At 39.4% G+C, this 72,089-nt stretch overlaps 1 protein-coding gene and 1 pseudogene across 8 annotated transcripts; both read left to right on the forward strand.

Annotated features, from left to right (window-relative positions):
- Positions 1-10,394: 10,394 nt before the first annotated feature.
- Positions 10,395-50,545, forward strand: LOC136017319 (alpha-1-antiproteinase F-like). Of its 8 annotated transcripts, none has more exons than XM_065685533.1 (8): positions 10,395-10,494; positions 27,657-27,744; positions 29,924-30,195; positions 38,567-38,633; positions 40,722-41,367; positions 44,640-44,910; positions 47,635-47,782; positions 48,955-50,545. In XM_065685533.1, the coding sequence occupies exons 5-8, from the start codon at positions 40,734-40,736 to the stop codon at positions 49,141-49,143; spliced, it is 1,242 nt and encodes a 413-aa protein (XP_065541605.1). In that variant the 5' UTR covers positions 10,395-10,494; positions 27,657-27,744; positions 29,924-30,195; positions 38,567-38,633; positions 40,722-40,733; the 3' UTR covers positions 49,144-50,545. The 8 variants fall into 8 exon arrangements, with proteins under 8 accessions (XP_065541605.1, XP_065541604.1, XP_065541598.1 ...); XM_065685532.1 differs by having other exon boundaries at positions 38,570-38,633; XM_065685526.1 differs by having other exon boundaries at positions 29,924-30,182.
- Positions 50,546-63,788: 13,243 nt separating this feature from the next.
- Positions 63,789-68,199, forward strand: LOC136016875 (alpha-1-antiproteinase-like; annotated as a pseudogene).
- Positions 68,200-72,089: the final 3,890 nt, after the last annotated feature.

A 72,089-nucleotide genomic window follows, 5' to 3' on the forward strand; every position in this document is an offset into this window, starting at 1 on the left:
CTACAAACAGACATGCATACAGATGAAATATAGGGCTGCTAGTAACTTGCATTCACATTCCTAATTTTAAGTGCATTCATACTGATCGTGGTCAACGAAAAGTGTGCAGTTTGGCTAGCGTCTTTTGTTCCCTGGGAGTTCCAGACATACATGCCAAGCTTAGTTGTGAAAGATTTTTTCCAGCAACATGTGGCTCTCTGGCAAGCTCCCACCATTTTGTTGGCAGCTACTAAGTAGCCTCTGGATCTCTAATGCAGGAAGGCTGCTGATAGGCTTCTGATCTACATATTTCCCTGAAAGAAATTTCTTTTTACCTACCTTTCAGTTCTGCAAAATTTGCTTTATATTTATCTATTGGGTTCCAAACCCCACATGAGTCTCAATGCATATAGATCCACTTACTGTTAAAAGAAAAATTTTATGTGCCGGAAATCCATGCTGTCCTTTGCCCCTCCATTTTTTACTTGTACACCATCTTTTCATCGTGCATCCATAAAAGCTCTGCTCTCCAGAATTCATGTCCTATGCCTGTTCCTTGCTTGGTTCGTATGCATGAAAATGATGGGCTAGATGCTTGCTGCCTTCAGATGCTGGCTGCCTTCAGATACTGGCTTGAGATCTCAGTATTGCCCTTCAGCTTTTCTTGTGCTTTCATGGTGGCAAACCAGAAGCATAGCTAATGACGACTAGAGGAGGTGTACCAGGCATTCAAAGAGATAGTCTTCCTGTCTGGCCAGTGCTGACAGAATTAAGCCTGATGTCACTGCACCTGTGTAGCAAGATGTGAGGAGTTGTGTTTCACACCCTTTCTCAGGAAACACTTTTCCCTCCTCTTGTTGGCATAGGGAATGCAAATGCAAAACTAACTGCCCACTTCTTTTAAGTGCTGCCATTTGTACAAATCTGTCAACTTGCATTTCCTGCTGGCAGTCAGTGCTCCATTCTGTGCTGTTATTTGTCATTACACAAAACAGTCTCTCCATGGCTGTCTGCTCCTTAGAAACACATGTGAATTAAACCTCGAAACATTTACGTGACTTAATGGAAATAACCCTAGAGTTATACGTAAGGGAAGGTGGAAATGGTGTGGAGACACAAAATCTGTATCAGGCAGGAGTTCCTGACTGCTGGAATAAATACCTTTCTGGGCAAGGCAGTGTTCCTTCTGTTTTCTGGCAAAAGATTTTTAAAAATGAAGAAAATGAGTGTGACAGGTAACAAATTTTTCATAGTCTCTGTTGACCATAATGCACTGAAAAATGCATCAAAAACCTGCTATACTGTGTCTTCCACCATAACAGGTACTTTCTGTGTCATTTGTCTAACAACTGTACAATGCAAGTTCTTCCAGAAACCATAAGGAGGTCTTGAATGCTGAGGAAAGGACCCCCCTAAATGGAATCTCACGGCTAACCTGTGGCTGAAGTTTGTTCTGAGCTATTCATAATTTCCATATTTTTCCATATTCATAACTTCCATAATTTCTCTGAAAGCAAAAGTATCTTCTTGGGTGAAACTGTGAAACAAATTTTGCCATAAAGCCCTGTCGTTAGATTTTACATATCTATAGCAATAGATGGAAATGTTCCTATCTTCTTTCCATTTTTTCCATATGCTAAAAAAAAAGGAACCATACGTGGTCTCAAAATGAATGTATGTATGAGAGAAAATCGGAAATGAATAGAAAAAAACACCTTTCCTTAAAATCAGATCTGTGGATGGACATTAATGCATCTTTCAAACATAGATTTCAAGGTGAGTGAATCATAGAATCATAGAATAGTTAGGGTTGGAAAGCACCTCAAGATCATCTAGTTCCAACCCCCCTGCTATGGGCAGGGACATTTCCCACTAAACCATCCCACACAAGGCTTCATCCAACCTGGCCTTGAACACTGCCAGGGATGGAGCACTCACAACCTCCCTGGGCAACCCATTCCAGTGCCTCACCACCCTCACAAGAAAGAATTTCCTCCTTGTATCCAATCTAAACTTCCCCTGTTTAAGTTTTAACCCATTGCCCCTTGTCCTGTCACTACAGTCCCTGACAAAGAGGCCCTCCCCAACATCCCTATAGGCCCCCTTCAGATACTGGAAGGCTGCTATGAGGTCTCCACGCAGCCTTTTCTTCTCCAGGCTGAACAGCCCCAACTTCCTCAGCCTGTCTTCATACGGGAGGTACTCCAGTCCCCTGATCATCCTCGTGGCCCTCCTCTGGACTTGTTCCAGCAGTTCCATGTCCTTTTTATGTTGAGGACACCACAACTGCACACAATACTCCAGGTGAGGTCTCATAAGAGCAGAGTAGAGGGGCAGGATCACCTCTTTCGACCTGCTGGTCACACTCCTTTTGATGCAGCCCAGGACACGGTTGGCTTTCTAGGCTGCGAGCACACATTGCCAGCTCATATTAATTTTCTCATCGACCACCACCCCCAAGTCCTTCTCCACAGGGCCGCTCTGAATCTCTTCTTTGCCCAATCTGTGAAAGCGAATAATATCATGCCAGCATTTCATATATTTGTATTGTTGACTTTTCACATGCACTTAGTATAAACAAAGACAGTTCTCCATTGGCTTTTTGTGAGTTTTAGACTTGTTGATAGGCAGAAAGCAGATTTGTCATATTTTCCATCCACCAGTGTACAAATTCAAGAAAGCAATTGTGTAATGTGATGTTTACCGTGATGATGTCAATAAAATTCCTCCATTTAGAGCAGTAAGTCTCCCAGGTAAGGTTTGGATTCCCATTCTATTTATGTCACCACTGATTCTTTTTGCTGGCCTGAATGAAGATACCGGTATTATCACTGAAGTTTTTTTACTCAAGCAGGCTATGCTTTTGTGAGGTGATACGTTTCATTCCTTACCATGCAGCAAAAGTGTGCAGCAGCAAGATTTCTCCAGTGGTGAAACGCACTGAAGAGAACCCAGTCATCAAGATCCTAGCTGTATCTGGTTTTGCAGCCTGTCTAGCTGGGAGTGCTGTGTGCCCTATGTGCTTTGAACTGGTGATTGCAAACACTGCAGATACTGTGGCTGTAGGGGCAAGTGGCTGCAGCTCAGTACACTACGTTAAGTAGCGCACTACAGTACAGAGTGCTTTCTACTTTAATGCTGACTGAACATTATGTAAATGCACGATTCTGGCATAAAAGCACTTTCTCTGGCTAGTTAGGAAGCTTCACCTCTCCCCCTCAGCCCCCAGTGAATTGCTGCTGCTCATGTATTTGGCTGGAGATCAGCTGTGTCTGCCAAACCAAATTACTGGAAATTAATTATCTGGAGCCTGATCCGGAAGTTTTGACTCATCTCTTCAGTAGGTCCATTCAAATCAGTATGATTATTACAATATACAATACGGACTTGGAAGTGGGGCCCTTGCTTTGTCAAATTTTGCTGCTCCATGTGGTGAACAGACTCACTGCCACATCTTCACATTCCAGCTGGATTTCTGCCCATTTAAATCATGGCCTTACATGTTCTCATGTAAGGCCACAGAATTTAGTTAACTTTCAGGTCCATATTAAATGGGTGGAAGATGTCACCAAGAAAACCTCTCACTGACAGGAGTCCATTGACTCCCATGCTCCCACAGTCACTGTTGCTTCATGTACACATAAAACAGCTGCTTCACGCAGTTACAAGTACAGACTGTCCCTGTCAGAATTTGTTCAAGGAAATTTTTAACCTGTATCTATGGAGCTGTTATTTACAGGGTTTTTCTGCTCTGCGTGCGTACTGTCTGAACTAAGTAAATGCTAAAAGAAGGGTTTACCCACAAAATTGTCTCCAATATATCCTGCTCCCAACAGAAGCATTGACATTATGCAGTCAATATTTCATAATGTTCATAAGTACCTTAGCATATTCATTGTGCTCGGTCACAGAGCACTATCTTTCTGAAACAGGATTGTGGAAACACTCAACAACCATGACAGCAAAGGGGCAGATTACGTATCATGTGGAAGGATGCTTCCTTTGTGTTAGGAAGTTCGTGTCTCCTGGAAGAAGGTGGGTACTCTCTGTAGGCATATCCCTTCTATATTCACTGCTACTGAGCAGTTTGCCTGTTTTATAATTGCATCATTCTCTTTCCATTTTCTCCTCTCATTTTGTGACTTTCCAGAATCTGTGTTTTGTTTTTAAGATGAAGACCTGCAAAAGCAAGAGTCCAGAAATGCTGTTGATAAGATTTAAGCTACCCTACCATGTTTTTCCTAACATATGCAGAGGGTTATGAGAACAAGATCAGGTAGTGTAGCTAAGTGGTAAGTTGTCAAAATGGGATAACCTAACTGCTTTTGATCTTTTGTCTGTGCCCCAAAATTACAGGGTCTTAATATCAGAAGTGCAAAGAAATGTTATTAAATTAGTGGTAAAATCTAATTTAGTAGTGGAATAAAGAAATGCAAAGTTAACATCTGACACATTCGAAAACTATCTATGAAACACAACTTCTTGAGTTTCACAACCAAAAAGAAAAAAACTAGCATGCACTTTGGCCAGTTTTTGCAATTCCATGGAAATAAAAAAAGCTAGCAAGCTATAAAATGGGAAACTGCTGTTACTGTGATCGTAGCATGGGAGTGAAACTAATAGTTTAAATATGTATTAACTAGCAATTACCCTAGCTTAAGTTAAAATTACTGCATTCAAAATATAGTGAGATCACAGCTGTATATTTCTTCTATTGATTTTGCAAATCATAAGATCTACAGAAGTGCAAGCATCTCACAGCCCATTTTGCAAATGGCACAATCAGTCTTCTAGGTTACTGTAGCACTAAATACCAAGAAAATCAGCCAGTATCAGCAACATCTAAACTGTGGAATTAAAATCAAATGAAGCTGAGAATGACATCATAAAATGTGTGGACGTTAGTGTCACAAAATCCAATATGTAAGTCCAAAATGAAATAGGCGAAGTATTTTCCAGAATCTCATCACTGAAGGTGTTTTCAATCAAAAAAATATGCTACAGAATGTTTCGTCAAGAAGGAAACAGTTCCTGAAGGAGTTAAAAAGAGGAGAATCAGTGATCCAGCAAAGAAGGAAAGGTGCAGGGTATAGCAATGGGAATAAGAAATCTTATACTTGAACGTATAAACCTTTTTTAAGGAAGTGGCATAGTTCCTGCTGCCATCGGAAAGACCAGAATCTCAACCACGTGGCTTATTCATCTCAGTCTTGAAACAGTTTCATATGTATTAGTATTTAAATTTGAGTATGCTGCAATGTGGTCTTGTTTCCCCACTTGGTGGTTGTTTGTTTATTTTTTAAGGTTGAGAAGTAACAAGCAATTGGGAGAGAAGATTTTATTAATTCTTCAGTAATGACTTAAAAAAACCCAAGCAGTAGTTGAGATTGTTACCATCTAAACTGTGAGTCAACAATACAAACTAGTAATAGTAAGATCTGATTTTTCTGGGGAGGCCACCTGAAGAAGCAGTACATCAGTAGAAATTGTTACGTGTGATTTAGATAATGATGCAGCCCAAAGTGAAAAGTTCAGAGCTTGCTTCAGGACATGCTGTATGTAATCAATGGCTAAACAGTAATGGCATACAGTACACCTGCATTGATGGAGGGAAACAGGCAAAGTTACAGAACCTTTTTGAAAACCCATTTGGGAGCACTCTCACAGCCTGGTTCTTTGCCTACTTTATATTTCCTAGCAGCACCTCCTTTGTTGAGTGTGAAGGGCTGGAAGTAGAAACCCAGAAGGAAGGAATGCTGAGATTTTGAAGATTTTTGCAGTTTGTGTAGAGAAGGGAAGAACTAATTAATCAAAAAGAGAAAGATTTATCTGTATTGTTTCTCAGGAGTGTTCCCCAGAGGTTAAGACCAGCTTAACATTAATGTGTTCATTCTTTTTATTGCCTGGGGGTGGCTTCACCTTTGGGCAAAGAGGTAATGTTCTGATCCAAATTCTGCTTGCAGTGATTTTTCCACTAAGCTCAGTGGGCCTTTCTTGGCCCCACTCACTTTATTTCAGTAAACAGTAAGTTTGCATACCTGTATGATAGAAAGTTAGTGGCAGAGGACCTCCTCTAGAGCCAGTTTTCTTCTTTCCCAAATAATTCCACTCTATATGGAAAGTACAGCTGGACACACCAGAGGAATGTTTCAGTGAGATGTCTGATTGATTGTTCTTTCTATATTTTCTGGCTGCTAAATAGAGTCCAGCCAGGCTAAATGTTTCCAAACAGCAAATCCTTCCAAAAAGGGGAAGATCAGCTAAATATAATTTGAAAGTGTATTAGGCTGGCTTTCTTGTATTTCTGCTTTTTCAGATTTAAATATGATTCACTTGGACAACTGAACAAACTAATTCAAGAACTTTGACATATTCCTACTTCAGGAAAACAAAATGAAATGGTTCTCAGAGGGTCCTTGTAAAAACCTTTTGCTGTGTGCTTAATCACAGGCAGCAGGAGGTGCAGAATTCCAGCAAGGTGCCTGGGAAGCTGCATGCGTCACGTTTCCTCTGCCCTTTGTACATGGACTCACAGGCATGCACAGTTCCATATCACTTCCTGAGCACTGTATTGCTACTTTATTATACTCAAATTGTCTCTGCAGCAGCTGGGGAGGGTGTAATGGTAACCAGAAGAGAAAGGCAGAGAGTTGCTGTTAACGGTATCAGCTGATAGACTTTATTGTATGTTTACTTCAGAAGTGAGTTTTCAAGAAGGATTTACAATTTTGAGTGCTCAGTTTGAGAGACTGTGGGCGTTTTTCTTTTATTCAGAAGTCAGCCAGCCACTTCTGTGAATTACAGCAGGAAATTTGGGAGCTCAGAAAAATACCCTCCCCTCCCCCCAACAGCATGTCTTTGGTGGTTAACAGCAACTCTCCAATGTCTGCAGACACTGGGTCATGTCTCTGATCCATTGGCCTTTTTACTTTCCCATTTATCCTGAAGCATACCCCAAATTAAAAACACCATGAGGTCATTTAGAAATAAATCATCTTCTTTTACTAAGTTACTTACATTGCAAATTGTACTTACAGTGGCTTCCCCACTCCCTTTTTTTCTGTTGTGGTGATTTTGTTAAACATGACAGATAATTACATCTTAGTTGATCCCTTGGCTATTGTACTTAAAAATGGCTGGTTTTGCTTAGTTCACTTTTAATTCACCAGTTGCCTGCAGCCTACAATAAAAAAGAATGCAAACTATGTTTAAAAGCTTTAGAAGGCAGATCTGACAAATGCAACATAGGATTTAGAGACAAAACGCAATTGGCCACTCCTACTAAATCACATCCCAACTAATGAGAGGGTTTGGGATAGACAGAACTATTTGGCAATTTGGAGCCTCCTGACAGGCAGCTAAATCTACTGCTGTCAGAAGTTCGGCACCATGTTGAAGTCAAAGGACCATTCCGGGAAACGTGGGAACAGGGTACTAGAAGGGGTTGCCTGGGTCATCAAGTCCAGTTTTCTACTGCTGTAGACATCCATGTTTCATAGTCCCTTTCATTAAGTTACCAAAATCTATCTTAAAACTAGTTAGGTCGTTTGTCCCCACCATTCCCCTTGGCTGGCTGTCACAGAACCTCTTTCTTCTGATGGTTAGAAGCCTTCTAATTTCCAGCCTAAATATATTCATGGCCAGCTGACGCCCATTTGTTATTTTGCCAACACTGTCCTGATGCTGAAAAAAATATATATTCTCTCTCCTTTAGTCCCTTAATGCAAGACATAGACTGTCCATTTATTCATTCTGCTACACTATTCAAGCTAGATCCTTTGGGGTTTTCTCCTATAAGAATGTCTCCATTCTCCAGAGATTCCTTTCTCTGAGCAAGCTGGTCACAGTTCGACTTCAGCCTTCTTGACTATGTGTAGTGAAGTTTGACTGCAGTATGCCAGTGTGAGGTCGTACTAGTGCTTTAACTCTGTTGTGAACACCTTGTTTCAAAACGGTGGTTCTGAATTTAACTGGTAACTCAGATGTGGAAAAGTGTATCTGCAATTGTCACAGTATAAACACTGCAGTTCATAAGCACAAAGACAGTGCAAACTAAAAAAAGTCTTGACCCACTATCCAAAATTACTACATGAAAGTTTTAGTTTAAAACTACGCCTTTGAGATTTTTTAATAGAATCATAATAATGTCACTCCAACTAAAGCTGCCCAGAAATTAATTTGTCTTATATGGCGCTGTTGATCATCCTCAGAAAATGTGAACAGTCTTCTCTATCAGACAGGGCACAGATGAAGTTGCTTGCAATGAACTAACACGTTTGTGTAGGGGGGATAATAAACTGAAATAGATTTCAAATAAACAGAAACATTTCAAATGAACTAGCTCTAAAGTAGATTTAAAGTATTTAGGATTTGGAAAGACTTGGTTTACCAGTAGATGGCACAAATTAGCTTGATTTGGTTTCAGAACATGTATAAAGAATACATTGACTAAATAATGAATTGAAGTTCTAATGAAGTTCTATTTATGGTAACTAGATGACAGCAGAATTTATAAACAGGAGAGTGACATTCATATTTTGCGTTATATTGCCCTGGTAGGCTTTTTTGTTAAAGTAATTTATTTGCCAGTGCACTAAACTCTGTATCTTAAGGGGTTTTGACCTGATTTTAGCCAATTCAGGTCTAAGTAGAAATGCCAAGTCAGTCAGTGGGTTTGGATCTGTTGCCTTGCAACAGATATAGACATGTTGCCTTGCATAGTGTGCAAATTTGAGTTTGTTTATTTTGTTGGTAGGGTAGTTTGTTTTTTCCTCCAAGACAGAACACACTCTCACACTGAATCTTTCATTCCAGGTGTTTAAATACCAGTTGGCAAAGAGTTTCATCCATTAAGTTGCCAGCTCTTTTTAATTGGGCTGATTTTAGCTCCGGGCATTTGGTACTTTGGAGAACGGCTCTGTATCTTGGAAGACTTATCCCACACTGAGATGTGGAGGAGTGATTCTGACAAAACTCTTGCCTCATCCTCCACTCCTCCCTTTCCAACCATGTGGCCACGTTTTTCATGGGGAATCCCAGCCCTGGTGACTGTATGGATTGTCTCCCTACTTTACAAAACAGGGCCATATTACAGAGCAACAAGGCAGTCCCAGCTCAGCCAGCTACCTCCCTGTCCTCTCAGGTGTTGCCTCCACCCTGCTGGCAACCGGGGAATTATGGCCTATTTTCTCTCCATCTCTCTCTCTTCCCTGCTTTTTCTCTGTCAGGTTTCTTCACTGTAGGTTCCTTTCAGGTATCATCACAGCATTCTTGCTTCAGAGTTTGCAAGGATGGTAGATTTTTCCTTACAAGACCACAGCCTTTTTGGGATGTAGTTGAAGACATTTTTTTGCAACAGGCAAGAATGCAAGAAAGAAAGAAAAAAAAAAATAAGAAAAAAAAAAATATTACCTGGCCTTGTTTGAAGGATGATTTTGTCAGCTTGATAGGATTAATGTGATTCTGCTCTCCAGCATAAAAGGAATTCGAGTTCAGCCTAGCTATTCTATAAAAGGTCATCAGTAACTGGATGAAAAAAAGCTGTTTCGGTAGAAGGACTTGGAACAACACAGGATCTTGAAACAATTATCTATTTTATTAACTGAAGGGCTGATCAATAGTTAATTCTTGTTGGGATAAAAAAGACCCCTCTCAGCTACTTTCTTCCCTCATAAATATAATTACAAAAAAATCTCCTTTGTACTGTAGTGAGTCAATATAATGTGGACAGACATTTACTCAGTTATGACCTGTTAAATTAGGAGGTTTTCTTACCTGGGAAAATGGCACATCATGTTGTATAATAGAAAAAAACCCTGCAAAATAATTGCCTTTTCCCTGTTTCATTTAACTTCTCTGTATGTAATGAACATATTAGAACTTGGCCAAGGAACCTGGGGAAAGCAGGATTTAGCCAACGGATGTGAAAGTCAGGTTTGAGTTATATGCTACCCTAAAAGCTCTTTTAAGTACTAGAGGAAGCTTTGTTAGGAACTCTTCCAGTTGTGTGTCACTGCTGAACACTGTGCCGGAGGAGCTTAGATGTCAAAAGAGAGATGCTCAGGAGCTGCGTTTGTCCCTGAGTGACTCAAAAATCCCCAAAAGAGGCAACACAGAGGTGAGAATGCTACTAATGCCGACAGCCTGCAGCTGATGACTTGATACTTCACAGCTTTTGGAAGATGACTCCTACGTGTCTTAGGATAAGAGGATTGGACCTTGAATTGAAAAAGAGATTTGAAATAGAAGAGAAAGGAAGGCAGGATGTGTTTAAGGAGCTGCAAAAGCAAGGAGGAGAAAAATATTTTGTCTTGGGTGGTGTGGCTGTCTTGGGTGGCTGCTAGATGGCACTAGCACACGCTCATGCTGCAGAGGGGATGTGCATCAGCGAAGGCAGATTTCTTCTGCGGCTCCTGCCTGGCTCATTCTGAAAGCACAACGAGATGGTTGCTGCGTGTATCCTGAGACAGCCCACCGCCTTCATCGCTACTTTTGTGTCTGGATTTTAAGGATGGGGTAACGATTTTCCATTCATGTAAACAGGAGCCTGTATTTCAGTTCTTTTAAACTTTAAAAGCACTTTGTGACTCGTGACTCTTTGAGGGTGAATGGTTTTGTGCAAATTTAATGACTGTTGTGACACTGCATAGAGTCTGTAAAGCATAAAATTCTGCAAAGGCAAGACTGGGCTTAAACATGAGAGCAACCCTTCTTTGGATATTTTTATTGATGAGATATTGCAAATGCTTGTAGCAAGCAGAGAAAATTAAATTCAGTCTTATGAGACTTACTGTGTAAGTGGAGGGAGAAAACACATAAAAACCATCCTGGATGATCATCAAAGCTTGATAATTATTTTTACTAGTTGTGTAGAACCATTTCTGATTGCATTGGCAAGCTCAGTAAAAGGCGGTGTGTGTTTTATGAGGGATTAGGATGAAAAGAGGGTGTCTGCCTTTCCCTGTCCATGAGCTAGAAGGAGTTTCATATACATGGAGCAGGCGGGACGTGGAGGCACAGGGAGTTACCAAGGAAGTGGCGGTGCCAGAGGCACTGGCATAATAATGGAAATGAAGAAAAGGAGGAATTAAGAGCGGGGGTGTAGGCAGGGATGGACTTGTGCAGGGTCTGGAAGATTCCCTCTTGCCTCTGGTGTTTTCCAGGCAAATGCAAACTCATCTAATCTCTGCTGTGGAGTGTGAATATCCCTCTTAAAGTTTCTGACTGTATCTAAAAGTGCTGGCTTCATTCTCCTTCTGCATGACTGAAACCTCAGACTGGGCTATCCAGACTAGATGCTAACTTCCTTTTAAACTTACTGCTGAGCCCTTACACCATTTTTATGCACTACTCATGTGTATGCACACCTTACACATGAAAGGGGAGCCCATGATATGCGTGGCACCATTGGCTCTAATGTTATGCTCACAGCACCCTGTTGTACAGAGTTATGTTCATGCAGTTAATCCAGATATTAGCAGTCAAGTTATTACAAGGATACATATTTACAAGAAGTGCATAAACTTAACCTTGTCTTTCCCAGATACTGATATGGCAACTATTTTTGGAGGGTGTTATGAGATTGGTACTAAGACATCCTTTGGGGAGTTTTCACCTTTGACACTTCAGTCAAAAGAAACAATTAAAAATGAAACCTCCTGGGAGTCCAAAATACCATTTAGAAAACTCTTAGGAGTAACCAAAGAGTTTGCTTTTCAAGGTAAAGCTGTCTCAGCTGTACTTTAATGACTCTGAATATTTGCTGTCTAGGCTTCTGCCACAGGGCAAATCTGGAGAAGCAGAGTATCTTATAGCACTGCTAGACTTCTAGCTCAAGGCTGTCTGCAAATTTTTGGGTCAGGTTTATGGTACTTGTAAATAACCTTGGTAAAGATACTTTAGGGATCAAGGCAAGGGTTATCTGATCATGATAGGATGGATTTCTACCCTATTACAGAACAGATGCTTTTAACGGAGAACTGGTCTGTCACTTTACAGTGAGGTTATTTTGTTGCTGTTGTTGTTTGAATATACATCAGAGAGTAAATACTAATTTCTTCAGCCAAGATGAAATAGGTGGTCTGGAATTCCCCACACTTGAGTAGCCAGCCAGCTAATACCAACTCCATAAGAGCCCTTCTTAGGAACAGAGGGAGAGATGTAACTTGCTAAATGACATTCTAGGACCTCCTGGTAGCATGAACTTGTTTGTTCATGGTCATTTGTTTCAAAACCAGTTTGTACCAGGGCCTGCTACATTCAGCTACTGTTTTCTACACATTTTCTGTCTTTCATCTGCCATCAAAATGAGAGTTTTATATGGAACCTGTACCTGTCAAAGAGTTATCTCCATTCATCTAAGAGACAGGGAACAAAAGACACAGAGTTTTGAGACACTGGCAGGAGGTATTTATTTATAAATGTGATCAAAACATTGGAGGGGAAAACAAATGTAAATTTAGAAGTTGTTTCTCTTTTGTAATGATAGATAATGGACAGTTTGTAAGCTTTTTTCTGCATTTAGATATCTTGTTTTCTTTACATTTTGCTTTGTGTCACTTAGCGTAATAAGGTGTATATTGTCAAAAGTATGTGAGCTTGTTCTCCTTCCTTTCCCTTCATCCCTTCTCCTTTTTTTTTTTTCCTGTGCTACTCTCTTTGCTTTAGTTTTCTTCTGGAGTTTTCTAGAATGTTTAAGAACTCTTTAAAAGCTTTTCTGATTTAAGAAAGGCTATAGGGTAGTAAGAGTGTAGTGATTTTTTAATGCTTATTCTGCAACTTCTTGCAGTTCTATAATCAGTCTCTACTCTCCCTTTGTTTGGTTGTTTTCTTTATAATGCTTTCAAACTGAAAAAATATTCAAAATCTGTTGGCCTAAAAAGACTAAAAGAAAGGACGAATCCCCAACATGCTTTTGTTGCATCAGTGAGCCAAAAAAAAACCCCAAGGGAGTTAGATAACAAGTTAAGTCAACAGCCTTTCTGAAAGAAATCTGAAGACTCTGGTGAAAGTGAATTGGTTTCACTGATGCAGAATTTTTTTGATTTTTTTTTTTTTGTTTTAAACTGTTAGTTTATTTGTATGATCTCTACTTCTCCAACGTTTAATCCATATAGAGTATTTTTAGGGCTATGTAGTTATAGGTATACTTTAAGATAAATAAGTAATGGTAAAATCTGTAATGGCAGATTCCAAGTCAAAAGTTGCTTACAGCAGCACAAAAAATATACTTCATCTGTACAGCCTCTTACACAATTGTGCCTCATGTAGGTGAATTGAAAGGCTCTACTGACGTGTTCAAAACTACACAACTTTCTATTGTGAAACAAATCTTGTGTTAGACATGCTCTGAATGTTCCCAAGGTGTGAGCTCACAAAATGGTTCCTCGTAGCTTACATATTAGATACACAGTTGGTCTGCTATTGATGTCTAATCTAGATAAATAATTTTGCCTAATTATGATCTAATGTGTATCTAATCATAAATGCTATTTTATATTTTTAACCCATTTTTCTTTTTATTATATATTTATTATTTAAAAAATCTATTTCTTTTATCATAGTCTTTTTTTTGGAGACCTGTGAATTAATTAGAGTGGAGAACTGCCAGCATACTTTGGCAGACTGTTGCTTTAAATACTATGGATTTATTCTTAAACATCACTGTACTTAACCAATGGAGATTAATAATACAATACTTTCAATGTTCAATACTTTTTAATGAATGCAGATGCTTTACACATTAATAGAGCTAATTTACACAAAATTAGTATGTGATGCTTTTTAAGGTAGTCTGCTAGTCCAAAAATATGTGCTAAAACTAAAAAATTGATACACTCCGCCTGGTACTTACACCAGCACTGCTGACATGTTGTCTTACTGCTTATTATCTGTCATCTCTCACAGTCTTGTTTCTAAGTATTTTGGTATGGGCTTCTGTTTTTTCATTGCCTGTATTTGGCATAAAGACCCTTCTGGGTGCTACTGCAGAGATAGTACAGTAATAACTAGAGTGTACAATTATTTGAAAATAGTATGCATATTAGCTCCCAATATTCATTAGAAATCAGTCAAAAGCTTCTAATTTTAGTTAACATCTGTGGAAGTGGACATCCGTAATGCATAACTTGGTGTTCTAGATATACTGGTAAAGACATAGCTGTTGTTATATGTATGCATCATTGAGGAAAAAATTGTGTTCATTAAAGTGGTTGGATTGCATCATCATCGTTACCTATTTGTTTGTTTGGTAAAGCCAATGAAGAAGAACTTCAAACATAGGAAAAGGAGAAGTTGTTCATGTTAAAATGTCTGTTTGGAGTATGATTTTTTTCCTGGTTGTTTTTACTGACGATTGTGATGAAGCGTGAGAAAAACCATTTCATATGAAATTTTTGTGTCTGATGGGTAACAAGGTTTGTGAAGGATTTACAAAATTTAAAAAGCGTGGCACTTGTTTTACAGCATACTAGTTCTACAAATGTCTTTAAGGATTTAAATAGATACAAAGATGATGGGAGAAAGATGGATCATAGAGGAGGGACTGTGAGGAACAGGGAAGGAGAGAGAGAAAAAGCAGGTCAAGGAAGGTGATCATTCACTTCTACTGAGCACTGGTGAGGCCACACCTGAAGAGCAGTGTCCAGTTCTGGGCTCCCCGGTACAAGAGAGATGTGGACTTAATGTACAGTGTCCAGTAAAGGGCCACAAAGATGTTTAAGGGACTAGAACATCTCTCATGTGAGGAAAGGCTGAGAGAGGTGGGACTGTTAGGCCTGAAGAAGAGATGGCTTTGAGGGGAATCTCATCAATGCACATAAATATCTGAAGGGTAGCTGTATAGAAGATATTTGTGATAACTTGCTGATACTCAAAAGCCACCTGAACATAGTCCTGGGCAACCTGCTATAGGTGACCATGCTTGAAGAGGGGGGATGGACATGATGATCTCCAGAGGTCCCTTCTAACCTCAGATATTCTGTGATTCAGAGTAGAGGAAAAGTGCATGAGGGTGGGAGGAGGGCTTGCTGAAGAAGCCTGGGATATGGAGAACATCAGGCACAGAGCAAGCTAACAGACAGTCCTAGAGAGAAAGAACATGCAAAGTCAGAAGTGCAGAAATCTTCCTTGGGATTTTCAGGTCACCTCAGCCCCTCAGTACCAGGAACAGGCATGCCTGTGGTTGTACATATCAGATAGTTTCTGTATCACAGAAGCTGTCCTCTCCCCAGCACTGTCTTTCCCCCAGCCTGTATATCCAGAGAATGTGGAAGAAATACGCTAGTTCCTGGTGTCCCTAAAGTGGTGAAGTAAGGTCAAACAGTGCTTGACTTTCTGGTTAGAAGGGTTGTGCAGCAGGACACTGAGGAGCCAGCAGTGGCATGTAAGTCATCTGCAGATGAACAATGCCAGAGTTCAGGAATAGCAGTGATAAAGACTTGTAGATAATCAGAGGTGGGACTACGCCTAAAGGAGGAGAATAAAAAGGAGTCAGTGGTGCCAACAGCATTGCTCAACCCAAAGGTTTCAGTTGAACAAATTATCCACAAGTCTTTCTGTGCTGTGTGCAACAAAAGGGTTTGCTGAAGGGACTAAGAGGGGAAATGTCACAAAAATAATCAGCAAAACTAATAGCAAGTGTAGTAGGAATTATGTGTGTATAGGTATGTATACAGGTTCATATGCATGCATACATACTGTACGGCAGATACAAAGAGATCTTAAGCGAAACTGAGCAATACGGGTGTGCCTGTGCACAAACATTTGTTGCAAGATGCAGGAGAGCAGAGCATCCAGAACATGATTTTCACTGTGAGTACCATAAGGCAAGATATCATAGTGATAAGAACTGCATAGATGTTCTACAGTGGCCTGCATATCCCTTCCTTCCTGGACTTCAGAAACAGTAGATGTGCAGCTATCTGACAGTGGTACCACACACTACTTCTTTCCAGTAGGCTGTTGGGAGACCTGCTGGTGACAAGCAAGATTCCTCATGTACAGCCCAGCTCTAATTAGTTCATTCACACTATGATGGTGTGGTTTTCAAAATGGCAATCAAACCACACTTGTGTGATCAGCATCTTCATTATTGTCTTTGTATTTGTGTTGTTTTCTAAACTCTCACGCCAGACCAGATAGAGGTTTCGCAGAAAACTATGTCTCACACATGGAATGAGTGGTGAGAGGAGAGAGTACTTCTTGACCATCAGCATTTCTTTGAAAGTCTACTTTTTGGTTGGATTGTTTGTGGCGCTTCTGTTTGTTAAGGTCAGTTTATTCACCAGACCATTGCTGTACTTCTTTATCACCTACAGTTTGATGTTCATGATTCAAATTATTATAGGAAACCTCTTCTTAACTAGAGAAGACTGATGTAGCTCTGTTCTTTTTATCACAGTAGTCTCTAGCTGCCAGTTCTGGAGCCTAGTATCATCCTTTTATCTGAGAGTGGCTGGGTGTTAGGTATCAGGTGGCTGAGTTGCATCTCCTTTCATCCTCTAGGAAGCAAAAGGGACCTTCAAAACGTGGTAAAATGTTGGAAAGTGGCCTTTTTTTCTAGGAAAGTGGCCTTCTAGGAGAAGGTCTATTCTACTGAAGGAAAGACCTGAGAGCAAGGAAAAAGGCAAATGTTCCCATTGAAACTGCCTTGAAGATCGTATTTTCTCCTGCTGTCTTCCAGTACAGTGCTCTCACACAGACTGCCACCAAGATATGCTGGATTTCTATTATCCCTACAGCTAAAGTGGTAAAGCAGTATGATAAATAGAGTGAACCAGCACAGAAAGAGGATAATAAATTGCAGACTGCAAATAGGTTAATCTTTGATTGTTTTAGTGCTCAAATGAGCCACTGCTGAATAGCATTTATATTGTCAGTTCATTTTCTTTGGTAGACAAGGGGTATCCAGTATATTTTTATTTTTCTCCAGTAGGTGGGTGCAAAATATGTAACTTAATTTTGTTCATGGTGGTTAGCTCAGAAGGTCTGGTTGCCTAAGTAGCTTTGGTGTGCCCAGGATAAACATCAGTTGGTGATGGCAGTGATTTGGTGTTTTCATAACTGTGTGATGCTTCACTGGTGACAGACATAGCACTTACCACCAGACTTAACTTGTTTCATGGCTTTTGATGATAATATCAGCGATGGGGGTGCTGAGAATTGCAAGCTTTTCCGAGTGGTATTGCCTGATGCTCTTGATACAAGATTCTAACCTACATAAAAACAGATTCCATTTTTCTAACTGGCTTTTTTTTCCATATCATGTCATTCTGTAACCAGCTGGTGAAGCACTAAACAAATAGGTTCAATTTTTGGAAGCCAGTGACATCAAGGCTTTAACTCTGAATGTTTTTTCTATTTGAAACACCAGAAAGAAAGATCAAATTACTGAACTGCAGGCCATATGTAAGGAATCTGAAAATTTGCACCCAGGGGGATATTTCTTAATATTAGTAGCAGCCTGGAGAAGGTACACGCTGCTTTCTTGCAGCTTTCAACTCGCTGTTCTTTGAGAGGGGAGAAAAGCAAATATTAAAAAAACCCCCCTCCAAACTGAAATCAGAATCAGAGGCAGGTGGACTGTGAGATATTAGGTTGACAGCTTATCTGATGCTGTGATAAGTGAGAAAAGCCTCAGGACTCCTAATTATCCTAGAGGATCACTACCTGCAAGAGATACTCAGAAGCTGTTATAATGGCTTTAGGTAATTTTTTCCTTAAACTCAAACAGTCTAAGGCATAGCACAGAATTTAGCCCTCTGTTCGTAGCCATTATATCTCCTGGGATTTAACAGGTTTGCATCTGTATGCCTGTGATGGATGAGTTAGGAAATAGGGCGTGCCAGCCATTTGTGCACACAAGGACATTCACCAGGCAGACAAACAGCTTCTATGCCCACCACGTTGAAGTTTTTGAGCAAAGTTAGTGTGACTGAGAGGTTTGTGCACAGCTGACAGTGCATGGGCAGTCCTGGGTTACTTTGTCTGTGACACTGAAAATAAATCTCAGGAGAGAAAACCGATTTTTGCAGTAGCATAGTAGCATGACCTTCCTTGGCACCTGTGTAGTCATGCATATACTGAACAGGAGGATCAGCACTACCGATAGCATTATTCCATAGTGCAGACTGTATCATTTGTATTGGTGAGAAATAAAGAACTGAATCACTCCTGCTCTCTGTAAACTTTTGGGGTATTCCTCATTTGCAGTTGTTATGTCCCACATATGACTGGCATAGACTCATTTCAGGAGGTAGCATAGTGTCAGTAGACAAACATTCTTGACAGGGGGTATATTCCTTCTAGAGAACATGGTGCTCTAACTAGCTGGTTAATTAAATTTCTATTTGATACAGCCCAATCAGCTGTATGCATCTGATGTGATGCAATCAGCTTTGTCACTAAACAGCTTGGTTTCTTAAAAGTTATTAGACTTAATCAGCTTGTTGGTTGTTTAGCCTTTTACTGCCTAAGAGAATATGTACATGGAAAAAGAAAGGACTCCCCTGGAATAGACAGTCATTGGTAGTCTGTGATTAACAAAATGGGAAAAAACTCATCTGTTTTCTGTAAATTTCCAAGGGTTAGTGTATATCCTGAATGACGTATGGTTCCTTAATGACTGTAAATCTCTATCCCTATGATGTGTGCTGCATACAATAGTCAGTCCCTGTGTGCTGTCCTTTATGAAAGTCTAATCCAGCTGAATCTTCCTGTGTTCTTCAGACAGTGTTTCTATAGATCATACGTAGCATTTGCCAGCTGCTGAGTGAAGGTGCAAGCTCTTTCTGTTTATTTCCCATGTTTCTTACAATGTGTGGACTTGGTGCCATCATAAGACCAATTGCTCCATATATAAGCAATGTTCTTCTATCTAGGGAAATGTTAGTGGGTGCTTCCTTGGAATCATGAATGCCTTCATTATGTAGGTAGCCCCATCACTGTTAAGAGCAGCCTAGGCTTGGCTGATTATGGCATTGTCATTCAGTCTCAATTAATTAACTAATGTATTTATAGCCCTGGGGGCAGGGGGGGGTGTGTGTGTGTGAGTCCTACATAAATACTGGCTGGTACTATTCTGAGGAAATAGCTCCTGTAGCAGCATTTAATTTGCATTTATTAGTATTATGGTGATGATTGATGTTTACCATTTCCATAGATCTACACAGAGCACTTGGCAGAAGAGGTAAAAAATACCTGCCACAGTGAATTAGAAAACAAGAACTGAAAGGAGTACAAAGATGAAGCTCAATGTAATAAGACTATGTATTAAACAAGATTTGACATGTGTACTTCTTATTCTTTCTCTCAGTTTACCTTCTTTAATAGCATGGAAAATGTCGGGCTTTAGGAAAGATCTAAATGAGCAGATAGTGCTGCGTTGCACAGGGATATGATGACATCTCACCTACATGCACAAAATGGAAAATAGTAAAAATGCAATATAGGAAGCAACAAAGTATGTGGCAAACCACACAGGAGGAGAAAGTACACCAGAGTCAGGGTCCTTTTGGTGGTCCACTGCAGCAGTGTAACAACTTGTTATGTTCATGTTTCCTTTGACTGCCCTTTGCTTGCTGTCAAGGTGAGGATGGAATTCTTACTGACATTTGGCAGAGAAGGTGATAATCACAATAGCTGTCTGTAGCACTCTTTATCAACAGGCATGTAGGAATGAATCACAAAGATGCTTGCTCATCTGGATGTTGTTAACTGCTTTCGAGTGTTCAAGGATGTCATCTTGTAATATTGGTATCAGTAATTTCCCTTTCTATCTTCAATGAAATCAGACATGGATTTTGTGTCATGTGTATGTAACATACTTGCTCAAATTATCTGTTCTTCAGACCTTGTAATTTTAATCTTTAGTGGTATTTCATCACTACTGTGGTTTTGACTTTGCTAATCACAAATACACATGCATTAAAGATTGTGCCTAGGAATTTCCATTGTAATTAGACAAGAGAGGAAAGATGAACGTAGGCAGGCCGAAAAAGCAGCAGTGGCAGCAATGACTACTGGCCAGTGTGATTTACAGTATTCAAACTAAGTGAACATGACAACTTTAAGAACAGCATAATTGCTCTTCTCTACCATAGAAGCACCATAACAAAGGAAAGTAAGAAGAAGATTTTAAAAAGAACAACTAAATATCACAATTATCTAGGTTGGAAAAGACCTGTAAGATCATCAAGTCCAACCTTTAACCCAGCACTGACAAGTTCACCACTAGACTATGTCCTTAGGCACCACATCTGCACATCTTTTAAATACCTCCAGAACGGCGATTCAACCTCTCCCCTGGCAGCCAGTTCAAACAGGCTAGGCAGTCCTTTCAGTGAAGAAATTTTTTCTAATATCCAATCTAAGCCTCCCCTGGTGCTACTTGAGACTATTTCTTCTTGTCCTGTTGCTTGTTGGAAAAAGAGACTAACCCATCCCACTACAACCTCCTTTCAGGTAGTTGTAGACAGTGATAAATTCCCCCTTTAGCCTCCTTTCTCGAGGCTAAACAGCCAAGCTCCTTCAGCCACTCCTTATAAGACTTGTAGAGGCGGATAGATGATCACTTCCTTACTCCTGCTGGCCACACTGTATCTGATACAGCCAGGATGCTGCTGGCTTTCTTGGCCACCTAGGCACACTCCTGGCCCATCTTAATCCAGTTCTTGACCAACACCCCCAAGTTCTTTCCTAGTGAGCAGCTTTTTACCCACTCTTCCCAAAGTCTACAGCATTGCATGGGGTTGTTGTGACCCACGTGAAGAACCTGGCACACCACCTTGTTGGACCCCATACAGTTGGCCTTGGCCCATTGATCCAGCCTGTCCTGATCCCTCTGCAAAGCCTTCCTACCTTCAAGCAGATCAACATTCCCGCCCAGCTTGGTGTTGTCTGCAAACTGAGGTTCAACTCAATCCCCTCATCCAGATCATTGACAACGATATTAAAGAAAGCTGGCCCCAGCACTGAGAACAGGGGAACTCCCCTTGTGGCCAGCCACCAACTGGATTTAACTCCATTCACCACCATGCTTTGTGCCTGGCCATCCAGCCAGTTGTTTACCCAGTGAACCATACACCCATCCAAGCCATGAGCAGCTGGTTTCTCCAAGAGAATGCTGTGGGAAATGGTGTCAAAGGCTTTACTAAAGTCCAGGTAGACAACTTCCACAGCTTTTCCCTCATCCAGTAAGCGGGTCACCTTGTCATGTAAGGAGATCAGGTTAGTCAAGCAGGACTTGCCTTTCATAAACCTGTGCTGACTGGGCCTGATCACCTGCTTGTCCTGGATGTGCCATGTGATGGCACTCAAGGTGATCTGCTCTGTAACCTTCTCCAGCACTAAGGTCAGACTGACAGGTCTGTAGTTCTCCGGATCCTTCTTCTGGCTGTTCTTGTAGATGGGCATCACATTTGGTAGCCTCCAGTCAACTGGGACCTCCTTGGTTAGCCAGGGCTGCTGATAAATGATGGAAAGTGGCTGGTGAGCACTTCTGCCAGCTCCCTTAGATGCTTGGGTGGACCCAATTGGGCCCCACAGGCTTGTGTTTGTCTAAGTGGTGTAGGAGGTCACTGCCCGTTTCCCATTCCCGCTGCCCAATTCCAATCCCTGTCATCAAGCTCACTGGTTTGGGTACCCCGAATACCACTGGTTTTACTTTTAAAGACTGAGACAAAGAAAGCATAAAGTACTTTGTCCTTTTCCTCATTCTTTGTCACTATTTATCTACCTGCATCGAGTAAAGGATGAAGATTCTTCTTAGACAACTTTTTGTTGTTAATGACTGTATAGAAAACTTTTTTGTTGTCTTTGTTGCTAAATGGCTGTATCAGTGATTATAGGGAACTCCCTCAAAATATTAGTGTCCAGATGTGACAACATATGAAAGCGCTTATCTGAAAATGTAACACAGGAATGATGGGGAGAATCATAAGGTGTAAGAGTTGTCCTTTGACACTCAATGAGAGATGTAGTCCATAGAAAGACTAGAGAAGGTTCTGTAAAGAAGATGAAGAGTTCATATTTGATATAATTAAAACAGTGAAGAGATGCATGGGGAAGGACAGCGTCACATTTTTGAAAAATCCTTGCAGAAATATGTTTGTCAGGAATAGGAAAGGACTTAGTGGTGTACTTGGGTAAAAATTTTGCTGTGCACATGGACAGCAGTGGCAATATATAGACATGTTGCATTAAAAAGAAAAAGTGCAGGGCTTAAACCAAACTGCTTGTGGAAACCTTAAGGAGATCTGAGGAAAGATGTGGGCTATGAATCTTTCAAGCAAACAAGACTGTAATGGTGTCCAGGCACATAACTCCTCAGGGGAAAGACTAGGGCAGTTTTAATCTCTGCATTAGTGGTGTGTGTGCTCTACTGGTGTGTGTGTTTCCATGTCTCCCAGTAAATGTCATAACCTTGTGGCTGCACAGACATTTCAGACTTCAGCTGCCCCTGCTTTACATGCATGGCAGTCACTAGTGAATATTCATTTTAAGAAATATATGAGAGTTTCTGTTTTCCTGAGCTCAGTGTGGAGCCTAGGCAATGAAGAGATGGCAGAGAGACAGGCTAAGATTTCAGCTTTGCTAAAAGGGGCGAACCTGAGATTCAGTAATAGCATAGCTGCTTTTATTTGTGAATGACATAGCCAACAAAGAGGCACAGAGGAGAAGGAAAAACAAAGCCAGTATTCTATAGGATCTCCATCAGAACTTGGAATGATGATCATATAAGACCACATACAAGCTCTTCAAGATAAAGTATTTTCTTTGCATCATGAGCTCTCTATATTTATGTCTGAGATTACAAGCTTTAGTTTTAGTTTAAAGCTGATCATGATCTTACTGTAGCTTCCATAGATTCCTATAGGGCTGAGGTTTTTAAGGGTGGTGGGACAAACACAGTAACAGAGGATGGTTAGGCAGAGTCAGTATCGATGTATGTCCTGTACAGTGAAACGGATCCTCTGAAGGAGAATAGGAGAATTGGTTTCTCAAGAGAGCAATCTTCCTGAAAAGAAATCTACTTAAACATGCTGTAGGAAATTATTTGAGGTTGATGAGTCATCTGGAAGATGTAGAACAAATGGGAAAAATAAAAGCGATCACCACACTTTCATTCAAACGTGATCCTAGACTTTTTTAAAGGGTTTTGGGTAGGGGAGGATCCAGGGAACTGTGCACCATGAAGTACAAATTTTATACTAAGTAAGTTATTAGGAACTATAATAAAGGATAAAGTTAGTGGACATAAAAATAATTATGATGTATGGTGGTAGAACCAGCATAGTTTATTTATTAGTGAATCACATTTCCCAGATCAATAGATCTGGTTGACGTACTCTGCTTGAATGTCTAAAAATGACAGAATCTCTCAAGAAAGACATTCAATTTCTTTAATCTGTAGTGAGGGAAGAGGTACAGGCAGTGTCTTCCATGGGTCAGGTCTTTCATGGGGAAGATCTGAGTAGGTCAGAGGGCAGGCAGGAGTGTGAAAGCCATCCCAGACCCTCCACTCAACCCATGTTTCTCAGAATCACTTTCCCTTTGTGTTTTCTCTAGTGTGAGCACCAAGGGGAAGGAGCTCAAGTAAATTACTAGGTGCCAGGTTTACAACAAGCAAAAGGAAATAGTTCCACATGCAGCGTGGAATTAAGTAGTGAAACGTGAATGTGACAGGATGACAGAAGTATACATGGATTCAGAAACTGAAAAAATCATATGCTTTTCTTTTGTTAAGGGCTGGCCAGCTCTGGAGGCAACCTCTGGCTCAGGAACCCTCTAAAATACTGATTGCCTCAAGGCGGGAGGGAAGTGTCAGCCTTTAGTTGACTCATTGTTATATTGTATCCCGAAAGAATTAGTGCTAATCATAGTTAGAACAGTGTGTTGCCTTTGACCTTGCAAAGTGTCAGTCACACATTCTAAAGGGAAAGCAAATTCAAGGTTAATATGAAGAAAAAAGAATTAAAAAAAAAAAAAAGAAAAAGAAAAAAGAAGCCATTTGCTTTCTTTGCCCGCCCCCACCTTTCCCCCCCCCCCCCAGCTTTATTGAGCACAGATGGACTCTCTGGGTTTCCCAAAGAAAGCAAGAATTAGCAGAAGAGGCATCATATTGATGAAGGTTTTGTTAGGATTTGTAATCTCTGAGGTTTTCCTAGTAAGCAAAACATGAGATCAGTAAACCAATTCTGTCTTGTTTATCTTGTGCCTTTGGAGTGCTACCAAATGCAAATGCGTGTACAACCCCTTAGAGTCTGGAAAACGTTATCCTGAAGTCACAGCAGAATTTTAAAGGTATGTGCATTTGGGACAGGTTGATGAACTGTGGGGATGACCTGCATTGCACAAGTTTGACTGAAGACCCAAAACTGAGTGCGATGCATTGATTATCTAATCAATTCCTCAAAGATTTGTTCAGCCAAAGACCAAGTGTTTGTGACTTCAGCTATCAGTTCAATGAGTAGCCCAAAAGTCTATGTTCACTTTGACTTTTTGCAGGATGTCATCTTTGAAGGACATATTGAAGGAATACTTGAGGAAGTCAGGAGAGAATTAGATGAAATCATAGAAGTCCAAAGAGAACAAGATTGTCTTTTGCCCTCAGGTTTCCGGATGCCTTGCCCCTTGCATTTTGCTTAGTTTGCATTAATTTAGGCCTAAGTTCCTTCAGCTATGCAGAACCCATCTCTCCTGCCTAGGTTTCCTGTTCGTTATTAATGTCACTCTATCCAGCCTCTGAATCTGATTTCCTTCCTTGAAGGCCTGGTTTCCTTCATTCTGCTCCACACTTCACACAGAGTAATTATTCAGCTGGTTTCTTTAGACTTCATCCAACTAATTGTGCCAGAGCTCTTTGAATAGGTTATCATTAAAGTCATACCAACCCATTATTGTGCTTTGTCTGGGAAGAATGTGTTGCAGCCTTTGTAAATAAATGGTGGATTCCCAGTGTAATGAGGCCTTCCATGACTGAAGAGTTTTATAACAACTGCATGAAATCGACTAGAATGTATAAATTGTACACAGGTTCCCCTTCTCCCTTCTCATAAATCACAGGTTACTGATGCACCTCTTCGCTACAGAAGAATTATTAAATATTTTGGTAAAAAGAGCTTCAGTTGCAAAAGAAAGGAACCACACAAGGAGAGAAGCCCTAAATAGAAATTACAAAGGTTATGTTCAAAGAGCTTCAGAATGAAAAGAAAATGGAGTGATAAATGGAGTGATACTGATGAAACAAGTTGGCTCAGGGTGGGATGTTTTTATAATGGGAGTGATCAAAGCAAACTCACGTGAGGGAATAATCTCAGGGAGAGTGCGAAGTTGTGTGTGGTAAAAGGGAAGTGATGAGGAAGTATATGATAAAGAACAGGAAAGACCGTGCTATAAAGCAGGTGGAGACTGGAGCGTATGAGAAGAGGGAGTACTGCTTCCTCAGCTGTTTGGTTGTCACGAACTGACATGATCAGTCTTGCTTTCTGTGCTTTCAGAGTAGCACCCCTGTCTCTCCAGCTGTACCTTGGTCTCCACCAGTGTCCTATTGGTCTAGAGTTAATAATTTGTGAGAACCATGTAGTCCTGTGTTCCTGTGTTAGGGAGCATGTAGCATGCTTCTGCTGTTACCATTATGGGAATTTGCTGTATCAGATGATGTCTTTGGGCCTGATGTTGTTTGTGCTTTATGTTGCTTTATCTCCTTTGAAGTTGGTGTTGGCATGTGTTTCTACAATTTGTTTCTGTTGCAGGTTTTATCTTGTGGCTTGACCTCTTTTCGTGCTCCTTGGGCTGTGCCTTCTCCCATGACAAGGGTGTAGGCCGGCCTGTTAACTTGTGCCATAAACACATTCCTTCCTTCAGGGTGGTACTGAGGGTGAGGCAAGAGGTTAATAGGAACTTCTTCAAATAGCTATGGAGTTTTGTCCGGCAGGATGCATGCTGTGCTGTTGTATCCTATCCTGCTGTACTGGCTCTGCATGCCTCACTTTAATAAGTCTCTCTCCAGTCATTGATGCAGGTGTGTCTGCCAGCCCTGTATCAGGAGGGAGTTAGAGCGGAGTCCTTCATCTATATGTAGGGATTGCCTGTCTAACTGTTGAGCTTGAACTTGGCTCTGTGCTTGTTGTTTTATGCCCTTGTATTGATACAAAGCAAATGATTGTAGCTTTGTTGAGGTCATGGCAGATTTTGTTCCCTTTGGCCTTCCATACTACAGCTCTCCATGTAGTTCAAAGTGGTTATTGTGTTCAACATTGTTGCATCATGAATTTTCCTGAATAACCAGACATCTATTTGCTTTTCAAGCCACAAAATTCCAGCTAAAAAAAGAGAGAGTTCTTGGGAACATACAAAACTAATCTGCATGCAAAAAAAAGTTAAGTTAGCAAGTGAAGGCAGTGGTGCAGTTAGTCAAGCATTCAAATAAACAGTCTTTTACTTTTCTGCTAATCCCTCTCTGCTCCCTCTTGCTTTTTTGTTTGTTTTTTTTTCTTCCCCAGACTTCCTCCTCCTGTTAGCTACTAATTGGTACAACGCTGTACAGGGTATGTCTTTAATCTGAGATATATATTGAGTAAGAGGAGTATGTGAAAAATAGTAACACATCATACAATCATAGAATAATTTGGGTTGGAAGGGACCTTAATTACCATCTAGGCCCACCTCCCCTGCCATGGTCAGGGACATATTCCTCTAGACTAGATTGCTCAAAGCCCCATGTACCTGGCCTTGAACACTTTCAGAGATGAGGCAGCCACAGCTTTTCTATGCAACCTGTTTCTTCCTGTATTTCTACTCTCTTTTCTAGCTGAAAATATCCTTTAAAATTTAGGATGACTCCTGCAACTCTTATTCAGCTGAGGTAGTTTCTCTCTCAAGGGTAAAAACCATTTAAATAGGAACTACACACTGTCAAAAGTCTTGCCACAGGATTTTGATCTTTAGTTTTGATCTGCTTTTAAAACTAAACATCAACTGAATAAAACTTGAGCTGTGGTTATCAACAAAACATGGCTGCATATAATTTCAACTGCAAAGTGAGTGTATTACACAGATAAACAAACATCTCTGCTGATAAGCATACTCATTTTGTGCACGACTGTTAATTTGTTAATGCTGCACTTACAAATATGTTTGAAAAATAGGGTCTTTTTTAGAATCATGAAGTTCAGTGAAAAAAAACCCAAAGCCAAAACTCCAAATCCCTAGCAAATAAAAATGCCTTCTCAGTGTTTTGGGTTTGGCTCATTCATGTGATAAAATAAACACATGAGTCATAAGAAAAATTAAAGATTATTTTGTTTGCCTGGTTAGCAGAGTTCCAGAATTATAAACTGGATTTACTACAGATGGTAGTGCTAGGCCATTCAGGGTATAACTGTTCCATTTTTGGAAGGGTCAGCACCATGGACCTTGAACATCTCAGGTCTTTTTCATGCTAGGGACTTCTGAGTTCATAAAGGTTTCAAAATTGAATATTTACTTTTGAAAATCAGAAGATAGATTTCTATTAGAAGAATTTAAAACCAGTTTTTAATTATAACAGAATTTTGCACATTGTTTCAAATAACTCTGCTTAGAGCTAAAATTTCACATACAGCTTGCAGCTTTTCAGTTATTTGCAACAGTGAAGTATTTCGTACTTTATATAAACATTTCATTTTGTCTTTCATCAGGTACAGTTTCCTTGTTTTCTTTGAAGAGTGAACGAATATCTATCTCCAGGTAACCGGAGGGATACCTTCATGGACAAATTACTATGAGGCAAGTTGGGGTGTGGATTTACAGTATGTTACCTACTCCACCCAATGGCTTCCCTTTATGGTACGTGTAAGGTCTTTGCCACCCATCCACTGAGGTGCAGACTATAGTACACTCAATGGGGGTAAGATTACATGGGCATCCCAGCAGTTGCTGCTAATGTACTGTAATTTCACAATATATGTTATCTCTTAGCAACTTGTTTGTGTGATATATATTTACCGCAGCAAAAGGTTGTACACAAACAGAAAGGGAGTTTAGAAGTGTATTACTTGCAACCCCAAACTCGGTATCGTCTTAGTAATAGGCAAAGTGTATTGTATTTGTGTGTAATACAGTGCATTTGTTATTGTGAAACTAATTTGTGGGCTGAAATGTTCATCAGGATTAGCATTTTATGTTTACTTTCTACTGAAATGTTTTTCTACACGTAAGTTAGAGACATTGATTTATTCAGTTATTGCAAGAAGACAAATAACATATTTACTATTATACTTCATTCATTTGCGAGAGATGTGGAGGGACTTCAGCCTCTGAAACAGAGGGTGATCTTCTATTTTTATCTCCTGTTACAAAGTTCTGCGTTAGAATTTTTTTAAGAAAATAAAAGGACTAGGAACAGTTCTGTTTTCTTTTGTATAGATATAAAACTGAGTCTATGGAGTGTGGCTAACGTATTTAACTTCATTTTCAAAAGGCTCTTATATTCTTTTTGTCTCCACTCCTAACTTTTTCCTTATCTCTCTGTTATTCACTCTAACATGCCGTGACTCATGTTTTCAGTGGTTCCATTTAGTTTTCACTTAAAATGTGTTAATACTACTTGCCCCTTGTCGTTTGCTTCATCAAGGAAGGGAGCAGAAACTATATAACATAGTAAATGAAATCCAACTAAATCCATACTTACTGTTGTTAACACTGAAATATCTATATCTATGGCTTAATTGTTAAACTCTATGAACTGTGAATATGTAATTACTAGAACTGTATTTGTAATTGCAGGTTTCCTTTCTCTTTTTATTTATTTGTTCAACAAAATTTGTTCAACAAAATCTCTGTAAAATATTCTAATATTTGAGAATCCAATTCTTTAAAGCTGTGGAACTGCAGTTTCCAAGGAATGGATTTTTGAAAATATTTTTGCACATAAAAATAAGGGATAAAAATATCCCTTTGCTTCTAAAGGGCTCAAGTTGGTTACAAGCCTGTATATAAACTGCTGAAAACTCAGATTTCTTTGTATACTAAACACCTTTGAAAATCTAACTTCCTAGAACTTAATTCACTTTTGAAAATGGGACATAGACTCTGCAAACGTTATGGCATTTCTGAAAACATTACCTTATGCTTCCCGTCAATGTTTATCATGTTGAGCCAAACTGCAGAGACTGCTGACAACGGTTGCTCTATTTGGAGAATGTGTACTTTGGCAAGCACAGATTTTGTTTTAGAAAAGTGCAAAACCTGGAATGGTATTTTTAGAGGAGCTATGAAGGGATTCCCATTAAGCTTCCAAACCCATTGGATAAGTACCTTAAAACTGGTAGGAGTGAAGAACAAAATGTGTCTTTTAGGGCTTAGAGTTATTTAGAAATAGAAATTAATCATGACTCGATGAGAAAAAAAATAACACAGCCATACCTTTTTATGTGTAACATACAGCCTATTTTCTCAAGGAGTCTGTAAAAACTAAGCCAATAATCCTGGAACTGATCTCACAAAAGCGGGAGATGCTGCCTACTTTTTTTTTGTGTTGTATTGTTTGCACTGGAGTACAAGGAGCCGCCTTGTTGGACACTGCCCTATACATATTTGCTTGAGTGACAACTCTTACCCTCCAGTAAATGAAAGGTAACCTGATCCTACATGAAAGAAAAGTAAATTAGTGCATTTTTACTGCAGGATTTCAGCATACATACAGTATCTGCTCAGAGAGTATCTGGCACCTACAAACTCCTACCTTTCTTGTCTTGCAGTAACCTGGTTTAATTCCTATAGGTTTATGAAACTATTGCAGTGGGCAAAATGGTAAGTAAAGCTTGTGATATATATGAATGAAACTCTAAGAGACTGAAACTTGATTCCCTTGAAAAGCCTTGAAAAAACATCAGCAGTTGGCATTTTCTGTGCTGACTTCAGTTGGGTTTGGATTAGGCAAAAGTAGGCTGCTGCAATCTTGCAGGAGTTCAGAGATAATGTCCTGAGATTGCACCAGGCTGTGAACTGCTGAGGCGAAATGTAAAGTCTTGACATCATGTTGCCACCGCATGAGCTGTTTATGAGCCTGCAGATTGCCCTGCCGTCAGTCGGGAAGCCTGGTGGAGCACAGCAGGTGCTGCAGCACCGACCTGATCCAGACCCTGCCGAAATCGGGGAGGAGGGCTGTTGTCATTTAGCTTGCTTGGGTGAGGCCCTCCTCCGGAAGCAGTAGCCAACACCAGGTGAGTCCAAAATGTGAGTTCCTTTATATTTCTTCTGTCCTACAGTTGCTAAAGCTTCTCCTCCTTTAGCAGCTGTTGCGGTGTCTCTTCACTTAACAGCTCTAGAGCAACTGTTGCTTTTTCTTTCCTTTCATGCCACAGCCCATTATTAAGCATACATACATAGATCTATAATACATACATTCTTGTACATTGATTGAAGATGCAAAAGGGACATGTGTCTGTGGGAAGTTTCAGTCTTGTAATGGCCTGAGGAAAACAAAGTTACTTGATTTTGGTTTTTTTTTCTTTCTCTAGAAGTTTCCTGTTGTGATACTTTGGAATTTTCCTAACAAATTCACATTACTGGTGTACACATGTGTTAATCTTTTCTGTGAAGAGAGAGAAAGTTTGTCCCAACTGCCAGTCCATCAGTGAGATTTCTTGCTAGGCTACCCAGGCACATGCTTGGCAGATAGAAGAGGCAACAGAGAAGGATGTCCAGCATACTGAGGTGGTGCCTATGCATGCAGGATCTAAAAAGGTGCATGCTGTTTGTGGAGCAATGGATATGCCCAGAGTTAAGGATACTGATCTGCCATCATGTGTCTACAGAACATCCTAAGTCAACCAGCTTTCCCATGCCCACTGTCAATGCAGTTATAATCTCTCTGCTTCCAAACAGATATAAAGGCATATTTAGCTTTTGAAGGTTTTCATAGATTGCTGCCAAAAAAAAGTATCTGTGGAACAACTGAGATGAATCATTTGGGCCATATTTCATCTGGTGCATGTTACATGGCAATTACAAAGAAGGGAATTCCCTTTTCATTTAGCGCCACAGATGTAACTCACACTGCTTCTTCAGTGATACATCCCACATTTTCTGTGTCCATTGAATTAAACCATTATAGGTACGATTTTCATCACTAGACCTTTTCTTCCCACCTCAGACATATTAGCCATACAATGACATTGCAAACAGTTCCAGCCACCCATAAACGGATTATTGGTTACCTTTACTGACCAAGTTCAGTACATCGCTGAAGTCCTTAGCCTTCTGAACAAGCAGTTCACTCTTCCAGTATCATTCATGTTTGTTCTCATTGCTTATTGTCCTAGAGCTCATTTTCTCTGGGCTATTGTCAACATTGCTTAACAGAAGCCTTTTCAGGAAGGGCAGCAAATCCTATGTCCTTTGCCTTTGAGAATTTGGAGGTATTGTTTAATCTTCAGCATATATGTCTGTCCTTGAATGATGACCTCCATAGACCACTGAACATGTGCTCATTTAGATGATTAATTTCTTTTATAAGTGTGATTTTCATTATGATTGTGAAGTGATGGCACATCTAGCATCCCATGTAAACAATTTAATTCTTTTGGAGTTGTGCAGACCTACAGTTCCCTTGGCTGCAGTTTAAAGACATTAAACGTATTCAGAATGTTTGTTTTCTGCTAAATTAAGTATCTGTGCTTGACAAATCCCATTTTGCTCATTTGTTTTCTTGTTGCTAAGCAGTGCAAAGTCCAGATCAGAATTTAACTTTTCAGCCTGTCAGAGTTGAGATAATGGCGTTTAGCTCCTGAATACAATTGCAAATGATTGTAATAACATAGCTGGAAACAGTGTTATCTCCTGAACAATGAGTTAGTGCAATGGATTAGTAGAACAACCACATGTGCAGCTGTAATATGTCACCCTAAGGCTATTGCTCAGGAGTGAAAATAATCCTTTGAAAAAAGTACACATTATTTTTCTAACCAGTGTGAAATAACCAGCTTCACCTGCAGCTTCCCAGAAGGGAAGAAGTTGCTTCTTGCTGAAGTATGAAGTATGCCCTTTTAAGAAGTATGTTTGTTTGAGCCTGAAATATGTCCCATTGAGAGGTCACCTCTCAGATCTAATCTGCATTCCAGGGAGCGCTTTGCTCAAGGACATGCTCAAGTTTTTTCTGAGTTGTTTTGTTTCAATTCGCTTTCATTGCCTTGAGACCTGAAAGCAAAGATGCTTTTACAGACCCTGCTTTCAGGAAGGAGTACACTTTTCCTCCCTCCATTTCTTTATCCATACCTGTGATTCATACATTTCTTCAGTGTGCATCAGCTTGATGTTGCAAACTTTTAATTTCACTTGTGTGATTTCCGCTACCCTAAGATATTTTTGTAATTCCAGAACTTTAATTATCGCATGGGTCTGCGTACCAGCATCCAATTTAAAATGAGCAATGACCTCTCTATTTTCTAATTATCAGTAATTCATCTCCTGGTGTGATGTTTTCTAGTGTTTCTACAAAAAACTCCTTCGGATCAGTAGTCAGAAAGGGCAAGGACTTCATTATGCAATGCGACTGCTGTGGCTTGTAAATTCTCTCAAAGTTGTATGGTCAATTGAACTTTTGTTCCATTTTTTTCATTTTGTATGATCTGTGTTACCTTGGTCTGGTTGTCACAGGAGGCATCGTGAGCTAGTCTTGCCAGATTTGCATACTTCCCAGAGTAGGTCTACTCTGTGCAAAGCATCTGCAGAGATATCTAAGGGAGCCCTAAACGACATAGGTCAGGTATCAGAAGCAGTGAAGTCATGGAGTCACCAGTGTGGCACTCTGATACACGGTGTGTCTTTCTGACTGGAATTCCCATTCTGTCAGTACTCTGGATTCTCATGTGTATCTGAGAGCATGCAAAATACTGTCTACAAGATTTATTCTGGACCACACAACTTCCCTTCGGAAAATGTTGGAACTGCTACCTAGGGCTAATTCTTAGTTCATTCAGCAGTCTGTCTCCGAGCTTTTCTGTGTTGGACTCCATTCAGAAGTATTTTTTGGATAAGACAGTTGGCATTTGTGTCCAATTTGTGCAGTATGATGTCATGCTAGACATCTAGGTTTGTTCTAAGTTAGCTGGTGTGAATATATGACAAGCAACATGCTGTGCAGAATTCAATTTTCACATTTGAATATTAACACAGCCATATCAGCATAACCGTCATGACGTCTAGAGGCATGTACAGTTTCAGCATCATGTCACTGCCTCAGTTCTCTTGCTTTCAGTTCTGGGACCAGTGAGGAACTTGCAGAGCATAGCAGTCTCTAAGGCTGGCTCAAAAAATGGAAAAGTTTGCTTTTCATCCCTATTTTATCACAGCTCTTTTCTTAGTTTTATTTCCCCTTTAATCCCACAGTGAAAAGTCTCCTCTTCATATTTCAGTTCTACATGGAGAACAGTGCTTCCTCCTTTCTGAGACACAGCTTCTTACTTGCCCTACGCTGGTCATAATCTCTGGTGTCTCACTGCATGTCTAGCAGAAGTAGCTTGAGGAAGTATTATGCTGAAGGTTAGGTTAGACTGTCTTGTTTCCCCCCGCACCCACGAGAAGTTATAATGAATCAAACAACTTCAAATACACTGAATGAGCAACAGTTGGTTGCTAAATTCTTACATCTGTTTCCAGAGTATTTAGATAATTGGTACTCTGCTGTACTCAGGTAAGTCAGCATTTAACCAAATGCATAACGACTTGATCTTGTCCAAAACCAAAAAAAGGATCTCATGATGACTGTCATCCTTTTGCCTAGTTTCTGTTGTTTGTGCTGACAGAGTAAGCTGCTGTCTGCATATTTTCTACAAAATGGCTGTTGATATTTCTGTGATGATAAGAAGCACCTTGAGATTTATTGATGAAAAATGTGCTAGTGTCTGGCATATTTTTACTGTGACAGAAGAGTACTCTAATTCAGGATTGCTGCCAGTCTGACTATCTGTGCAGGACATGAAATTCTTCAGTTTTGCTTATTTTGAGTAAGCCATTCAGAAGGGAAGTCAAACCTCAAGAAAGAAAGTAAGAAAAAGAAATCAAGATATTCTTGATGTTGTCCCTGTGTGGTTTATTAATTTAATATTGAGAATTTTCTTTTTGTGGTCCGCTGTGAATCTCAGTTTGAGTATAGGGGGGATTTTCTTTTCTGCAGTCTTTTTGCCTCCTCTATTATTTGAAATGTCAACAGGTGGTAATAAAGACCAACAGTAGAAAGCCACTAACTTCAGTTTCTGCTATCAAGGTGTTAGTGTTTTAGGACAATGTGATTGTTGAAACTAAGAGGAAAATGGTCTTACATGGGTTTTCTCAGCAGACAGAAAATTAAAACCTGTAAAATTTCACCGAAAGCAGATCAAAGAAAATTTGCAGGGGCAAGCTGTTAAAATTGCAAAACATAGGAAGTGTGGGACAGTGATTCGCAGACTGCTTGGGAAGAGAAAAAGGAGTTTTCTTTTGTAGCAGGAAAGACATGTTTAACTGAAATACCTGCTGAGGAGGAAAGGAGCTAACTTCATGGGAAAAACAATTCCCTGGCTTTGAGAAGAAGCCATGAGCAGTAAACCTGCTGGGATACTTCCCTACCTCCTCTCCAGAATAAAAAAGGTGGGGAGCTGGGCAGGAGAGAGAAGAGCTGCCAAGCCATAGCCACTTCTGCCCTTTTCCTGAAAGGTGTTCTCATTCTGACAAAACACTGCTGGATTTGAGAATAGTGACCTTGACAGTTGTTTGTCTTTACCTACAGCCATGCATTTTCAGCGATAGGTAAAGTATCACAAAGTGTATCTGGGAAATGTGAAAACGTAAGGTGTATTTATTTGCTTGTGACTAGCACAGGTCCTTCAAGAGTGAATGCAGGAAAAGTGTGAATTTAATTCTGGAGGCTCAGGAGAAGAAGACTGAAAGTTAAGGGAGTCATGAATAGGGATGCTTAGGGACATAAATATGTGGGCTGCTGTCATTTCCATTGAGTGATAAGAAAGGATTGAGAGACTGAGAAAGATCTTTGGAAATAAAAATGAGACATTGAAGGAAGAGAATAGTTCAGCCTTTGGGGGTGGGGGTGGGGTTGGGGGTGTTTGTTTGTCAATCACTTGTTTTTTTTGTTTCCCTATACTTTTTTAAAGAGAGATTAATACAGGCAAATCTATTCTATTTGACTGAAACACTGCATGCCAGTGAGATTCTATCCCAAAAGAGGCTGTCAGGGTGATGTTCCCAGGCGGAGAAATGCTTTAGATAGCTTCAGAACCATAAAGAATATAGCTGTATGTTTTCTGGAGGTGCCAGTCCACTCCAAGCTATCTCAATCATTGATAGTTTGCTCAGTTCTTCAACCTGTTTCTTGTGTGGTGAAATGGATTTACTGTTAGGAAATCCTGGGACTAAAGGGATTGTGAAAAGTCCCATAACTAAACAGAGCTGCCTTGGGGTGCTTTCTGTCTCTGTAGGTCATCTCTAATAGCACCCTACTTACTGAGCCATAGTTTTTGAGAAATCCTTCAAGATTTGAATCATTTATAAAAGGCTGTATTTTTGTTATTGCAGGGAAATAGAGGTTCTAAATCAGATGGATCACACTTCACAGGTTGCATAGGCTGAACACTGCCCCGTATTATATTTTCTGGAGAAAGTACTGCCAAGCTCTGGAAAAGTACAACTTAATATAAATTTGTTTTCCAGTCCCTGTTGCCTCCCTTTTTAATTATAGTTATGAGGAAGTGCTTTAGTTTCAATGGGACAACAAATTAAGAGATTCTTCCATCTCTTTGAAGGTGTACACACACCTGGTATCTGTGGTTTAGCACAGGCTAAGGGGAGGCTCTGGGGCCCTTGTTTATGCAGTAGAATTCCCTGCTCGTGCCACCAGTGGTTACTGGATATAGCAGAAAGAGGAACCTTTCATAAACAAACCTCTCTAAACCTCTTTGCTCAAAGCCTATGTATTTACACTAAATTCTGCCAGCTGGGGATTAAGCACATACAAACAATACAGTGCCAGCTCTGTTACAAGCTTTCTCTGTTTTAGAAAAGTCCCCAGTGTATCTGAGGGAATTTCCTGTTCACTATCCATGTCATATCTTCAACACATTCAATATTACTCTGGAATATCCCAGTCTTCAAACCTAAACATAATGGCTGAAATCTTTGTAAATCAGTATTCTGCTTATAGCTATAGATTGTTTATAGTTATTGAAACTTTTTCATCACATACAGAAATTATGCAGTTGGGTCAGGAACTGTTACCTTTTTCTATACCTTCCTCTCATAGCTTGACACTGGAAACACATGAAAAACAAGTTTGGATTTGCTTTGAAACTGCTGTCCAGAGTTTTACATTATTGATATAAATTGATCCTGTATTGATTTTCTGTACTTTCTTTCCAATCACAGGGCAGGCTTTTCCATGTTCAGTAGCAGGCTTTCTCTTGCAAGTGTCCCGAGGTGTGGTCTAGGTGTGTTCAAATCTAGCTTAGTCATTCATCCATCACCTTGTCATTAGCATGGCGTCTGTATTTAATTGGGCTTTCTTCCTTCCTTCATCAGAAATCAGTTTTTATGTACCGTGGAAACTGAAGCCCATTATTTAAAGTTAGCTCTAGGTGAGATTCTTGGCTTGTATAGAAGAAACAGTGAAAATAGTATCTCAAATACTTTCAGGTGAGGCCATGTGTGAAGAACATAACGTGTGAGTCCAGCATACTGCCTCAAAGCCTTCTGTTTCTCAAGCTTTAGTTCATAAGCAACTTGTTTAAGAGAGTTTTCTTTCAATCTATTGAGTTGCTTGGTAGGTTGTAATCATCAACAACTTTCACTGGTTGCAACTCTGCCTCCCAGAAAATGTTGCTGAGTTATTGTTGTGGTTAGTGTTTTAACTGGGCTTATACACAGCATGGAGATCAACATTCCATCTAGTTTGTGTATAGGAAGGGTTAGTTCCTTCCCAAAAATCCTTGCAATTTGAAGAAAAAATGAGAGAAGTTATCCTAATTTTAGAAATGAAGACATGAGATGCTGTACTTGGGGGTCTGGGATTTCTGCTCAACACCAAGTTACCCATGACTCAGCAGTAAGCTTTTGCAGAAAACGCAGCCAACACCTTGAGCTGCATTAAGAAGAGTATCACTAGCAGGTCAAGGCAAGCGGTCCTTCTTCTCTGCTCATCCCTGGTCTACACATCTGAAGTGCTGCATCCAGCGCTGTGCTCCTCAGGGCACGAAGGACTGGGGCATAGTAGATTGACTCCAGTAAAGTGCCATAAAAGTGATTGAGGGTTTGTAGCAGCTAGGATATTGAGGAGAGGCTGAGAGAGCTGGAACTGGTTGGCCTAGAGAAGAAAAGGCCTGTGGGTATCTTACCTATGTGTATAAGTATCTGATTTCTGATGGGAGGAGGAAAGAAAGAGATTGCTTCTTCTCAATGGCATCCAGTGAGAGTACAAGGGGGAATTAGTACAAATTAAAATACAAGAAATTCCATTTAAATGTGGAGAAAAGAACTATTACAGTGAAGTGTCATCAAACACTGAAACAGGTTGCCCAGACGCATTGTGGAATCTCCATCTATTGTGGAAGAAGTCAAAACCCAGCTGGACATTATTGTGAGCAACTCGCTGTAACTGACCTGCTTTGAGCAAGGGGTTGTTCTATATGGTCTCCAGAGTTCCCTTCTTCAATGTTTCCGTCATGCTGTGCCCATCAGCTTGCCCCCAGAGTTGCAGGAGTTTACTGTAATGAGTGGAGCACAGGATACCAGGCTGTCCAATCTGACCCAGCTGAACTTGGCACATGATCAGAGGGGCCTGCTCCCTACGTCCCAGGTCACAAGATAGTAAGCTGGTCTAAAGACTTGCTCTATTTAACACCCATGTTCTTAGGATTCTGCCCCCTGTCCCCAGGCCATGCTTGTAACTGGGATCACCTTTGTGCAATGGCATCCCAGCTGCATTCCTTCTTCCCAGGCACAGAGTCATGCAAGTGGCCCCGCAGTTGCTATCACAGCTCTTGTTGCCAGCAGCTTCCCTGTGTGGGAGTGGATAGTCAGGCACATTTACAGCAACATTTGTTAATGTAGCAAACTGGTGTTTTAAGCCCTACATCTTTCAAATCATCACTGGCTTCATCTGGAGATAATCAAGCCCAGGCATAGATATGCAGAAGACAAGAAGACTATGTCACAAAAATTCGGATTGTCCCAATGCATCAAGCTTTGTCCTCCTGCCTTAGTGGCAACAATGCTATAGTCACTGGAAATTATGTTCAAGATATTTCTTTGTAGTTACTACCTCTGATGACTCTTTTGTTCATAAAATAGTAGATTTGGGCAACTAAGATGTGTATGAATGTTTGATGTTAAGAAACAGTAGATTCATTTTGAGGAAAGCTGCTTTGAATCTAACCAGGGCGATCAGATAGTCATGAATAATAAGAAGTCACGTGTGAAACATATATTCAGCAAAGTTAGGTGTCCAGTAAAACTAGTTTCAACATTGTTTGCACTACCTAATCTCTAAAATTATAATGTGTGAGTCACAGCCCTTAGATGATCTTAACCTTTACTAGAGGATACCCTGCTTTGTGTTCAGCAGCATAAACAACTGAACAACGACCTGTGCAGACCTGGTGAATACAACAGGACCCTTTTGACTTTTCGTAAGTAATGAATTTTTTTCTGTGGAAAAATTGTCAAACATTATATGAAGGAAAGCAGTTTTGAATAGTTGGTTGAGAAATTACCACATTTGTATTCAAGTTACAGTTTAAAGGTTTTTTATTGTTTTGTTATGCTTTTGGGTTTTTTAAAATAAAAAGATAAGTCCTCTGTGAGATAGGCATGTTTGCATAGTATAACTCTTCAAGAAAAGTGCATCTATGAATGATTTAGAGAGTTAAATGAAGTAAATGGATTATAATAACAAATATATGGCATGAAATGAAATGAAATGAAATGAAATGAAATGAAATGAAATGAAATTAAATGAAATGAAATTAAATGTAGGTAGGGACTTGAGGATTGCTCTCTGAAGTTTCTAGAGAGTTTGAAAAAAACCTGTGGATAGAGGTAAAGGTTAAAAGAAGTGGAGTAAGAGTGATGGTGGAGCAAATCACAAACAAATCAAAGAGGTCAAATTTAAATGTGTTCTAGATACAAAAGTGAACTGTCTGAAAGTGGTTTGTCATGGGGCTTAGGCCCCCCCTAGAGATAGTAGTATTGCTATAACTGTAATATTAATGAGGTGTGAATTAAAGAATATTTATATTATATATATATATAATATATATATCATATATTATTAAATCAGAGATCAATGTTGTGAGTTCAATGGATTTTAGAGAGCAAAGACACTGGAAAGTGAACACAGATATGGGGTCATTGTGGGAGCTGGTAAGGATTCAATGATTTTACAGGGCAGAGTCTGAATACCATTTGTCACTACAAGTCAGAAACCTAAAGTATTTTTCCCCTTTGAAAATCCTTACATTTTCCTCTAAAGAGTACTTTATTTTGTAAAAGATTCTGTTGAAAAAGTGATTATGTACCACAGGAAGATGTTCTGGATTTTCAGATATTCCACATCTCTTTGTTTCTGTCTGTTGACAAAAGTTGTTGGACCAAGTGTGACACAGTGTTAATTTATTGAGTTAAAAGTATTGCCACAGATGTGAAATGGTGTCCATGCTGCTCTAGAAAAGGCTTTCGTGTTCTATCTGTGTCTTTTAGTATCTTTATTCCTCCAGAATTCACACATCCATCTTTTTGCCATTGCAGCTTTTTCTGCCAAAACCACTTTTTGCTAGCTTTCTGATGATAAACACCATGATTGTTCCAAAGTTTTCTCTTTTTTTTTTATTATTATTAATATTTTTATGTTATTTGGTTGAGTCACTGAGCTGGACATGCCTTCACATGCAACAGGCATGCTTGTTTCCATTTACTGTTCTACATGGATGCTGATTTTTTCTTACTTAGTGACCAACACTGTTTTTCCAGGGTTTTGATATCTTCCTAACTACTCAAAGCATATTTCTCTCTTCTGTTAGGTATCTGGAAGTTTGTTTGATTTTCTTTGGTTGTTTTTTGTTATTATTATTATTGGGGGGGGGTTTGCTTGTTTGGTTGTTTGCTTTTGTTTTGTTCTGTTTTGTTTTGTTTTTTTTTTTAATGGTGCTCAATTGTTCAAACTCTATTTAATCACTGTAATAGTTCATAACTTCCTCATTAACAAATGTATTTACTTTCTCTCTGGTCCCTGTCTATACATTTACACACAGCTTGGTCAAAAATGTATATTTTATTTCTCACAAAGGAGTAATATTGTGCCTTCTGCTTTGGTTTTTCGTCTTCCTAAATATAACTGACTAGTCTTGACTCGATCCCTTACTTTCTGGTCTGTAGACTCATACTTTTTTGCTTACACCTTTTTATCACTTAAAGCCACACTGAGAACAGAATACTGGATACAGAACAGTTTCAAAGGAATTGTATCCTAACCTTAATGAGGGCATCTTTGGTATTACTTCATCACTCTTTGACTTTAATTTTTATTCTTTCATAACTTCTTCAGTAGGTTGAGTAATTTTCCAGAGTCTGCTTCCTTGAAATAGAAAGCTGGTATTCCTGAATTCATATGGCTTGGAATCACTGGTGCCATCTGTACAGTGAACAGATTGACTTAATGCTAAGAACAAGGTGAAATGATTTTTTTAGCCAAATGTCATTTTTGTTTTCTTCTTTTACAGAGTCATAGAAACATGAAGATGTTATTTTTCCTATGTCTTTTAATTGTTTGGATTCATTCCAACAGTTATTGCTATGAACCTAATCAACAAGGTGTAAGAAATCAAAATCAAAGAGGCCAAGAAAACCGAAATAAGCCACAGCTCATTGTAGGGAACAGTGTTTGTCAGTTTGCATGTTGTTTCTACAAAGAGATTTCTTCTCGGCAAAACAGTGGAAATGTTTTCTTCTCTCCTTTGAGCATCTCTACTGCCTTTGCAATGCTGACTCTGGGTGCCAGATCAGACACACTGTCACAGATTCTTAGGGTCCTTAGCTTTAACCCACGCGAGATTTCTGAAAATGAAATACATGAAGGTTATCGCCAACTCATGAACATGGTAAACAGAAAGAATGAGGGGTTACAGCTGAATATGGGAAATGTCCTGTTTGTACTTGACAGACTGAAGCCACAGGATAAATTTTTAAGTAATCTCAGAAACTTCTATGAAGGAGAAGCTTATCCTATGAACTTCAAGAGGGCTGATCAAGCCCAGGTAAAGATCAACGAATACGTAGCAGCAAGAACCAATGGGAAAATCAAGGACCTTATAAATAACCTCGATCCACTTACTGAAATTCTCCTTATTAGCTATATATATTTTAACGGTAAGATATATATATCGTACTCTCCTACTTAATATATTATTTCCTGAGATCAGCCTTGGACTTCATGTGTTTTTACAACATGGTTTTGCAGAGGGACTCCTATCTTGTTTTCTTTTTGGTCTTCTTTTACACTTAATTATAAACAAAGCTTTTGGAAATTATGTTCTGCTTGACAGTGATGATCATTCTCAGCAAAATTTAGGGCAAATTTTCCTGTATATTTCAATACACATATTTCTTTCCTGATGAGGATTAAGTGAAATTTACTTTAAAGAAGATATTATTAAGTAAATTATCTAGTCCTAGTTTGGAATTAAATTAAATTTAAAGAACACTGTTAAAATAAAACTTAGCATCTTACCTGAAGGAAAGTATGTTTACTCAATAGTTCTGCTATTACTATGTTCATGTATCCAAAGCTAAACATGTTAACAGTAGCTTTAGTTTCACACCCATGTTTTCCTTATTTTCTTTTTTACTAACTGTGCCCTTATCGATAGTATGGCTGTTGTCCTTGTGTGTCTAGAGGCACAAAGTTTCAACCTTTTTTTTTCTTGATTCACATTTTTTAATATTTTTCAGTGAAGAGATGGACTCACAATATTAGCTAGAAACCTAGTGACAATAAGCTTGTTTTTCTAAATTAATTTATGCAGTCAGCTTAGATACAGTCTACAGATTGTCTCTGAGCTTTTCAGACTGCTTATCTAATAAGAAGAGAAACAAAGCTGTAAGGCTCAATCAGATGTAATCAGATACTATGTCTTCTTTCAAAACTTCTCCCTCTTATTGCATTATAAAACCAAAGAAATTGTAGTCAGAAAAATAATATTCTGTAATTTATCTGATAAAAATATCATTTTTAAATGAAACAGAGATAGTGTAGCAGAAATGCTACTCTTTTAAAAGAGGGACTATTTTTTTTTTAAACTGTTAACCTGGATGCTCCCACTGTCCTCCCCAGTATGAGGCTTCCCCTGAAAGTAATTCACAACCATATGTTTGTTTTATTTTGCTTTTTATATGTGTTTATGCTCCTTGCATTAAGCTCTCAAGATCTGGTCACAGCTAAATGAAACTGTTTGAAATATAGATGATTGGTGTTTCTTAATTCCCTTGAACACATACCTGTTTGTCTCAGTGTTTTCAAAGTAGGTTTTTATTTAGCATCAGGCACATCTTTCAAACCAGGCAAAATAGCTGTTGATTTTTCTTCGACTGAAACATGTTTGAAGAAGGAGCAATACATTTAGTAGCACAATGAGGTCAGAAGCCTGAGAAACCTTGTATTAAAGATAACTTTGTATCACAAATAACTTTTACATGTTCTAAAGATAAGCGGGTTTTATTACTGAAATGATTTCCCAGCTGCTCCGAAAGATGGGGGAGATTCAGTTTTAATTCTTCAGTTTTAAAGAAAATAGAATAAAGAATAACATTGATAGAAATAGTATAAAAAGGTTTTTTATCTTGACATTGAGAGTAGGTTAACATTACTTGATCTAGAGGCTGAGATTAATCTGGAGAGGATTATTAAAGCTTAAGTACCTCTATAACCAGTCTATACTTCTAGGCTCTTGTCCATCCTCTGTGCATTACACCCTTTCTTGCACAGTACTGGTGACTCTCCTGCCCCTTTTTTGCAGTGTATCATAGTGTAGAAGTCCTTCCCTAAGGACAAAATTTGGCAATATTTTACTGTCCATCAGCCAGTGGGCATGCTATTCCACTGTGGTACACATCGGTCCCTTATCATGCCCTAGCCAACCTGGTAGTCACAAAGTATCATACTTTGAGGTTCATTTTTTCAACTTAAACACTGTGAAGCATTTGAGAAAGGTGCCATCTCTAGAAGGTAGTCTGCTAAGAGACAGGAGAGCGAAGAAATAAGAATTCCTTTGAAACAGGAGAAAAGGAATAAGGAATATCATCTCTGTCTAATCTGTGTGCTAAATCCTAACACCCTATTCAATTTTTAATCAAGCAAAGTTCTTTCTGAACGGAGTTGAACACTAGATCAAGGTTGTTTGAGTGTTTCAAGTCTTGTGTCCTTCACGTTTCTGTGATTAGTTGTTTTTTTGTTTTTTTTTCTTAAGCATATCAAGGCAGAAGTACTGCCTATTATACACCTGGTGATAGAAAACATCACTGTTAATGAAAAAACATAAAACGAGCATTTTTTCCCATCTCCAGGTTATTGTTAGTTGTTAATTTATATTTTCGGAGCCCAAGACATGCACTCTTTCCAAATACCAAATAAGTACTGCTTACGTCTGTTTCACAGATGGTGGAAACAGCAGATGATATTTCTTCCCTTTGTACCAAGCTGCCTAGTAAACATTGTTCAAACAGAAATCTGAAATCAAAAGGTGTTGCATCTTGTTTCATGGTTTCCTTGATAGCACTTATTTTACTTAGCATTATGGCTCTACTTTTACCCACTACATTTGATAAAAAGTTAGATTTGTTCTAGAAGGAAAAATTTACTACAGAGTAACATCGCTTTCTTAAAAACCAACCATACAGTCCCCATCTCCCAAGTTTTCCTCATTTTTTAATCTGCTCAGCCTCTGAAGCAGATGAGGTTGATGGCTAGAATTTGGGTTAGATATTCCTTTCTGCTGAGGTTAAGAATCTTTCAGATTTTCACTGCAGTTTGTTTCACTGTGACTAGCAAGGAGTTTTTGAAAATTTAATATTGTAAGCATGACAGTTCAAAAGGTTTCTGTTGTTGATTTGGTTTGGTTTTTAACTCAGTAGTCTGATGGACTTAATTTATATCTGAATTTATTTGTCATGAATTAGAGAGAGATATAAAACCCTTCTCTCTGCAAATAACCTGAATTCCTTCATTTCTCTGGAGAATTCATCTCTCATGTCACTCTTCACAAGTCTATTTTGGTTTGGGAATAAAGAAAAGAGATAATCTTTCTTCTTCTGAGCTCTCATTTAAAGGCTGCATCATAAGAGGGCTTTATAGGCTCCTTAAAATTGTTGTCATGAAGGAAAAGAGCACACTAGAACACTTGGTTTCTCATCTAAATGAAAACTATTGCAACCTGCTGTAAGTTCTGAGAGATGTTTTACATCACAGTCTGCCTACTGTGTATTGCTATTGAATTATTCTGAGTATTCAGTGTTCATTGCAAACTGGGTTGTCTTTGAAGCTGATCCAGTTGTACCAGTTTCTGTCATCTATGAATGTGTCCTATGGTGATAAGTCATATTGTTTCATGTCCTCAAAATATCCTGTAACTCTCTCATATTTCAAGCTCAATGGGAAAAACCTTTTGATACAAAATACACTAAGAAGAACAAATTCTATGTGGATGGGAACAAGGCTGTTGAAGTCCCAATGATGTTTGGAATGGGCCAGTTCAAGCATGGCTATGATGAACAGCTGTCTTCCACTGTGTTGCAAATGGATTACAAAGGTGGTGCTTCAGCATTTTTCGTTCTGCCTGATCAAGGAAAAATGAAGAAGCTGGAGAAACGATTGTCTTGTGAACGTATGTCAAGGTGGAGGACATTAGTCTCAAAAAGGTAAAATTCTGCAGTTCTTGTTTCAGGTGGTAGGCAAGGAAACACATCAGTTCCAATGTGCTGGGCTATGACACAAATTCAGGATACTATTTTTAATTCTGTTTTGATCTACAGAAGAATTGCCAATGACCAAAGCTGAAATCTGGCTTTCTAGTGTCCCTCTGTTTTCACATTCAGTACCAGTGAAAACCTTCACAACTTTAGGTCTTTTGCTGTTTCCACATTTTGTTTTCCATCTTCAACTCTCCATAGCTTTCAGATTTCTGTCTTAAAACTTCTTGCATTTTTGGGAAGGTGTCTTCTGCTTTTTCCTGTTTATAAGTAAATTCCTGTCACTTTCCCTCAGCCCTTTTTCTTGTCTCTTGCTTCCTTTCTGTCTACGGGAGTTACCCATAATTGCATGTTTAATGCTGAAATAACAACTTTTGGGAATTGTGAGGACAAAGCTCAATTATAAGGGTATAAAGGTGTGTGTGTGTATATATATATATATACACACATATATATATAAGGCTGACACATAACAGAGCCACTGTATTCAGGCTCTCTGAAGATTCTGGCAAAATTGGAATAAGCTACGCTTGCTTCAAGATAACTTTGAGACTAGAAGAAAGAAAGGTTATATGCTTTATAAAAACAACTTTAGACTCTCTATTCAGTATCATGTGTAGTGGTAGCATTTGATGGGACAAAATATGTATAAAAGCATAGGCAAAACATGTTTACAAAATCAAGTCTTTGTGTTCATTCATGAATTTGATGTGTCGTCTTAAAAACCTTCCTACATGCATATTTGAAAATCATATTTTAGATGAACAATTCTCAAGGCATAAATGACACCTTATACAGAAAAATATGTGTCATGCTCTTAACTCTGATTCAATGCTAAATCTTATTAAAATGATTTATTTTTTTAATTAAAAAAGAGAGAAAAAAGTATGCAATTCTCTGTGCACCTTCACAGTTTTGAAACTTCTGTGAACAGCTACGTGGTTTGTGACTAAAATCACAGCAGGGCAAATAAGATGGTGATTGGAAGGATTTATATTTCCGCTCCGCATACTCTCCCCCCCTCCCCAAACTGGAATAATCTATCTAAAAGCCATGAATGGGAGATGCAAATCTTATATTATGTACAGGCATCACTGTCAAAGACATGCAGCTCCCTGTTTTTCATCACGGCTGTTTTCTCTTGCAAACTAATGATGCAAACTCTTCCTTTAAGTTTTCAGGGCAAGTGATGCCTTTGCTATTATTTGGAGTCTCTGGGAGGTCTTAATGGATGGGTTCGATGTAGGATATGGAATTATTTAAGGACTGTGGGCAAGCTGTGTTGTCCCTGTTTCTCTGTCTGCAAACTGAAATTGACACAGTTGCAGAGGCATTGAGAGGAACGTTTTCACAACTCTTGGTTGCTGAGCATGGGATAGTGTCAAAATATTGCCAGTACGGGCAACTGAGATCTATTTAGTGGCTGAACTCTGGAGAAAGCATCACTTTCTCTTCTGAAAAGTGTATCCCAGTGCTTCCTGCACTATTGCGTTTGCATTGTTATTGTGTGCCTATGGCTTTCCCTTTCCCGCATGTTGAAAGCAAGTGGGGGCTTGTGAATGAGTGTCTTTATTTAATAGCAAGGCAGATGATTCAGTGTGTCCTCCTTGAAACAGCAATCAGCACAGTCAGAAATTAGACAGAAGTACGAGATCACCCACCTGTTATCAATCCACTAGCACTTTCATTTTTTGGTACCAGCCAGATTTGGCATTTGGTACTGTGCTACGCTGAAGGTATGGGGCCTTGCCTTCCCACTTGTCCACTATGTGACTTGCTCTTTGGACTGCTTCATTAAGTTCTCCTGTTTTCTTACCAGAAAACAATACCTTCTGTCAGCATTATCACTAACCTTTGTCTCATTATACTGCATCTAGTTGTAAATGTTGATTTTAACCTTTGAAAAGGAATTGTTAGATCCTTATTGAAAGAGCAAGGGAGGAATGAGTCAGAAATATAGAACTTTGATTAATTTTATGGAAAGCAACAAACTAGTCCCTTTCTCCCACCCCCCCAAAAAATTAATAAATCAGACATTGGTCTTGACATAGAAAACGTATTGACTAACTATATGCTGTATTATGTCAATGTGATTTTGTTTTCTACTTCGTCACCCGTACATCTCTGTCCAGATTTACATGATAAACACACAAGGCCTACCTTTTTCTTTTTTTTTTTTTTTTTCTTTCAAAAGTAGCCAGTGAACTTGGATGTGTTGAAGTTTTTGTGCCTACCGTGAGACACCTAAAAGAAACACTTTTTCACAAGATGATACTTCCGCATCCTCACTAATGGGGCATGATGAAGGAGCTTCCTGCAGAATGCACAAAATATCTCTAACTTCTGAAAATGTCAGATGAAGACCCTTAGGGAGGTATAGCTATTCTGTTGAGCTGAATGATCACTAGGTCAATCTCATTCTTCATGTGTTGGCTTACTGCAGACTGATAGCCAGCAACCTACAACCTATTTTCTCAACTAGCTTGTCAACATATAAACCTTTTCTTCTCCCCAAATTAATGTCACTATGCATCTCCCATGCAGGCTAGAGAGAACCTGCAAGCAAAATGTCTTTGGGGAGAAAGCAAAATGAGTTTGTATCTAGGGAGTCTGTGTTATACCATGAAACCCGATCAAAAGTTTCACCATATTCTTCTGCTTCTTTTCTGGCAGCTCAGCAAATGTGTATCTTCCAAAATTCACTCTTTATGGAACATATAACCTGAAAGATATCTTATATAAAATGGGTATCATGGATGTATTCACTGATAAGGCCGACCTGTCTGGGATCACTGGGCAGCCCCAGCACAGAATTTCCCAGGTAAGTCATACTGCTTTTTGTTTTATGAGCCCATGTTTATTGATACTTACATCACTTCCTTTACAACTATTCATGATGCAAAACTCATGTAAAGAGGCTTTGCATCATATGAAAAGGCAGCTGTTGGCATACAGAATATTTTGCCCATATTGCTTGCTCTGTCAGTACAATTCAGCTGGAGGAGGTTTCAAGTCTGTAATTTTATAATCTAGGAGGCCTTTCTGATCTGTATAGGGCAACCTTATAAAACAGACATGACCGAATCATCACATGTCCACACCTTGGTACCCTCCTGCAGCTAGTTGTTAGTCATTATATTGCTGCTTCTGTTTGTGTCTACCTTCTTTAGCCTGCCTGTGGGCAAGTAGGGAGCTGTAGGATGTATCACTACTTGTGTTTTACAGAGGGGAGGGGAGAGGAAAAACAATGCTTACTTTTAAACTCTTTGGGGGAAAAGAAAATGCGGTTATTAAAAACATTTGGCTTCAAGCCTATGAGCAAACTCTCACTAGTGCCAGGCCCAGGCAAAAGCTACAGATAAGTCACACTTCGATAAACCTAGAGTTTAAAGCTGACAGTCAGTGCAAATTTCATTATCTAATATGAACAAAACAACTAGCCTTGTGACCTCAGGTGGAAGTTAATGAATTAGGGTCTGTGAATGTCTTGATTTTGCCATGTAAAACATATGTTTCTCTGCTCTAGCCCTCTGTTTCTCACACTTCTACTTTGCTTCCATGTCTTCTAAGACATTAAGGAACATGGGAAACATAATTTCAGGGTACTATTCATTGTGCTAATCTGCATGTTAATTCTTCAGCTATATGAACTTTTAATAGACAATTAAATATGGCTGTGCTCTCTTAACCTTCAGTCTAACTCCATATATCTGCATGAATGGTAGCAGGGATTAAGAAAAACAAAGCAAAAGTTTTCACTAGCTGGGGCTTGCCCCTCCACCAGGGTTGAACTTCTCCTCTCTGGTGCTAGGAAAGCTATGCTGCAGGCAGCTTGCTGGTTTTTTTTTTTCCAATTTTGCTGTCTTTGTGCAGTGGACTCACATCTGGTGCTTGCTTCTTACCAGTAACTTCTTCAGGTACTCTTAGCACAAGTGTTATTTAGCTGCCTAGTTTTGTACTGCCTTGACTTGTAACATGTCTGTTTGTTCACAGGCTATTCATAAGGCTGTGGTAAAGGTGGATGAGACTGGCACTGAAGCGGCGGCGGCCACAGGCATGGAAATAGTGCCTATGTCTGTTCCGGCTACCATTACATTCAACAGGCCCTTCCTAATGGTTATAACTTTGGAAAGCAATATACTATTCATGGGAAAAATTGTGAACCCTCTGAAAAAAGATTAAGTTGATGTACATACTAAGTATGCAGTGATCACCACTGTTAAATCAAGTGTTTGACCTGATGAGTATGGCATGGCTACCGAGGGCTCTCCATCTCTTAACTGATGTTATTCACTGTTTTTTGTAGATGAGACTCTTCATCAGTTTAAGTTGTCATAGATGCATATTTGTTTGGGCCTTGTTTTTTTTTTTAATTCTTTTTTTTTTTTAAGAAGGTTGCATTCAGGCAGAACTGTCATTAGATCTGGGACAAAATAGGCCTGTGTGATACTGATAGCACATATACATCTTCTAGCAGGGAAGATGAGGAGCATGTGGGTGGAGAGGGTTGTGTAAGCCTGCTTCTTCCCTCATGGCTGCCTTCTCACCTTTTTTTTTTGAGTTGACTGACAAATGAGTACAAGTTACGGCACTGCTACTTGTGCCCATTTTCCTACCAACATGAAGTTTTTATCTGTCATAGATCTTAACATGCATTATGCTTACTATCTTGCATAGTACCATAGTTGTCCAGTGAATCTATAACATACTTGCCTTTCAGCTGTCGTCCAGTTAGGCTGCTGCAAAGGGGTCACAAAGAAGGTGTGTTTTTCCCTGCAGATGTATACTGGCCTGCCCACTGTTTCTGTCAGGGTTTATAGGCCAGACTCATTTCAGGGCAAATGTTCCACATCAGAGAATTGGGTCTAAGAAATTAAGAGGTAGATGATATCTCTGCAGTTCAGTGAAGTGCCCCAGCACCAACATTTGTGAATCACACAGACAGCACAGAGCAGCCAGAAGACTACTTCTAGCCTATGCTTGCACCTAAAACAGCTTCTAGAAGCCCTTGAGCAGCAGGAAACATAAACCATTTCCCCCCTGGTGCCAGTGCCTGTACCATCATCATCTGGCCCTGGGAGATTACCCATGGTAGTAAGCACCATTCCAGTATTGTCTGTAGGATCAAGCACCCTACCAGTAACACCTATACTGCATCAGTGACACCTGTGTCTCTTGAAGTAACCCCTTCTGTTCCCAGACTGTCCAGTAATACAACATTGGTACTCTGTTTCTCATCTGCTTCATGGTTAGTATAGCCACAATATTATAAAGATCTGTTTTTACTATTAAGGTACACAATACTAAGTCACATCCATAATGCACATGCTTATTTATTTTTCTTGTTTACTTTCCTATTTTTTGCCTTCTGTTTTCACAACTTCTATCATTATTCTATTTCTTTGCTCATGTTCATGGCATATATTTGATCTCTGGTTGCAGGAGGGGTAAATTATTGACTGAAATGGGTTAGTCTGTTAATAGGTATTAAGAATTAACACCAGTCTTTGTATAGCCTTGAAACACACAGACAAATGTACTAAGGTAGAAGAACTGCAATGAATAAACATGACATTAAAAAGTTTCTAATATTGCTATTTATTTCTGTAATTCAAAGTTAAGACTCAAGTATGGTTCAAGCAGGTTTTTTTCACAGCTGTGAGCAAACAGTTATTAATATACTTCTCACATACATTACACCAGCACAGTAATGACTGTAAGCTTCAGAAAGCCCTCTGCCTTTGGCCTGAGTAAATCCCTGTTAAGCATATAGTAGGTTATTTCTGTTAGGAGGAGAACTTTCTGGGAAAGCTGGGCATTTTTTTAAATGCAGGAATGTTTATTTCAAAGGCTGCAGACAATGTGCTACTCCTACTGTACTAAGTGTGTAACTTCATGTGTGTATCTTGCCTCTCTTCTAAAAAGCTCACTCTTGACTCCCTCTTATAGCTATTTACCAGTCCTAGCATGTGTGGCTGCTGTCATTCCAGAAACAAAATATAGACCATCTGGATCATACTTTTAAAATAGATTATGAGAAGAAACCCAGGAAAGTGCTTAGATGCTGTCAATTCTTTGTAGAGGAACCGACTTCCAAATGAAAATTGCTGAATATCGTCTGTGCAGCATTCATGTTGGGCAATAAGGAATACATTTAGTATTTCCCAAACTGAAAACCAGATATGGCCAATTTGGTTTCATTTGGCCTTGATCATATCACTGGATCCATAGCAAATCTTGACAAAGGGTACTTTTTTACCAGTTCTTACAAATCTTCCTAATTTATATTGACCTAGAGGCACTGCAGATCTTGCTAGGTCACAGTTTTCTGAAATAACTAGGTCTTGCAGTTTGCTTTCCTGTAAACATGCATAATGATGCATTTGGATGTAAATCCAAAAAAACCTAACTTAAATAGGAAAAAAGAAGTTAGCATATTTATGCAGAACAACCCCACAATATTAAATCTAAAACTGTAATAAGAAAGGAAAAGGACAACTTTGAGGGAAAAAAACCTTACAGCTTAATAGCATATAATAATATATTCTTCTTCAGATACCTCAGAAAGGTATTTGCCAAATAGTCTGAGAGAACCGTAGATGTTCAAGAGGTAGAAGAAATGCTCAATGGGGATACTGGCAAAACAGGAAAGCTCAGTCCATGTTTAATTCTTCTGCAGTGGCTGAGCCTGAGCAGCTACTTCAAGTTAAGGCAACAATAGAAGACTTAAAAAAAAAAACCCACCACAAAACAACACAATAAATTGCCAGGACTGTTTGAATGTATGCAAGAGCTCTTAGCTGTCTCAAGAAGAAAAATGTTAAGCTTTCATCTGTGATGCATCAGTTAGACAGGTCCCTGTATCAGAGAAAGAAGAAGAGACAAATGTGATGTAAGATTCTAAAAAAGATGCAGACAAGCATGCAGTGAATTGCAGAACAGTCAGCTCAACTTTGGCATTTTGGAAACTGAGAATTTGTAGTTATATGGATAAAGATGAAAAATACCAAAAAGACCAACACAGAATAATAGAATTATTGAGGCTGAAAAAGAACCTTAAAGATCATAAAGTCCCGCCGCTAAACCATATCTCTAAGTGCCACATCCACAGGTCTTTTAAATACCTCCAGGATGGTGACTCAGCCACTTCCCTGGGAAGCCTGTTCCAATACTCTGTAACCCTTTTGGTGGAGAAATATTTCCACTGATCCAATCTAAACCTCCCCTAGTGTTACTTGAGCCCCTTTCCTCTTGTCCTATTAGTTAGTTGTTAGCTGGAAGAAGAAACCAACACCCACCTTGCTACAAACTCATCTCAGGCACTTACAGAGAGCTATAAGGTTCCCTCCTGAGCCTTCTCTTCTCCAGACTAAACAACCCCAGTTCCCTCAGCCACTCCTCATAGTACTCGTGCTCCAGACCTTTCACCAGCTTTGCTGACCTTCTTTGGGTACTCTCCAGCACCTCAATATCTCTCTTGGTAGTGAGTGGCCCAGAACTGAACACAGTATTTGAGGTGCAGCCTCACCAATGCCAAGTACAGGGGGACAATCATTTCCCTGATCCTGCTGGACGCACTATTTCTGACACAGGCCCGGATGCTGTTGACTTTCTGGGAACGAGCTGGCTCATCTTCATCCAGCTCTTGACCAACACATTCCTGTCCTTTTCCACTGAGCAGCTTTTTACCCACTCTTCTCAAAGTCTACAGCATTGCATGGGGTTGTTGTGACCCACGTGAAGAACCTGGCACACCACCTTGTTGGACCCCATACAGTTGGCCTTGGCCCATTGATCCAGCTTGTCCTGATCCCTCTGCAAAGCCTTCCTACCCTCAAGCAGATCAACATTCCCGCCCAGCTTGGTGTTGTCTGCAAACTGAGGTTCAACTCAATCCCCTCATCCAGATCATTGACAACGATATTAAAGAAAGCTGGCCCCAGCACTGAGAACAGGGGAACTCCCCTTGTGGCCAGCCACCGACTGGATTTAAATCCATTCACCACCATACTTTGTGCCTGGCCATCCAGCCAGTTGTTTACCCAGTGAACCACACACCCATCCAAGCCATGAGCAGTCAGTTTCTCCAAGAGAATGCTGTGGGAAATGGTGTCAAAGGCTTTACTAAAGTCCAGGTAGACGACTTCCACAGCTTTCCCCTCATCCAGTAAGCGGGTCACCTTGTCATGTAAGGAGATCAGGTTAGTCAAGCAGGATCTGCCTTTCATAAACCTGTGCTGACTGGGCCCGATCACCTGCTTGTCCTGGACGTGCCATGTGATGGCACTCAAGGTGATCTGCTCTGTAACCTTCTCCAGCACTAAGGTCAGACTGACAGGTCTGTAGTTCTCCGGATCCTTCTTCTGGCTGTTCCTGTAGATGGGCATCACATTTGGTAGCCTCCAGTCAACTGGGACCTCCTTGGTTAGCCAGGGCTGCTGATAAATGATGGAAAGCTCGGGTGGACCCAATTGGGCCCCACAGGCTTGTGTGTGTCTAAGTGGTGTAGCAGGTCGCTGACCATTCACCTTGGATTATGGGGGCTCCATCCTGCTCCCCATCACCATCTTCCAGCTCAGGGGGTCTGGTCTTACTGTTAAAGTCTGGGGCAAAGAAAGCATTAAGTACCTCATCCTTTTCCTCATCCTTTGTCACTGTGTTTCCTTAGTCCTCCTTTTGCTGCTAAATTATAGAGGCATTTTTATTGTTTTGTTTTATTTTTTTTTACAGCTCTAGCCAGAATCTTTTATCAAATGATTCTTTTAAAGAGTTAGTATGTGTGAAGATTGTCATAGTTTGACTGATGCATGTCACATAGTTCATAAAAAAGATAAGATTCCTCAATGAAGGATCTCAAAACCCCCTAAATGAGCATGGAGAGAAGACCCTTTATAAGAAATAAGTGCATGCATGTGTTATTCACAGAAAGAGATTAGGTGGGACTTTAATGAACTGCGAGGTGACACGTTTTCCTGGTGCTTCTATCTTGTTTATAGGTAAGGATCTCATGGTACTCAGTGACTGTCTGATAAAATGGCAAAAGAAAATTGCTGCCAACAAATACAAAGGAAATAATAGGACGAAAGAAGCCCTAGGTTTATATATGGTGTTGTGGTGTCTTAAGTTAGTCATTGCTACTTAGAATAGAGATTTTGCAATGATTATGGTTAGGCCACTGAATATGTCATCTCCATGCTCAGTGGTAGTGAAAAAGGAAACCAAGCAGTGGAAGATACGAAGAAAGGAAGAGAGAGAAAGGAAATATCAGTGTTTCCTTTCACTGTGCCATAGTATGCCCACACTGTGTACACTATATGCAGCTCTGGATACTGAACTAGATGAATCTTCAGTTTAAGCTAAGGGCGTCAGTTTTATACAGCTTATAGGATAATGTTTTCTCTACATTTACTGTGAATCTATGGGCCCAACTCAGAGTCTAAGCATTTTATTTCCTTTTTCTATGTCTGAGGGTGTCTAAAACAACAGTATGGGACCGGCAGTTAAAAGCATTTTTATTTCCTCAATTAAAAGCAACACTTCTATCAGCTCAGTGGTTCAGTGGGAAGCGTCTAAAAAATCAGTCGACCCACGTGACTTAGTAGTTTAAGAGCATTCATTATAAAAAAAGAAGTGTGTTCTTTTGGTTGGTTTACAAGGGTCTTTAATCATGCTTTGTATGATTAAAGTAGGTGAATTTGCATTTGTATGTTTATTTGCAGCTTTGGTCTTTTTACAATCGTTGATCATGCTTTTTACAATCACACGAATGCCTAGCTACTTACCAGTGAACCTTCATGAAGACTCTAACCAGATCTATTATAGCTCTTATTTAATGTTTCTGGCTTTTTTTCTTTCATTTCTCTATTGAATATATTTTGTTTTTCAGTGGCTATATCTCATTAATATCCAGTTTTTCCCATGAGATTCATACAAAACTTTCTTTTTTAAAATTATTTTTTTTTAATGTGAATTAGCTCTCAGTATGCCAGTTCCAAACTATTCCTCCTCTACATTTATCACCTTACAGTATATGACAAATCTGGGTTTAGTCCATGGAAAAAGGCAACTTAAAATAAAAATTCGAGTAGCAAAATAATGATTTCCTCGATGTTTAGGTCCCCTACAACTGATGTAGAATTTTTTTCCATCATGAATTAAGGAAGTAAGTGCTTGATCTAAACATTATTGCAAAAATTACTTTCTTTCCAGTAAGTCTTTTTCTACAATAGCCTTTAGATAATGTCCATAGTCCCATATTAGTATTATCTTCACATCCAATAAATGATATTCACCTCCCAAGAGAAATTTCAAGGCATTGAATTTTCTGAAGTTGTGAGAAAAATTTAAAGTCTTGAAAATTTCCTGGAAAATGTTTTTGTGATTTTCTTCCATTTTATTGGCAAATGGTAGAAAAGTTTATCATTTGATAGCATCTTATAAAATAAAAGTTAATGTGGAATGTTTTCATAATTTCTGTTTAAAAATGACAAGGCCAACACATTCCTTAAAATACTTTCATTTCTCTAATCTGCTTTCTTACATGGAAATTGCTCCCTCAGAAAACTTCCAAGAAGTTTTTTCTGAGAATGGATTTTTAAGGGGGACAATAAGGGCTACAGGAAGAAGCTAGCTATTTGCACTATCCATGAAAGTTCTTCAGATGCAGAAAAAAACTGAAGTGAACATTTGTGAAGTGGTTTGTAAGTAATGCAGTGCTGAAGTTGTAGTTCAGCTGTAAGCCTGCTAACATCAAAGATGAAGTAAGAACTCCCAGCCCAAAGTACTCATGGACTTCGCAACTTTGGGTCTACACTGAGTGCTCATGGAGCAGCAGCTGAAAGAACTGGGTTTACAGTAAACTATGAAGGGAAATGCAGTTAGAATGTGCTGGTAAAAAAATGCCTCCTTTGGAGACTGATTCTTCTTAGATTCATTCCTGGCTTGCAGGATTCTCTTTCTGGTGAGAGGCATTGTGCTTCACAGTTTACCTCAGGAGGGATCTCAATAGTTTTGAGTTCCAAAGAACATGGGATGCTAAATGTCATCTGTGCTTTAATATTTGGGTGTTGGGTTTGGAGTTACAGCAATTATGAGTGTGGAGGCGAATTAGAAAAACAAATGTGTTTGTTAAGACATTAATTCAATCATCATTAGTATGAGAGCTGGAGCATTCATAAAGGCTGGAGACTAGTTCAAACTGGTTTTCTTAATCCCCACCCACCTAAGTTCTACCAAAGGCATTAATTTAAAAACATTGCATCATCAAAGGAAAAAAAAAAAACCAACTCTCACTGGCTGATCGATGAACCTGAGATCAGGACATTGCCACCTAGAAGTTCCTATGACCTGATTAAGGTTTTTGCTCTCTATGGCTGACCCCAGCCCTAGGAGTGCCATAATGCTTCGCTGCTCTATGGAAGAAGACTCCAGGGTATTCTGTGAAAATCAGCCTGGGCTTTCCCTGGTCCCCAGAGGTTGACTTTTGAAGAAGGATCTTGCTGTGACTCCTTTAGGAACGCCCTCCTCTATGATTCTTCAACAGGCTGTATTTGCCATTGCTCCCCAAGCTGATGGAGGGAGTAGGAGGTAGAGGCATGGTGTACCAAGGAGATGAGAGTGGTCTGCATGTGACTGTGGGTGATGTAAAGAAAGTCAGGAAAAGGATGTCAGAGCAGTTATCACTATGAAGGAGGTACTAGACAGAGTATTTCCTAGTTTGGGATAAGGAAGTTTTGATCTGTACTGAAATAGTAGCAATTCCAACAGTTTTCTGTTAAAACTAACAAATTTGAGATGCTTGTGTAATGGTTGATTACATAGGAAAATGGCTTTTTTGTTTGCCTGCATATTGATCTAGGATAGGACTTTTAAAAGTCATGCAGTTGACCTAAGTGTTCTCCCAGCATAGTTAAAAGCAGCGGCGAGATCAAAGCTTAATCTATGCTATATCCATTCAAAATAAAATTGAGACCTGCCTCCCTTCTGTATTTGTTCCCTGGTGGAGTCCTGTATTTGTACCCTCATTTTGAACAGAGCTCTTCCACATAAGTAGAGAGTCTGGCAAGGAGTAATAAGGTAAACTGCCTTTGTGGCTTGCAAGACCACTTTCTGGGTCCTTTCTTTGAGCATTAGCCAAAATCTATATTGTGTGCTTGGGCAGCTGAGCTGCTGAGTCACACAATAATGTCACTACTGTTTACTTCAATCCACTTTGATCAGCCTTACTGGATCAGATGTGTGATTAAAGGTAGGCACTTGATTTGGTATCATCTCTCAGTACAGAGGAGGTAAAGGAAGCAATTCACATGAGATGGTCCCAGATAGCAGGGTCAGTGGACCAAATGGGAAGGTAAAGAAGAACTTTTTAATGAAGGCTTTCAAAATAATGTTAGTTGCTCAAGTCTTGAATTACTCATTGGGATGGTTCTTATTAACTATATTTTCATGTTGTATAGACACACATTTATTACAATTTTAAGTACTATATTGCTGCAGGAAGCCCATAATTAATTGATTAATTTATTTCTTTTTTTCTTTAACGCAAGAACATTATTAAGAAGGATGGGCCAGTAGTTACACAGCATTGGGCTGGGACTTGGGAGTTTCTGCTTCCCTTCCCAGCTCAGTCACAGGTTCACTTTGTATAAACTTAGCTTCCTGTCTGCTCATAGCTATTCACTGAGGATGATCATCCTTCCTTTGTTTAAGCAGTCAGAGCAGGATTCAGATGCCTTACTTTTGGTAAATAGTGTGATTTCAAAATCACAGCACTGGACTGGAAGCAGAAGAAGAGGGTCAGGTGAAATGATCACTGCTGGTGAAACCGGTGGGTGAAGAAGAATTTTTTAGTGAGCACAATAATCTTATCCTCTCTCTATTTTCCTGTTCAAGATTCTTGTGTTATAAGTACTGGCAACAGATGTTTGCATTTTCTAGTCATGAAAGCAAAATATTCTGGTAAAAGGGTTGGCTTGGGCAGTGTCATGTGGAGCATGCAGATTATTAATACTTGGAATATATGTGTGCTTAATCACCTCTCTCCATGTGGTAATGCACCTACATAGCTAACACCTCCTGGACACAGGAGCTAAGCACACCAAGAAAGAAGACACTTTCTGTGAAGTCTGGAGGACTTTTAATTGAAGCTTGCATCTGAGGAACATTTCCAATCTCACTTTAAAATGGTATAAAGCTGCATCCTGCAGACCACAGATTTTCAAATTGTGTATCACTATTACTGAGGGAGTTGCTATGGTGTCAAATGAATAAAAAATAATCTTGTCTTCATTAAACTCAATAAAGAACTGAAATGATGCTCAAGGCCATTGAAAGTAACTTTTTATTTTCACATCATCTTATCTCAATGAGGAAGTTAGATGTGTCTTACAGACAAAAAAACTGAAGCTTGTCAGACAGTGTTAGTGATGTTTCCAAAGTCAAAGCTGAGATACTCAACAGGGCTACCAATCTATCCTAAATTCTGTGGTTCTCTCTTCAGGCAGTCCCAGATCCTGATCATTCCAGAATCCTTAACAGTATTTGGGCAATAGAAAATATTCTTGGAGATCTTTGTAGTCAAAAAGATTGCAACATGGTTATTTTGTCAAATATTTTGGGGGTTAGAAGGAAAAGTAAATGGAAGGTATACTATTCTTTCACAAGACCTGTATTGGAAATCACTGATATGAAAATCTCCAAAAGCTACTTTGTTACTAATATTACTATTACAGAAACACTCAAGTCTGAAAAGAAACTCCCTGGTAAGATGTTACATGACGAAATTATGAAAAACACACCTCCTTTTGAAACATTCAGAATGCTAAATAAAGGTTTCTAATGTTAGAACAAGCTGTCTACTGTCCTGCCCCTTTTTCAGGAGGGCTCAAGTCTGCTGTAGGTCCTGTGTCATACCTGCCAATCTGCACTCTTCTGAAGCAGCAGGAGAAGGTTTAGCTGTTATTGGTGCTCCTTACACGTAATACACCTGCTATATTTTAGTAGGTAATTTGTAACTGGCATTGGTTTTCCAACCAAAAAATGGTGATGAGTGTTTACTATTGGTCATTGCCATTGGTGTAGTAGATTTATTTTTTTTAATTTATTTTAGTTCTTGCTCCCTACTTAGTTCATACTAGCGATGCTAATTCAAATGAAAACCAGTTCTGTGAGCAGCACTTTCCCCTCCGTGTGAATGTTCTCGTCACTATACAAGTATCAGGGATGAAAGGAGGGGAAGGCAATGTCCATTTCCTTCTTAATTCCAACCTCTGTTTCCTTCATATTGTTGATATGTCAATATATTTGTGGTCTATGTCCATTATGCTTACAAATATTTGTGTTACTTGCGATATAATAGATATATAGGGATAAAGACTTTTTTCTTTGTAGTAACCTGTATGTCTGTGAGCCCTAATCCCAGAACAGCTATTATTGTTGCTAAATTGACATGAAAACCAGAATTCCTTACCTAAGGTGTGGAAACACAACAAAAACACTGGAAAAGTTGAATTGTTCTCTTGTCATTGAATATATCAGCTGCTGGTTAATTAAGATCTTTTTAAACATGCTTTGGAATAATTTATTTAAAACAAAACAAACTAGCAGGAAGCTGTTTGCAAGGTGTTGGTAAATGTGTGAAATACTATACAGGTCTATTCTAAATAAGTAAAAATGTGAACTGGGATGTGGTATAGACACTGACCTACATGAAACACACAGCAGTAACAGAGACTTGGGTAATGTAGACCTATGTTTTGCTATTTCAGTATTCTGGACTTCTATTAAAAATAAGTAGTAGAGAAGCAAGATCTAGTTCAGTAGATGAATGATCAGTATGAATCTAGTTAATGTGGTTTGGTAACATAGTTCTAGACTTTAAATTGTGGTCAGTAGAGGTGGGACTGTAAGTGGCTTGTGGCAATGTGTGGTACGCATGGCACGCATGCCATCTGTTCACTGTTTTAGTTTAAAAGCTGGCGTAGCACCTTATTGCTGCTTCTATAATGAAATGCTAGGGAAATGCCTTGTTAAAGTGTAGCTTAACATTATTAAAAACAAAACAGTAATTAAAAGGCCTCACAAGTGGAAAAAAACCCAAGAGGCTTATAACCATTCTGTAACACAGCTCGTCCTTGACCACCATGACCTGTCATTCACCTAGACTTTGATGAGTAAAATAATCTCTGTGTTTGTGACCTTTCATAGCCAGAATTAGAAGGAAAAAGTAAAAAGGAAAGGGGAAAGAACCCAGAGGAAAACAAAGAAGGGGAGTGTCAAGACAAGGTTTATCTATGTTCTGTCTCCATGTTTATCTGTTTGTAATGACAAAATTACACATGTGAGTAAACAAGTACAAAGGAAGAAGAGTCACCACATATGAGGAAATGTATTTCATGTCATCGCTTAATCATGATTTTTGCTGTTACTTGGAAAAATTCAGTCAGCTTGATCAACCAGCATTTTATTTCTATTGGAAAAAGTTAATAGAAACGGGTAGTAATTTTTTCATTCCAACATTAAATATGTGTGAGACAGATAAGGAGAAGAAGTGCATGTACACAGGCAGTATGTGCATGTGTGGAGGTAGAGAAAACAGTTTGCTACTTGTATTCCTACCAACTGCCCAAAGCAGTAACTCAGATGCACATAGAACTGAGATATATGAAGGGACCACATCAGTCAGAGTAGGAAACCCACCAGGGAAACATGTCTATTACATATCTTTTCAATGGCATGAAATTACAGTCAGACTGAGAAGGTACAGGCAAATTAGTTCAGAGCCCATATTCAAGCTGAGGATCAGGCTCTGGTCAGACTTTGGCAGAGCGCTTAGCTTCTCTGATGTGTGATTGTCAGCTCCATGTGTATTTCCACACAGCGTAGAAAGTCTGACTTCTGACACCAAGAGCTGACATCTGTTTCCAATGGTTCCAGGCGCAACCTCCTGGTTTAGAGTAAGATCCTAATTACACAACATTTTGTATTGGGCTCCACTACATGGTCATTGGAAACAGACAGAAAGTCACAGCTACTATTCAAATGACTGAAAATTGCCGGCTACATTGGCTGAATTGCAGAGATGATCCTCAGAAATCTTATTTCATCAATATTTGCTCTGTTTGTTCCTTTTTTTTTTTTTTTTTTTGTTGGTTCTAATTTTTATCAGTCCGCTTAATGTTTAACAGTGTAAATTAAGCAGAAGATGATGTAGCAGTATAAGTAACAGTTTGGAGAAGAGCATGGTCAGCTGAAGGTCAGCAGCAGGGCTTCTGATTTTGTAAGTACTACATATGCATTTTTCTTTGAGACTTGTAAATGGTGCTTTCTGCGGTCAGTGGAATCTTCATGTTAGGTTAATTTCATTTGTCCGCTTGTGACTGGTTGTGTGCGGATGTTGCAATGAAATATTAATCAAGCAAGCATGCAAGGGACCAGTGGGACCTGCTATTCTGGGGGAATATGCTTGCCTGAAATTAGAATAAAATAACCTTTGAAGTCACAGGGACTTATTAAGTGGTTGTTAAAGCAGAATACTGATGAAATCATCTTTTAGGTTAGAAACAGCCTTCACAGTGACTCAAAATTAGCATAATCCCACTAGTGACTGAACAACTTGGGCCAATTTATAAACTCTTCTGATGACTTAATGTATAAAACTACTGAATTGTTCAGGCCAGGCTGTCTAATTAGGGCTGGGGTGAGTGTAGGGGGTAGGTGGAAGGCCGCAATTTAAATTTAATTGCCCTTTTTGATCCCATAGAAAAACTCATCTGTCATTTGGCAGAGATTTATTTTCTGAATTTCCAATTTTCATATAAAAAATATAGCAACATTTAATAAAGTCTTTCCAGTTTCTTCCACTTTGAAATAGTAACAAAAAAAAAAAAATTGTGCTGAAATTGTCTAGTTTTAAAATATTGAAATTAATGTGATTAACATTTCTTTAAAGAATGGGAAAAATATGTAGGGAAAACTCGATGACACAGTGTTTTCCAGCTTCTGGTAGAAGTGCTTCTTCAGTATTTCTGTAGAGCACTGTGATACTAAGAGAAATTTTTAAGTGATCTGTTATCACAGAAGTTAAATACAGAGCCATGCCTAATATGAGATTGCTGCAGAAAAATCATACTCTTTGCTTAATAAATTCTTTGAAATTCAGGCTTAGCTTTGTTTAGACACAAGAAATAGTCATGGACAGATAAAAACTATCCTCTTTTTCACTCAAGTGTGCAATATCTCAGATACCTATAAAAAAAAACGCTCTATGAAATGTTAAACGGGAAGTACTTTTGAAACACTCTCTGTACTACATGGTCACTTCATTTGATCACAGTATGTAAGGGTTTGGGGGGTTTAGCTGGAAGGAACAGGGAGAGTTCTGTCCTAGAGAGATGTAAATAGAATTAAAACCTCATCTAGTGCCATACTATGTCTTTTGGTTTAAGGAAATGAAAATTTAACATTACCATACTCAACACACTCAGATCCTAACAAATACGAGAACACACAGCTAATGCATATGTTTGCTGTAAAAACAAGACCACCATATCAATAGAAAAATTAAGCAACTGGCTAATTACCAAGAATCCTGGAACTTGGGCTGCCCTCAGAAACGCCATCTAAATCTTGTTTAGATAGTGGGTACCGTCATCTTTCACATCCAGAAAGGAATATGGGACCAAGAGAACTTCCCGTTGGCAGGACATGGGGAAATGCTTTCCTGGAAGAGAAGGATATGAACAGACTGGAAACCAGAAAAACAGGAGCCATTACAGTAGAAAAGTTCTAGAAATGTTTTCATGCAGAAGCTGCAGTCCAAAAAGCTTAGGGTTAGATAGCATAGATAGCTTGGTACATTTCTGAAGAGGATTTGTATGAAAAGCCTCCCCAGAATACCAGGGAACTGAATTCAGTAAACTAGAGACTTGTTCCTGCTCCTGTGGAGGGCAGGTGGCTTATGTGAACTGCATTATGTTATCATTAGGAGAACTAACATAACGAAGAAACTTGTCATCTCGAAGGGGATTAATCTGAGTGTCTGTTGATTTCCAAATGCGATCTGCACTCCTTTTTTCCTCTTGAGTCCAGGTCCTTCCTGTATCCCTAGAGGAAGCCACACATCCCACGCAGGTTAATCCATGGCGAGGGGCAAACCACTTCTTAACAAGTTACAAACACTTGTTGTGGCTCCCGAAAAGGAGGGTCCATACAGGCATCTCCTTATCTGGTTCAAACTGGTGCTTCCCACGTGTCTTTACACTCACTACTGAGTGCTGTGCTGCCATGGCACAGGATGCTCCAGACTTCTGCCTTGAATTTTTTATGATGTTTATGTAGATGACTTTCATCCATCATTTATAAGCAGTGGCCAATGACTGGCCATGTAAGTAAGTAACCATGAAGTAAACAGGGGTGTGAATTTAACAAGTCCTGGATAGTCCGTGACAGCCACCTGTCCATGTGCTGCTGTCCTGATGGAAGTGAGGGAATTTATCCCACTTCCAGTGAGAAATGTGCTCATCACATTTCCTTATATTTACCAAACTGTATTTGGGCAGGTGATGTGGAGTATTTGATGTCTTTGAAACCCACACCTGTCTTACCTCATGGTAACTTGTCTGCTTTGATGTACCTTGTAAAAGCAATAATCCAGGAAGATAATGTCATCGTTAATTGATAATAGGATGGACTTTGGCTCTATAATTTCATTGCCAATGGAGAAAAGATTTGCCTTTTCGGGGCAGTTAGAATGGAATATTATGATTTTGTCTGACATTTTAATTTATAATTTGGCTGAATTTATCAATGACATTTGATGTTGTGTCTGTGGAAATTTTAAATATCCCATGTGCATTGTATCTTTACAGTTGCACTATGTATTATTTATGCTAGCAAACTATTCATTATTTCTTACTGCCAAACTCATCATTACCATCTGCTCATCTAATGACTGTTTATTTTGTGACAGAATAATTTGAAAAAAAGATGAAGTACCTCCAGTGCCTGTGTTTACTCCTTGCTGTTCTTTGTGCTGTAACCCATTGCCGCCATGAAAATATTTGTCATGAAGTCAATAACACTAATCTGAACGGTGGAACCGAAAATTTATTAATACATAACTGTGACAAGAAAAGCTCTAACTATGCAGATTTTGTATTTAGATTTTACAAGCAGGCTGTATCAAAATAAGCTGATAAAAGTATTTTCTTTTCTCCCATGAGCATCTCTACTGCTTTTGCCATGCTGGCTGTTGGTGCTAAGTCAACCATCCTGTCACAGATTTTTGAAGGCCTGGGCTTCGATGATCTAACGGAGACTCGCATACATACTATATATGAAAGTTTGCATAGAGTTTTAGCAGTACTGAACTGTACTGATGCTAACATTCATTAAATATAAGGAATGCTCTTTTTACAGCTACTGGGTATGAACCACGGGTGACATTTTTACAAAATACCAAACAATTTTATGAGGGAGAATTTTTTTCTAGCGATTTCCATAAACCAGAAGAAGTTAAGAAACACATCAACACATATGTAAAGAAGACCAGGGGGAGAATTCCTGGTTTAATTGTTCATCTTGATCCAAGTACTGTATTGGCTCTTGTAAACTACATTTATTTTAAAAGTAAAATATTCAACATAATATTCCAATAGATGATTTTGATGCAAAACAAAAATTGTAGGGAACTCGTGACGATTTATTAGGAGAGTGACTATTTAGGAAAGAGTTAAACTTTGCAGGACCTTCAAAGTGAAGAACTGATCTAGCCAAAAGCAGAGTATCTGATTGTTGACAAATAATATTGATTGCTCGATTTTGGCTCAGTTTGCCTGAGAGCGGTGGACAAAGAAGTCCTCTCTAAAAGACTACCTCAAAGACAGGGATCCACTGCATGTAGTCTGAGGACATAATGACTAGACATGTTTCAAATATCTCTGTGATGACTGTACATGCCAGTCAAACTTAGTTGACTGACATTCTTGCACTTACAGGGTCCCCAGTATTATGGTGGATTTACCAGGTAAACTGCTGGAAAACTTGGGACACAGCCCTGCTTGAATGTTAGGATCCTTTATTTTGCTGATTAATTCCTCACCAGCCTGAGTGCAGTCAGCTTGCATGGGGTACAGGCTGACAGGAAAGGCATAACAAGATCCTGTGGTTGGATGTTTAAATGGTTGAATTTGAATAATATAAAAGACACAAGTGATGGAAACATATGGCTACAGTACAACCAGGACTCTCTCAATTGGTCCTTATCAACTTTTGGTATTTTTTCAGCAAAACAGGATATCCTCACATTAAATATGCTGAACATACTGCACAGCTAAAATGCTTTATTGTTTTTTATGCAGGAAATTTAAGTGATTTAGCAGCCCTGTTCTCCCATAAACAGCCCCCCAACATCCTACATGTAAGTTGGTCTGATTTATATCAGCCATTTTTCATGATCTTCATGTGCTTGAATCCAACATCTTCTCTTTTCCTCCATTAGCTGCCTGGACAAAGTATTTTGATCCTTTGCGCACACATGAGGATGATTTTTTTGTGAGCACAAATGGATCTGTTAGAGTCAACATGATATAGCGTGACAGTAAGTATGACAGTTACTATGACAAGGATCTCGTGAGGTGGCAGAGCTGCCTTACCAGGGCACTGCACAAGCGTTGCTTATTCCGCCTGATGATGGAAATATGAAGCAAGTAGAAGACGCTTCTGTGCAAGGAAACTGTTTGTAAATGGGATAACAAACTCATGACCAGGTAACTCTAGGTAGATGGGTTACTATATTTGAGGACACATAATTATTTTTAAGAGAAAGCATTAATTTGAGATTGCTTCCTCCTGGATGTAATGTCCTAATTTCATAAAGCAGGGCTTAAACTGATTCCCAAGACAAGTCAGAGCAGAGCATATCTGATAAGAAACTGCAAGCTTTCTGACCTGACAGAAGGGGACATGGCACTGTAACAGCTGCCTCAAGACTTGCTTGGATACCTTTTGGCTGCCGTATCTGTTCTTTCATGGTGATAACATAATTAATTTGCTTCACTGGGTCTTAGATTTTATCCTCCTTTTGCCTTCATTTAGCCTTTCCACAGCTGGTCTGCTTACCTTCTATAGCTCTCTAGCCACAACACTCTGCTAGTTGTGTGTATGGCACTGGAATGAAAGAATGGAACTAGTTTCTCTTTCCAAAATCAAAGACAGAATGTAAGTACAAGAAGAAGGCACATCACTCTGGGTGCGAGAATTGTTCAGGGAGTACAAATGCTGCCATCAAACAAATTAGCAATCAAAAGAATGTTTTCAAGTGTCACTGTATTACATACTATCGAGCCTGATACATGAAACACAGTGCTGCAATGCTTCACTGCTGTTTTCTTTGTTCAACAGGAGATTAGATCTGCAGTTACCAAAGATTTCTATTAGTGTGTCTTATGATCTTAAAACTGCTGTTCAAGGAAATGGGCATTACTGAAGTGTTCTCTCGTAATGCTGATCTGTCTGGAATTAGTGGCAGCCGTAATCCCCAGGTTTCGAAAGTCAACAGACCTGGTGATGGGGCCATGGTTGGTTGCTCTGGATCTGGGGTTTTTAAAGACTTGCTTTCCCTCCCTGTCCTACTGAAGTTATAAGTAAAATTCACAAGGGCATATTGGGGCTTGCTCAGTAATTGTGCTTTTATACAGAGAAGGCTTGTTTACCCACCTTTATATTACTTAATATTGTTATTAAAACTCTGGATATTGAGTACATGGAAAAGCTGGGCAAGATTTTAATTTTTTTCTTGGCACTGGAATATGGCTGTTTACATGAGATTGTGTCAAGTAAATTATATATGAGGAGTACATCATGATATTTGTATTGATTAATACCTATTTTTTTAATATCCTCAGAGTTCCCAGGAAACTTCCAGTTTGCAGTAGCAGAATTTCACCATGTCGCTTTAAGTTACGATTAAGTTAATGTGACAAAGGTGACAAATACTGCCTCTGTATCAGCATTTAAATAGCAGTCTTCCATTAATCTCATTGGAATAACGGAGAAATGGACTGTTATTATTCCCCTCTATTCAGCACTGGTGAGGCTGCGTTTACAGTGTGTCTGGTTTTGATTTTGTTCCTCCCCATTCAGTCCTGACATGGAAAACACTCCTGTTGCGGGCTGCTGGAGACTGCTATCTCCAAAGTATACAAGAAAGTTTGATCCACTAGATTTTAGCACTTTTCTCCTAAATAATTCATAAGAAGAGAGTTTACCTCCACCTCCTGCTTGCTGTCTCATAAATGCACCACAACATTTGTTTTTTTTTCTTGCAGGCAGTTCACAAGGCCCTGCTGGAAGTTGATGAGGCTGGAACTGAGGCTGCAGAAGCAACAACTGTAATCCTTACCAGAGTTGTCCATCCTTCTGTTACCATCAAATTCAGCAGGCCCTTCTTTATCTTGATTTCTGATAAAGAAACCCACACCACACTTTTCCTGGGGAAAGTTGTTGATCCTACTAAGAAGTGATTGCTGAATTATTAGTCATACTGCTACTTGGCATGAGTTATAATGACTACAGTGTTTGCACATGCAGGCTAGTTAGTTCTACTAACTACTCTCTGATTGAGGGATATTCAGAAGTAAATGAGGAATTCCTTTATACCTTATATTTTCCTTATCAAATCGATAAGGAAAAAGAATGTGAAAAAGACCCCAACAACTAGCAGGTTTTAAATGTAACATTTTCCCTAATTGAATATGTTTTCCATATTTTCATTGGAAGACACCTTTTTTTGTAAATTCTGCTTGTTATTTTTACAAGCAGTTTTGTCCAAATTGCTTTCAATTTTTGGTTATTCACCAAGAGCTTTATCCCAACCAGTAATACGCCCCTTGCAATTCTAGTATGTCTTTTCCAGGACTTGCTGATGATCAGTATTCATCTGAGCTGGTCCCTTTATTCCTTTCATGGCTCTTTGCTGCCTAGGCTGTTATTGTTTACCCTTAACCAACATGTTCCAATCCTTTGCCTGGGACATCTTGAAAAACATTGACAAGAGAAAATTCCTTAGACAATATACTTGTTCTGCTGTAGCAGTCACTGTGTCTTTTTGCTGTTCACAGGGTTAACAGAGGACTTTGAGAGACAGTGATGTTAAGCATAAACTGTCAAAAGAATTGTGAGATCATGTCACCCATGGATCATTGCGATGCCTGATGAATAAAATAAGCATTGTTATTTAAATCCACCACTTAAGGACTGACTCCAGTCTTTTGCTGTAATTCTATATATCTTTTAAAATCAATAAAAACTTTAATTCAGTCTTATTAACATAGCAGGGCACCTGTAAAATATGTTTCAAAGGTAGTTAAATCAGTTTAACTTTTCTCATACGGAGATGGTGATTCTTTGCATGCCCTCCTTTTGTGCCTACTTGGGTAAAACCTTTTCGTCAAGAAATACACGAACACTCTCTTGCTGATGTCGGTCCGCAGATCACCCACTCTTACTGCACTGGAGCACTAGGGCACACTGCTCAGCCTTGATGAATTTGATTGTGCAACTTCTGTCTCAAGAAGAGGCTGACTCCTGCTTTGACAGTTGCTCTGTCACTGCACTGATTTGACTTGTGCCAGTGCATATTGATGCTGGGTTTAGTCCCCATCTCTGGGAAGATGATGCTCCTGAATATACATTGCTAATTTCTACAGTGATCATGGCAATGTGCTATGAGCACTGCAAAAGTGATGCAAGCCCCAAATCAAGAAACAAGCTCCCCATCCCTGACGTCTCTCTGTCTCTCTGACCTTTCAAACTTGGTCCACCATGTGCTTTACTGAGACCCATCAGTACTTGTAGCATAGGTTTGGTTTACAGGGGGTATGCTTCTGACTCAAGGGGACTCAGAGACTACTGCTTTGTATGAGTCCCTTTGCTCCAAGCAGCAAGAACTTAGTGGAAGCCCTGAGCTATTGCTTCTGCAGAGGAAAGATACCATCACTCAGTGGACTGCGAGATACCACGCCTTTGTGCAAAGCAGCGGCTTTTACAGAGTTGAGATCAGTGATAACTTGCTGTGGTGTGAGGCAACCTGCTCTGCAGGTGGTTGTACAAACTCAACAAAAGCTGGGAACGGCTCCATTGAGATCGCACCCTGATAAATCTGTGCAGTACTGATTAGAAGGTAGCATGGTGAGATTTTTATCAGAGTGTGGTGGCAGAAAAACAGGTTCTCAGCCTGTTGCTAAAGGGAAAGAGGTTAATAAAAATCTTACAGTTGCTAAGACAGAGTAGACGCTTTGGGAAATAATACATGGAGCAACTTCCTGCCCCATCTACCTCCTAGGCCTTTGCTTTTGAGAGTGGAGTCAAGGAACTGCAGGAGGAGAGCTGCACTGGGAGTTTCACACTGGAGTGTGAGGGGTGACTGCTTCTGATAAAAGTATCAAACAGGGCATCTCTGAATGCTGGATGGGTTTTAGAGGTATCTATCAAGATGTGGGGTATCACCACGGATGTCTTCCAGTTGAACAACTTCACACCCCACACCAACAGATTTGCCTGAGCTATGACAAGGACCTGGAGAGGGAAGATGGATCATCCCAAATCTCTCTGGAAGGGGAGGATGTGGGAAGGACAGGAAATAAATTAGCCTTGTGCCATACATATGTGAAAGGCACAAAAATGACTACAGCTTACGGTACAGAGATCTGTAGAACCTGCAGATTGAACATGGCTAGCTGATGCTACTCCCAGCATAGTCCTGATAATATTCTTTAGAAACTGGACAATTCTGCAAAGATTTTGTGAGAAGACAGGGTATTTTATTTTAATTCAAAAAAAATTTAATTGTGTTGGTCTGCCTTGCATCATTTGTTCTTGTGGCTTCTGCCTGTCTCAGTGTGTGATAAGGAACATTCCTCTTCATGCTATCTAGTTGTATTAATGGTAGAGAAGGAAAGGAAGGATTATGATAGACATCAGCAAAAATTTTCATTTAGGGACTGTGTATTCATCCTATCTGTGGTAAATACATGTATTTTACATGTCTTTCATTCATCTTTATGTTATTTTATTAACACCCTTTAATCTCCTACTACAACAAAATCAGACCTGATTAGGACAACTTAATCCCACACACGCATTCTCTCAGTCCATGGGACAGCTGGATCCAAACTAGCCCTAAAAGATAATTAGAGCTTCTGTATACCCTGGTAAGTGTTGTCCACCTCACTTTCCTGCACTGACAGTCAGCAGAAGGCAATAATGCAGCTTACAATAGCGTATGTGTCCCCCTATCATAAACATCCATAAACATCATGACCTGCTGTGGGCCACGACCCAACATGCTTACAGGAAGCTATTAGGAAAAGAACTTATGTAAAGAGAGCATATTTCAGCTGAGAACCCCTGTGAGGGAAGATGGACACACTGGACTGCATCCCTGAAAGTCAGCTTAGCTGTGCCCTAGCAGAGCCAAGTGCCAGACTTTTCCTGGCAGCCTCTGAGCCATGTGGAAGACGGCAAGGTTGTTCTATCTGGCCTTGCTCATGGTCCACTGGGACACTGTTTACCAATGGGATATCTTTTGTCAATAAAGCTCTGTTTGCTTTGCCCCACAGCAGGGTCCATGCAATATGTTGTCACAAGCCATGAAGCAGTGGGATTAAAGGGCTAATGCAACACACGTCCAAAGCATTTCACCTTTCATCAGTAAGGAAAGGATCTGACTATATGCCAAAAGGCACAAAGTAATCAATTGATCAAAGAAACACCAGATGGTCACATAAGCCATGCTATTCTGATGCTACCAGTACTTTGGACTTTCTTATTCTCAGCTATATGATTTCAGCCTCAACCCTGGTATCTGGAGAACTTGCTCTTGAATAGGCACAGCCTTCTACCTACAGCTATGTCATTCGTTCAGTCCTTGATTGCTGCTACTATTTCAAGGAAAAAGGAATTCATCCAGATGTAAGCCAACGTTATTCTAACTGTTTCAGTAAAATCAGTACAACAAAAGCAGCAGACTCTTCTCTGTCTACTGACTCTCATTTCAAGCAGAGAATCACTAAGCTCTTAAAAATCAGAGGATTCTGAGAGTTTCTGGCTGGGTGCTTTTTGTCTGTGGATTCTGAGAACCGGTAGTACCTGTATGGTATCTACAAAGCAGTCTCAGTGCCTCACAACCCAGCTCATTTTTGACATGAGTCTAAGCAGCTTTTGAAGGTATTAAAAATTTCATTGCAGTATTACTCCCTACTTCAGAATTCAAGTCTTGTCTCCAAAGTAAAGAGGCACCAGGGTTTCCCATCAAAAAAAGTACAAGAGAAACACAACCATTTTTAAATACAAATGTTTCCCCAAAACCTAAATATTCACTGTGGTGGGAGCTAGAATGAGTGCAAATTCTCAAGAAGGTAGGGAGCACAAGGACTACCATGGGCTATGTACCTTTATGTCCTGCAGCACATCCTCCAAATCTTACCCATCCGTCTAATATTCCCTGAGTAGCGCACCTCTGTTCTTACCCATATGGTGTTGCTTTGATTAGATTTAAACTGAGCACATGTATGATATCATCCATTCCTTGTAAACTGTTAGATAGCAAAGACTCATGTGGAAATACTCATTATTAAGTTCCCAGTCCCATGTATAACAGAGAACCCATTTTTAAATTACTTGGTAACTGTGTTTTCCTTACACTATCAGTTTTAAAGAAAATTGAAATTCATCCATTTCATGTAAATGTCCGTATGATTAATGCCCATTACACAAACTCAGCTCAGCACTGATGTTGCTACAAATGACTTTACTAGCTTCTTGCAAAAGAGAATTTCATGACAAAAGTAGCTTTTTAGTTCAATCCTATCTATGCAGATGAATTAATTACAAGAAAATTAGCCTGACTTATACAAATGAGTCTTTACTTCTCTTATTTTTGATTGCATTCAGTTTCTTTTCATAAGACATCTGTGTCCTGGGTTCAGCAGTAGCAGTCGTCTTTCTCCTTCTTAGGAGCTAGTACAGTGCTGTGTTTTGATCTTTTGGCCTGGGAACAGTGCTGATAACGCCGATGTTTTCAGTTGCTGCTCGAATGTTTGGTCTGGCCAAGGACTTTCTGAGCCTCATGC

This window comes from Lathamus discolor, chromosome 6 (assembly GCF_037157495.1).
Source record: "Lathamus discolor isolate bLatDis1 chromosome 6, bLatDis1.hap1, whole genome shotgun sequence".
Lineage (NCBI taxonomy): Eukaryota > Metazoa > Chordata > Aves > Psittaciformes > Psittacidae > Lathamus > Lathamus discolor.

Bases quoted from the DNA above. Each gene is read 5' to 3' on its own strand.
- LOC136017319 (XM_065685533.1), top strand. From the start codon at position 40,734: ATGAAGATGTTATTTTTCCTATGTCTTTTAATTGTTTGGATTCATTCC. The intron at 41,368-44,639 runs GTAAGATATATA...TCATATTTCAAG, and splicing joins TAGCTATATATATTTTAACG to CTCAATGGGAAAAACCTTTT. The intron at 47,783-48,954 runs GTAAGTCATACT...GTTTGTTCACAG, and splicing joins CCCAGCACAGAATTTCCCAG to GCTATTCATAAGGCTGTGGT.